The 71840-nt window shown below is 51.6% G+C and overlaps 2 protein-coding genes across 2 annotated transcripts; one reads left to right on the forward strand and one right to left on the reverse strand.

Annotated features, from left to right (window-relative positions):
- Positions 1 to 14343: 14343 nt before the first annotated feature.
- On the reverse strand, positions 14344 to 30601 carry LOC109770424 (uncharacterized). Its single transcript, XM_020329124.1, has 3 exons — positions 30232 to 30601; positions 16169 to 16173; positions 14344 to 15993 (listed from the first exon to the last, which is right to left on the reverse strand). The coding sequence occupies exons 1-3, from the start codon at positions 30599 to 30601 to the stop codon at positions 14344 to 14346; spliced, it is 2025 nt and encodes a 674-aa protein (XP_020184713.1).
- A 14172-nt stretch (positions 30602 to 44773) lies between these two features.
- LOC120968822 (uncharacterized) lies at positions 44774 to 47364 on the forward strand. Its single transcript, XM_073503963.1, has 2 exons — positions 44774 to 45714; positions 46722 to 47364. The coding sequence occupies exons 1-2, from the start codon at positions 44774 to 44776 to the stop codon at positions 47362 to 47364; spliced, it is 1584 nt and encodes a 527-aa protein (XP_073360064.1).
- Positions 47365 to 71840: the final 24476 nt, after the last annotated feature.

Consider the following 71840-nt stretch of genomic DNA (forward strand, 5'->3'; position numbering starts at 1 on the left):
ATAATTTTTTATTGTTCCATGCTATATTATATTCTGTTTTGGACATTATTGGGCTTTATTATACACTTTTATATTATTTTTGGGACTAACCTATTAACCGGAGGCCCAACCCAGAATTGATGTTTTTTGCCTATTTCAGAGTTTCGCAGAAAAAGAATATCAAACGGAGTCCAAACGGAATGAAACCTTCGGGAACGTGATTTTTGGAACGAACGTGACCCAGAGGACTTGGACCCTACGTCAAGACATCAACCAGGAAGGCACGAGGTAGGGGGCGCGCCTACCCCCTGGGCGCGCCCTCCACCCTCGTGGGCCCCACGTTGCTCCACCGACGTACTTCTTCCTCCTATATATACATACGTACCCCCAAACTACCAGATACGGAGCCAAAAACCTAATTCCACCACCGCAACCTTCTGTACCCGTGAGATCCCATCTTGGGGCCTTTTCCGGAGCTCCGCCGGAGGGGGCATCGATCACGGAGGGCTTCTACATCAACACTATAGCCTCTCCAATGATGTGTGAGTAGTTTACCTCAGACCTTCGGGTCCATAGTTATTAGCTAGATGGCTTCTTCTCTCTCTTTGGATCTCAATACAATGTTCTCCCCCTCTCTTGTGGAGATCTATTTGATGTAATCTTCTTTTGCGGTGTGTTTGTTGAGACCAATGAATTGTGGGTTTATGATCAAGTTTATCTATGAACAATATTTGAATCTTCCCTGAATTCTTTTATGTATGATTGGTTATCTTTGCAAGTCCCTTCGAATTATTAGTTTGGTTTGGCCTACTAGATTGATCTTTCTTGCAATGGGAGAAGTGCTTAGCTTTGGGTTCAATCTTGTGGTGTCCTTACCCAGTGACAGTAGGGGCAGCAAAGCACGTACTGTATTGATGCCATCGAGGATAACAAGATGGGGTTTATATCATATTGCATGAATGTATCCCTCTACATCATGTCATCTTACTTAAAGGGTTACTCTGTTCTTTTGAACTTAATACTCTAGATGCATGCCAGATAGCGGTCGATGTGTGGAGTAATAGTAGTAGATGCAGGCAGGAGTCGGTCTACTTGTCACGGACGTGATGCCTATATACATGATCATACCTAGATATTCTCATAACTATGCTTAATTCTGTCAATTGCTCAACAGTAATTTATTCACCCACCGTAATACTTATGCTCTCGAGAGAAGCCACTAGTGAAACCTATGGCCCCCGGGTCTATTTTCCATCATATTTAATCTCCCGACAACAAGCTATTTCTGGCGCCGTTTTTATTTTGCTTTCTTTAATTTGCATCTTTATCATAAAAATACCAAAAATATTATCTAATCATATCTATTAGATCTCACTCTCGTAAGTGACCGCGAAGGGATTGACAACCCCTTAGTGCGTTGGTTGAGAGGATTTATTTGTTTGTGTAGGTGCGAGGGACTCATGCGTGGCCTCCTACTGGATTGATACCTTGGTTCTCAAAAACTGAGGGAAATACTTACGCTACTTTACTGCATCACCCTTTCCTCTTCAAGGGAAAACCAACGCAGTGCTCAAGAGGTAGCACCCCCCAACGTAGGACCAAGACCACCGCCACCAAGCAGAAGGAGCCCACCATGCGCATGGATGAGATCCCACTGGCAGAGTTTATCGCTCGGAGGATGATCAACCCGTATGTGAATCCTTGTGCCAACATCAGAGGCAATGATCTGTTCTGGACCAAGCAGCAGAATCTCATCTATCTGGATGTGATCAAGGGCAAGCATAACACTTATGTGGACGTGCACTGGATTGATATGCATCACATGAGGGAGGAGAAGCACCATGCCTACTTTGGTGAGGCCTTGGATCTCGTGGAGCAGTTTGCCATTGAGGATGTGATCTCTTTTCACCTGGACTATGATCCCGAGAATGTGGCCCAGTTCTTTGCTTCGGTTCACTTTCACACCGAGGAGGATCGAAGGTTGACCTGGATGACCAATGGACGACAGCTGTCTGCTACATGGCAGGAGTTCATGGCTTTGCTCAATGTACCTAATGAGGGGCTCAACACGCCCGTTGTGTCCGTCCGCATGCTAACCCCGAGTCTGCCAACAAGAACAAGCTTATGCCATACTATGTTGAGAAGCTCCTTGCAAGCGACAAGAAGGCCTGGGTCCTGAACCCTTTCCTTGACATCATGCAGCGGATCTTCCGCAACTCTCTCTTCCCACGCATTGGGGACAAGGACAAGGTGCATGCTTATCTTGTGGACATGTTGCTTCTCTGTGAGGAGGCGCGGATCTCTCAGACACAACCCTTGGATGTCTCTCACATCATGTGGTGCGAGCTTCGCTTTGCGGTGTTCAACCGTAAGGTTCCCATCTATGGACCTTACCTGTTTCTGCTGATCTCGAAGACTTGGGAGCAGCGCTTTCCTCAGGATGAGTTTCTGGCCCCTGACTGGATCCGTCATGACCCCATCAGACTTTGCATCAAGCCCCAGTAGGCTAACACTACTACTCGGGCTGAGGCAGCGGCTGCTAAGATGGTTGTGGATGGGGAGGAAAGTGAGGAGGAGAATGCAAATGAGGCCCGCCCTACTGGACATGCATCTTCCTCCACTAAGCCCTCTTGGGCTAAGAAGCTGAAGGACAAGATGAAGACTCTATTTTGCATGTAGGCAAAGGGACAGTACAGGACTCACGTTGCCTCCAAGGAGAGTGGCCATCGCGACAAGAAGATTATGAGGGTCTTTGGAGAGGAAGTTTCTGGCGGTTCTGAGGAGATCATCACTCTAGAGGCTGAGTGGATGGCAAAACAAGGCTTCAAGTGGACTGACTCTGAGGAGGACAACGAGGAGACCGTCCCCGCTGCTGAGTCTGACAGAGAGCGTGCGAGTGACTACTCCGCTTGAGCCACCACTTGTGTTGTAGGTGTCCTCTCTGCCTTTTTGGCGTCTCGATGCCAAAGGGGGAGAGAGTGTAGGGATTTGCGAGTCTTGTGTTTGCTTTGCTTGCATTTGTTCCGTTGAACCTTGCTTGCTTTGGTTTTGTTTGGTTTTCTCGTAAGACTTATCTATCATATGGTGTAAGACATATGCACTCTATCGTACCTTATTGAGCTTATGATATATTGTGTTATTTATGTTATGCTCTTGTTTACTATCTTGCTTAGTGTTAGCCCTATTGTTGCAAGATATGCCTTGTCTATAAAATATAGGGGGAGTGTTGATCCTAGTATACGTGTCGTGCAGTCCAAAGCACTTATCTAGATAGCACGCATCTAGGGGGAGCCCGTCTATATTTTAGAGATGTTGGGTTTGCTTATGATCCATATTATTTCCCTTTGTGCAAATCCTGTATTGTCATCAATCCACCAAAAAGGGGGAGATTGTAAGGGCATATTTATCCCTAAATTGTTTTGGTGATTGATGACAATGCTTTTGCGGACTAATCGTGTGCCTTGAGTATTTCAGACGTTTCGTCACTAGGCACAAGACGGTTCGGTGCCCCTCGAAGACTAGTGAAGACGGCGTTTTTCAACGTTTCTTTTCGGTGGATTTGAGTCGTAGGAAAGCCGTACTATTAAGAGGGGGTTCGCTTTGGAAAGGTTCAGGTGGAATCATCACGTACACGTCTACTCCTTTTGCACCGCCTTTCCTTTGGCACCTTGGAGCATCCTCCGTCTTTTTCGTCCATGCACTTGTCTTAGGTTGTTGAGTTTGGGCATGCGGTAGTACTGCTCCCTGGAGCGGTAGTACCGCAGGCCCTTGCAGTAGTACCGGACCCCGGTGCGGTACTACCGCGGGAGCCCATGGTAGTACCGCTCCTCAGGAGCTATAGTACCGTGGCCCCCAGGCCAAGTGCTGTTGCGCAGCGATAGTAGGGGCGGATGTAATTTTTTACATCCGCGCCCTACGTGGTAGTACCGCGCCCTGTGCGTGGTAGTACCGCGCGCCCTGGCCTGGCTCAGCCGCCACGCGGTAGTACCTCTCCTCCTACCGTACTACCGTGTCGGAATTTTGCATCGACTCCAACTCAGCGGAAGTTGCTACGGATGTAATTTTTTATGTTTGTGCCTCCCCGTTCTCTGGACCTTCCCTGCCTTGCGGTAGTACCGCAAGGTGGTGCGGTAGTACCGCATGTGTGGTTCTACCGCTCTCCGCTTCAGTGCGGTTGGGCTGGCCAAGTCTGTGCTGCTCGGGCGGTAGTACCTCAAGGCCCCGCGGTAGTACCGCGTCCGTGGCGCGGTAATACCGTGCTGCGCAGAATGGGTTGGTGGATAACGGTTGGATTTGTCTCTCCACTATATAAGGGGTGTCTTCTTCCCCGAGTTGACCACCTCTTCCAACCCTAAGCTCCATTTTCGCCCGATCTCTCTCCCTAGCCAATCAAACTTGTTGATTTGCTCAGGATTGGTTGAGAAGGCCACGATCTACACTTCCACCAAGAGAAATTTGATTCCCCCACTAATCCCTTGCGGATCTTGTTACTCTTGGGTGTTTGAGCACCCTAGACGGTTGAGGTCACCGCGGAGCCATAGTCCATTGTGGTGAAGCTTCGTGGTGTCGTTGGAGGCTCCAATTAAGTTGTGGAGATTGCCCCAACCTTGTTTGTAAAGGTTCGGTCGCCACCTCCAAGGGCACCAATAGTGGAATCACGGCATCTCACATTGTGTGAGGGCGTGAGGAGAATACGGTGGCCCTGGTGGCTTCTTGGGGAGCATTGTGCCTCCACACCGCTCCAACAGAGACGTACTTCCCCTCAAAAGGAAGGAACTTCGGTAACACATCCTCGTCTCCACCGGCTCCACTCTTGGTTATCTCCTGCCTTTACCTGTGCAAGCTTATTTGTGTTATATCCCTTGCTTGCTTGTGTGCTTGTTGTTGTTGCATCATATAGGTTGCTCACCTAGTTGCATATCTAGACAACCTACTTTCATGCAAAGTTTAAATTGGTAAAGAAAAGCTAAAAATTGTTAGTTGCCTATTCACCCCCCCCCTCTAGTCAACTATATCGATCCTTTCAGCGATGCCCTCAAGTTGCGTGTGGAACCAGGTACCTTTGTGCTTCAATTAACTCAGCCATCCGTTGAGCCATCAGTAGGACAGAACAAGCCAAGGAAGGCAGGCCTCGGCAAGTACTTTCCCGCTGAGCTCCCAGGAGCCGCCGGCAAGGAAGTTGCCGGGTACCCCAAGCTTTCCGAGGGGCAACAACCTCCGGCAGGGCCCAGGCCCTGACCGTTGAGGCAGCTGGCCCTACGGCCGAAGATGAGCCTTTAGTCCTAGCCGTTGAGCCCCAGGCTCCGGCATGGACGCAGCGCACCATCCGTTTCCTCCAAACAGGGGAACTCCCTGAGGAACAAGAAGAAGCATAGAAAGTAGCCCGTCGGTCCAACATGTACCAGTTTGTGGATGATACCCTATACAGAAGGAGACCGAACAGTGTGAAATTGAAGTGCATTCCTCAGGAGGACGGAGTGGAGCTGTTGGCAGAGATACATGGAGGCATATGTGGCACTCACATAGGATCAAGGGCCCTTGCCGGCAAGGCATTCCGGCAAGGCTTCTTTTGGCCCACTGCCCTCCAGGATGCAACTGCACTAGTAACCAAGTGTGAAGCGTGTCAGTTCCATTCAAAGAAGCTCCATCAGCCATCTCAAGCTCTTCAGACAATCCCTCTCTCCTAGCCATTTTCGGTCTGGGGGCTCGACATACTGGGCCCCTTTCCCCGTGCTGTCGGGGGGCTTTGAGTACATGTACGTTGCAATCGACAAGTTCACAAAGTGGCCAGAAGTGGTACCGGTGAGAAAGGTGACAGCACAATCAGCCGTCAAGTTCTTCAAGGGACTAGTCTGCCGTTGTGGTGTGCTGAATAGAGTCATCACCGACAATGGCACGCAGTTCACAAGCTGCACCTTTATGCAATATATCCAAGACCTCGGCGGCAAGGTTTGTTTCGCTTCTGTTGTTTGGGGTAATGCCATGAAATTCCTCTCCCCTTACCTAAATGGTTTTCTACTTCTATCCTGTCATGGATGTCATGCTTTGTTTGTCCTTGGGATGGATATACCCCTGAAATATGTGTTTAAACCCATTTTCCTTTCCATTGTTCTGTTTAATTTGATAATCATATTATCCTTTCCATTGTTTGGTTTAACCTTTCTTGAGGTCTATATGATCTAAGCAGTAATATTCTCCTGCTTATGTAAACACCTCGGTGTGCAATTCCGTCAGCAAGACCCTGTTCCTATTGTTGATGACATTCCGGTAACCACCGATGGACGAGAACTTTGCCTATTGGTCTGCCTCGTTCAACGAGTAGGAAAATGGTTCTCTTCGTCCCTCGCCCTTAGTACCGACATTGTTTCCTACATAACTGATAGGCTACCCTCTGACATGTCTGCCTATCATGACCGTGCAAGATGTCAACGCCATTCCTACTTTTAATCACATGGTGGGCCCATAACGCACAACTCCACTAGATCGGAACCTGACTCTCCTGTACACCCCCGGTTTCCAAAGTTATTCCTCGCGTGTGGCCTTATATGTAATTCACGGGCCACCTTCCTAGTGATCTATTTTGATAACGGTCGCAATACTCAATCTCGTTGCTCTGGACCCCTTTCGCATGTTGTTTCACACATCGAACGATTGCCTATCCGTTTGAAACTTCTTATGGTTCCTTCTTACTTTGCTCTCGATATCTTCTTAAGTTTCAATTCGAGAGATACTTATGCTTCTTCCCATGAGTTAACCGTCCGATGCTCAATCTTGTTAGAATCCATCCTTATAGAGCTTTTCCCCTCTTATCCTTTTGTAAGTACGGTGAAGATCCTGAAGGAAAGACGACAACTTCATCATGATGCTTTGATGCATAGAATGAAGACATCGATACTATGGATCGACCTCTTCGAGAAGAGCAACCAAGAACGAAAAGATCCGTTAGAATTGCGTAACCAGAACTTTCCGCCTTACTCCGCCTCTTAAATCTCGGGACGAGATTTCTTGTAGTGGAGGAGATTTGTAACACCCCGAGAATCATGCTATAGTATCCTCACCCTAATGGTACCATGTCATCAAGTTTAACTAAGCCAAATTGCCACCTGATAAAAATCAAAGCCAATTTCAAATTAAAATAAAGTCAAATAAATTATTTCTTCAAGCAGTAAAACAAAATGTTCATAATATTGCAAAATTTCCCAAAGCTTTTATAAAAATAAAACCAACATTATTTGAGACTCCAAAAATGCCCCTAGCTATTTTTGGATGACCCAGCAACATCCTTCCATCACATTTAAATTCTAACCAAAATGATATGGATTCAAATATGCCCCCAACCATTTTATGACAGTGCCAAATAATGAATAGTATTTATTGGGCCAAGTCTCCTTTTAAATAAAAGTCAATTGCTAGTAGTGATAATAGAAAATAGTAAAGAAATGAAAGAAACAAAAAAAAGAGAAAAGAAGAAATAGGTCACTGTGCACTTTGCCCAACACAGTACCGTGCAGCCCATCCCAGCGTGCAGCCATCTTCTACCTTCTGTTCACAGAAGGCCCGGTGGCCGCCTTCAGATCGTACACGTCGCGGATCCTCCACGCGTCGTGCATCCGCCGCCTCCCCGCGTGGATAAGAGCACCCTCCTCACTCCATGGCAAACCCTAATCCCCTTTTCCCTCTCCACCTCGTCGCTCTCCTCAGCAAAACACATGCCCGCCGCTGCCATCGTCGCCGCCTTGTTGTTACCGTGGGAACTGAGCTCCTCGTGCCTCGGGGTGATGTCCAAGAGCTGCGTCTGCTACGTCTACATCGACTCCGGGGAGCAGCTCGTGCAGGGGATCCCCACCGCACCGGGATCGAGCCATTCCCCTTCACTGCCCCGCTATCGCCATCGTCGGAACTCACCCGTCCCTGCTGCTCCCGGCACCAGCGAGCCTCCGTGTGCTCCCCCGGTGAGCACTGCGCTCCCCGTATTTCCCCCTTGCCGTATCCTCTCTAGCCACCAGTCGTGTACCCGAGACCCCGTCGTGTTTCTGACATCGCCGCTTGCGCCCCTGCCTTGCTGCAGCCGCCCCGCTCGCCGTCCGCGCTATTTGCCGCCCACGCCCGTCCCTTCCCGTGCCGCTACCTGCTGCTCTGGCACCGCTGCCGCTCATGCCGCCGCTGCCTGCAGAAGCTGCTGCTAGCGCCGCTGCTCCCAGCCACTCCCCTGCATACCCCACGCTCGCCTCCACCCATCGCCGCTCCCTATGACATGGCCGAGTGCCCCCTCACGCGCACCCCTGGCTTGTCCGGTGCACCCGCGCCCCGTCGCGCGTGCCCCGCCCCATGGCCGCGCTCCGCGTCCCTTGCTTCTCGCTGCGCCTCGCGCCGCTAACGGTCGCGCCTCGCCAGGCCCTCCCGTAGGCCGCTTGCCATGCCTCGCTTGGCCTCTGCTCGCGTTGCCGCTCTCCTGCACCCGCGCAGCCTCGCCACTCACCGCCGCACGCCCGCCACTCGTCGCGTCCGCCCCGGCCGCGCCCACACGCCGGCGCCCCACGGCGCCCTGTCGGGCGTCCACGCCCGCGCCCGTTAATCCGCTAAGGCCTTTAGCCCACTGACCAGTGGGGCCCAACCCCTGGTTATATAATAAAATTAATATAATAATAAATAAATAAAAATAAAATAAATTAGTAAATTACTCAATTAACTTAATTAATTTTGATTAGTTAACCTAATTAACTAGATTAGTTAAATTAAATCTGTTAATTAGTTAGGTCTATGATAGAACAACCCCACGTGTGTGTTTGACCAGTCAATGGACAAATGTTGACTGATGACATCATGACATCATAATTGCATTTGTTAATTAAATTAATTCTCTTAAATCTAAAAATGAGTTAAAACTTTGAAAATTAATACTAAATAATCCGCAACTCGGATGAAAACACCTTATACATGAAAGTTGCTCAGAACGACGACACGAATCCGAATACGCAATCCGTTTGTCCGCCACACGTCCCTAGCATAGCGAACATGCAACTTTTCCCCTCTGATCCGTGTGTCCGAAAACGCGAAACACCGGAAATACTTTCCCGGATGTTTTCCCCCTTCGCCGGTATCACCTAATACTGCGTTAGGGCACACCTAGCACCGTTATATGTCATGTCATGCGTCGTCATGCATCTGTGCATTATATTCATTGTTTCTTCCCCCTTCTCTTCGGTAGACTACGAGACTGACGCCGCTGCCCGCTGCCCCGATGGACTACGGTGTTGACGACCCCTCCTTCTCTGCCGAGCTTCCAGGCAAGCCCCCCCCCCCTTGATCAACCCGATATCGCCTATTCCTTCTCTCTACTGCTTCCATTAGAGTGGTGTAGCATGTTACTGCTTGCGGTTAATCCTATTCGGATGCATACCTTGTCTTTGCTACTACTGTTGTTATCTTTACCAGCAATCCTAAATGCTTAGTATAGGATGCTAGTTTATCATCAGTGGCCCTACATTCTTGTCCATCTGCCATGTTATACTACCGGGTCGTGATCACCCGGGAGGTGATCACGGGTATATACTTACATACATATTATATGACACATGTGGTGACTAAAGTCAGGTCGGCTCATAGAGTACCCGCGAGTGATTCACAGATTGGGGGATAAAAGGACATTTGTCCTAATGGCCCTCTGAATGGATCTTTGTGGCGGAGTGACAGGGCAGGTTGAGACCACCTAGGAGACAGGTGGCCCTGGCCCTGGTCGGTGTCCGCGGTTACTTTAAAATAACACGCTTAACGAGATCTTGGTATTTGATCTGAGTCTGGTTACGAGCCTATACGCACTAACCAACTACGCAGGAACATATATGGGCACTCGATGTCGTGGTATCAGCCGAAGCCTTCTTGAAGTCAGCGACTGAGCGGCGCGTGCCGGGTTGGACCGTGTAAAGCAACTTCCTATGTAATGGAGGTTGCTAGGTCTGCTCACTGGCCGCGTACAAAACGTGTAGGTGTGCAACGGGTGATGGGCCCAGACACCTGCGCGCTTAGGATTTAGACCAGCGTGTTGACCTCTCTGTTGTGCCTAGGTAGGGCTGCGACATGTTGACCTTCCGAGGCCGGGCATGACCCAGGAAAGTGTGTTCGGCCAGAGGTATCGAGCGTGTTGGCTAATGTGGTGCACCCCTGCAGGGAAGTTGATATATTCGAATAGTCGTGTCCGTCGATAAAAGGACGACTCAGAGTTGTACCTCGACCTTATGACAAATAGAACCGGATACTTAATAAACCACACCCTTTCAAGTGTCAGATACAACCAGATGATCGTTCTCTCACAGGTCGACGAGGAGAGGATCGCCGGGTAGGATTGTGCTATACGATGATACTTGGTTAACTTACCAGCTACTCTCTCCTATATGCTTCAAGATGGAGACTGCCAGAAGCGTAGTCGCCGATAGGGCTAGCTATCCCCCTCTTATTCTGACATTCTGCAGTTCAGTCCACAAATACTACCCATTTTATTGACACCAATGCATATGTAGTGTAGATCCTTGCTTGCGAGTACTTTGGATGAGTATTCACGGTTGCTTTGCTCCCTCTTTTACCCCTTTCCATTCTTCTCGGTTGTCGCAACCAGATGCTGGAGCCCAGGAGCCAGACGCCACTGTCAACGATGACTCCTACTACACTGAGGGTGCCTACTACTACGTGCAGGCCGCCGCCGACGACCATGAATAGTTTAGGAGGGTCCCAGGCAGAAGAAGCGCGCCTCTTTCGATCTATATCCCAGTTGTGCTAGCCATCTTATGGCACCTTGTTTAACTTTTTGTCTGTACTCAGATATTGTTGCTTCCGCTGGCTTGCCTATGATCGAGTACTTGTATTCGAGCCCTCGAGGCCCCTGGCTTGTATTATAATGCTTGTACGACTTATTTATATTTCGAGTTGTGTTGTGATATCCTCCCATGAGTCCCTGATATGATCGTACATGTTTGCGTGTATGATTAGTGTACGATTGAAACGGGGGCGTCATAATCTTTGAGATCATCAGGTGCACGCGCGGCTACTTATTGATCTTGTGGAGCATGTGTGGACTCATAATGAAACCAAAGAGTTAATGTTTGAGTTGTGCATTAAAAATAAAATTTATGCAAGAACTATATATTTTCGGTACCAAATACTACCTCTGTCCTAGTTTATTGGCCCACTAAATTTTGATCAATGATTTAACTAACGAAATGTTAACACATGTCACCGAAAATTATATCGTTGGATTCGTATTTGAACATAATTTTCAATGATATTTTTTTATGATATGCACGAACATTTTGTTAGTTAAATCTATGGTCAATGTTTAGCATAAAATATAATGAGGACCAATAAATCAAGACGGAAGTAGTACTTGTTATTTACGTGTGACATTGGCGTATGCAATTGACATGTATGAATTTAATATATTTGAGAGTCCGGATTTAAGATATTTGGATACCCGACATAATATATGAGGGACCGTCCGGCTGTGTCGGCAAACATGCATGACGCGTTCATAGATGTATAGTGAACCGGATTGCCAGGCTGTAGATGCTCTTTGGCCATGAGAGAGGGTAGCGTGGCGTGGCATGTGCGGCGCCCGGCAGGCAGGCCTGCGGGCACCGCCGCACAGGAGACTCCTGGAGTCCGTCCTACCTGCCCGGCCTCTCGGCATTAATACGATCCTTGATCTAAGGTAACAAGGTAAGCGACCACTCGTAATACGTATAGTACGTGGTCATCTTCTGTCCCAAACTGTAGGGTTCAGCTCAGCTTTGGTTAGATTTTGTTAGCAGCCCAGTAGTAGTCCTCTCGATCTATTGCTTCTCATACGAATTTAGTGGTGGTTCAGGGTACAATTTAGGAATACACGATTTGAAAAGGAAGGAAGGGAAAGAACAAGAGCCGCCGCCGCCGGGTTCGGTGATCCACTGGATGAGTCTTCACTTCTACGCCAGCGTGTAGGTATAGGGAGCGGTTGGCAGATCACACCCACTCTGGCCCATGCACCTTTGGGTTGGGCCGTCGCTGGCGGTTGGGCCGTGGCGCATACGGGTCCGTGAGGCTGTCAGTTGATGGAGCCCTCCTGCCAGTGGCCTTGACACCCCCTCCTTCTTGTGATGAGGCTTGCCCCCAAGCCTCAGCTTCTGGAAAGCGGGCTTGAAGTTCTTGCTTGTCTTCCCAAGTGTCGGCGATCACAGCAGGGTCCGACCACCTAACCAGTACCTGTTCCACCATTGCTCCTCTCTTGCGGCGCCAACGTGTATCTAGGACAGCAGCTGGAACTGCAGGTACATCCGAAGGTGTTGGCAGTGTTTGTTGAACTTGCGTACCTGGTAGAATAGCTCGTCGGAGCATGGATATGTGGAAGACCGGGTGTACGGAGGCGTGCGCTGGCAGCGCAAGCTTATACGCCACCTCATTGATCTTGGCGACAATCTCATACGGTCCATAGTAGCGAAACGAGAGCTTATGGTTTGCTCTTTTGGCCACTGAAGTCTGAACGTACGGTTGGAGTTTCAGAAAAACCTTGTCGCCGACCTCAAAGGTTCGTTCAGACCTCCTCTTGTCTGCTTGCAGTTTCATGCGCAGGCGCGCTCGCTGAAGATGTTGCTGGAGCAATTCTTGAATAAGAGTGCGCTCGTCCAGCCAAGTCTGTAGTGCTGGGACGGAGCAAGCATTGGTAGCAGTAATTCCCCAATGGCGTGGTTCATGGCCGAACATGGCTTTGAACGGAGTCATTTGGATGGCTGAGTGTGGAGCAGCATTATACCAAAATTGCGCCAAAGGAAGCCAGTGGCTCCATCTTTTTGGACATGAGTGAGTGAAGCACCGGAGGAAAGTTTCAAGACATTGATTGACGCGCTCGGATTGCCCGTCGGTCTGTGGGTGGTTGGCAGTGCTCATCCGAAGCTCAGTACCAGCATGGCGGAAAAGTTCTTGCCAAAAATGGCTTGTGAAGACCGGATCACGGTCGGAAACAATGGACTGAGAAAACCCATGGATGGGATAGATGCATTGCATGTAGAGAAAAGCCACTCGAGAAGCAGTATATGGGTGGGTGAGTGGAAGGAAATGAGCAAATTTGGTCATTTTGTCGACCAAAACCCAAATGCAGTTTGCCTGACCTGATTGGGGAAGTCCGTCAATGAAATCCATTGTAATCATATCCCATGGTGCAGAAGGAACTGGGAGAGGTTGTAGCAGCCCCGGGGAAGCAACCCGTTCAGATTTCGCTTGTTGGCAGATTGTGCAACACTGGACGTACTAGAGTATGTGATGCTTCATCTTGGGCCAAGCAAACAGCCGCCGGATGCGTTTGTAGGTGACAGGGAAACCCGAGTGCCCGCCGACGGGACTGTCATGAAAAGCAGAGATGATTCGTTGCTGTAGAGTGGTGCTCCCGCCAAGCCAGATGCGGTCGCGAAATCGCAGCACTCCCTGGGACAGAGCGAAACACCCCTTGGGGTCTGGCTTAACAGCTAGCTGTTCGAGTAGGCGTTGTGCTTGTGGATTGGCATTGTAACTGGCCACAATGCCGTCAAGCCAGGATGGCTGACAACTTGAGATGCCCAAGACTTGTTCTGTTTGCTGAAGGCGAGAAAGGGCGTCTGTCGCGTTGTTCTCGCTTCCCTTCTTGTAGCTGATCTTGTATTGGAGCCCCAGTAGCTTTGTAAATGCACGCTGTTGCCACGGTGTGCTGAGTCGCTGATCCGTTTTGATCACAAACTCTGCAGACTGTAGGTACGGTCTCCATTGATCTATTGCAGCGATAATAGTCAAATATTCTTTCTCATAGGTAGATAAGCCTCGGTATTTTGGGCAGAGTGCTTTGCTCATGAACGCGATAGGGTGCCCCTCTTGCTGCAATACCGCGCCGATTCCTGTATCGCACGCATCCGTCTCCACTGTAAACTGTTTCTGGAAATTGGGTAAGACAAGGACTGGGGCGGATGTCAGGCTCGTCTTGAGGAGTTGAAAGCTCTGCTCAGTGTTATCCGTCCACAAAAATGGTGTCCCTTTTTTGAGGAGATTGAAATGGGGACATGCCAGAATACCGAAATGCCTGACAAAGCGGCGATAGTACCCAGCTAGACCCAAGAACTGTCTCACTTCTTTGACATTGGTCGGAGTCGGCCAAGCTACCACATCTTTGATTTTGCTTGGATCCGTGGCAACGCCTTCCGCGCTGATAACATGCCCCAGATAAGAGATCCGCTGCTGCCCAAAAGCGCACTTGCTTAGCTTCACCTTCCATTGATCACGGCGCAAGAGGGTGAAGACTTGTCGGAGGTGTTCTGCATGTGCCTCCAATGTTTTGCTGAACACCAATATGTCGTCGAAGAATGACAACACACACTAACGCAGTAGTGGCTGTAGAGTATCAGTCACAGCTTCGATGAAAGTGGTTGGCCCTCCTGCTAGCCCGAATGACAGCACCTTGAACTCAAAGTGCCCTGAGTGCGTTTGGAAAGCTGTTTTGAATTCCTCTCCGTCTGCCAATCTTATCTGGTGGTACCCGGCGCCGTGTAGTTCATCAAGCAGCTCCTCAATCACTGGCACCGGGTACTTGCCCACTATTGTCATTGCGTTAAGGTGTCTGTAGTCAACGCACAGTCGCCACGTTCCATCTTTTTTCTTGACTAGGATCACCGGCGAAGAGAAAGGGCTATGACTGCATTGTATAATTCCAGCCTTCAGCATCTCTCGCACTTGTTTTTCTTTCTCATCCTTGTGCTCTGGCTTGTGCCGATACGGCCGCAAGTCCACCGGTTGTGCGCCGGGCATGAGAGGTATCCGATGATCGCACGCGCGGCGCGGGGGCAGCTCCGTAGGCTCACCAAAGACATCTGAAAATTGGTCGATGACGGCCTGGATGTTGTCAGGAGTTGGTGCATAAATTTCATCCCCCTCTGTGATTTGGCAGAGCTGAATGACTTGGGACAAAGCGCCCTGTCGCTGAAGAGAGTACAGTTGCAGGCCGTTGATTTCTGAACATGGAGCGACGCCATCTGAGTGACCTTGCAAATGAGCCGGCCCTTGCGGTGTGGTAATCAACATATGCTTGCCACGCCAGTCCACGTTCATGGGGCTGTGTTCTTCTAGCCAGTCCATGCCCACAATGGCATCATAAGCTCCAAGCGGTAATATCTTCATATCGGTGGTAAATTCTTGGCCCTGTGTTGTCCAATAGCACTTGGGAATGTGAGATACACAGCAGAGTTCGCCTCCGTCGGCTACCTTGACACGGCAGGGCCGGCGCAAGTGTACCACGCCTGACAGTGAGGAAGCGAGGCCCGCATCGAGGAAGGAAGTTGAACTCCCCGAGTCCACCAGAACGAGGACCTCGCGCCCTTGCAGCCACGCGTGTAGACGAATTGCCTTCGGGGCTGAACTGCCAGTGAGAGCGTGACGGGAAATTGCCATTGTTGTCTCTGTATGTTGTTCCTCGCGTCTTGGAGTGGGTCGACCGTCCAAGCTGTCAATGCTGAAGAGTTCCAGGAGCTCCTCCACCACGTGAAGTTGAACGCTGGTAGGACAGGTGTGCTCTTGCCCCCAGCGCTCACCACACTTGAAGCATAGACCGCGAGCGCACCGATACTCGCGCAGGGCCTTGAGCTTGGTTCCCTCGGCGCGGTTGGCGTCGATCGCCCGCCGGTCGGTGGCTGTCGTTGGAGTAGGCGGGCGCCCTTGAGGTGGAGGCGGGGGCAATACCATGGGCATGCTTGCGTTGCCCCGCCCCGCCCAGTCGGTGGTGTTCTGCCTCGCTGGTGGAGTGCGCACACGCTCCCGAGCCACCCCGTCCGCCACCTCCTCCTGAAGTAGCGCCAGAGCGCAGGCCGTGTCGAGGTCCGGTGGTCTCTGAACCAGCACCACTGCACGGATGTCGGCGCAAAATCCCTCCACAAAACGAGTGAGATAATAGTAAGGGTGAATTGATTCAGAATAAGCAGACAAATGGCTGATAATCAACTCAAACTGCTCAATATACTCAGCTACGGTAGTTTTCTGCGTCAGGGAATAAAACTGACGAATCAGTAACTGGTGTCGATCACGTCCAAAGCGCGTACACAACAGCGACGAAAACGACTCCCAATCAAATTCAGAAAGTTTTTTCTGAACTGATTGCAACCACACGGACGCGGCTCCCGTGAAGTTCAAAGACGCCATAGGAACCCAGTACCTCTCCTGAATTCCAAACATATGAAAGTATTGTTTGCACAGTGTCTTCCACAATTGGGGGTTCTCTCCGGTGAACTGGGGAAACCCGATCGAACGATGGGTCTGCCCGATCCCCGCAAGCAACTGACTGGCGTGCGCGTAAGGAGACGTGATGGAAGGTGAGATCAACTGTCGGAGTAATTGGCCACGGGTAGCCTAACCGACTACCCCTGGCTCTTCAGAAAATTTATCAGGCCTTTGGGCCTTCAAGCACTCCAAGCATTTGGGCCGCCTTCCCCGGCCGGCTACCACTAAAGCCGACTCCCGGAAGGCGACCCAGCCTCACCGACTCCAAGAAGCCGGCCAAGAAGGACGCCGACTCCTAGAAGCCGGCCAAGACCACAACCGCTCCTACATAACGACGACCTGACGGGGCATGGCCACAGTGCGGCCCATGACACCCGAAGCCCGAGGCAGGCATGGCTACAGGAGGCCGTACGGGAGGGATGTCTCCCGTGCGGCCCGGCACTGTAGCCACGCCAGCCGCGACGTCATCCACGACCCCCTCCTGTATGGCCCAAGGACCACGGGCCCCTTCAGCCAGAGAGAGGCGTGAAGGCGGCCCGGCTTTTCCTAGTCGGCCAGGAGCATAACCGACCTCCAGAAGCCGGCGACTCCCTTCCTTGAAGCAGGAGCCCCATTAAGGAGACAAGACGAGGTGAGGCTACAGTGATAGCCCCCGATGCGGATCACTGTAGCCACGCTTACCTCGACAAAGCCCTCATCATCAGAGGCGCGGCTACAGTAAGCAGCCGCCGACAGGACCCTAGGCGGTGGGGCCGGCCTGTCGACCAAGTAGCCGGCAGCCGGCGGGACCCACCAGCCGGCGGGACCCAGCAGCCGGCAGAGAAGCCGGCAGGCGTAGACACTGACGGCTGGGGCCAGTTCCCAGTCGGATTACCATTGTACCCCCGGGGGGTAGGCCTATATAAACCCCCCGGAGCACCCATGCAAAGGGTTCGCTTCTGGTTCGACCTCTGCATGTTTGGCTTCCAAGCATAGCGCGCACACACGCACCATAGATAGAGAGAAGCAAGAGCTAGCCTTGTTCTTCTTCTCCCTTGATCCCAACAGCTCTAGGAGCGATTGTAGCTACTCTTTATCGATCTAGTGATCATGCGGAGACCCCGCAGAGCAGGACTAGGGGTGTTATCTCCTCGGAGAGCCCCGAACCTGGGTAAGATTCGTCGGCGTGCATGTCTTCGCCTCATCCCGTTTCCAGGCACCGGCGACGTTTTATTGGCTCCCACAATGATAAGCCATCCCTTGGCATATGTCGCACCAACCACCCGACATTTGGCGCCCACCGTGGGGCCAGGTGCACCGTTGTCCGGAGACCTGTTCTGGACGGGAACCCTCTTCCTTCCCCGCGAGCGCAGCCAGCCTGCTGCGCCCGATGGCGTTTGCCCCGACGCGCTGCAAGGCGTCGACGACGCCTGCGCAGCGAGCTGCCTCGCCGATCTGCTTGGCGAGACTCGCATCTCCAACGAGCCTGCGTCCGGCACAGGCACCGATTACCCCGAGAGCCGCCTCGTCAGCCTCCTCGACCAACTTCACGTCTCCAGCGAGCCTGCTGCGGATATGGAGTCTGTCGGCTCCACCGACCCGATGCTCATCGTCTCCGACACCGCGTCGCTCGACGCCTACCCCTCCGACGTGGTGGTCTTCGACGACCCACTCCCTCGAGCTGACAGCGGCAGCAACGCTGTCACCGAAGTGTTGGTCATCAGCCACGTCTCCAACTCGGGTGGGAGCGCCCGCGACGCTCAGCAAGCGGCGATGCACGACCTCTCCATCCCCATTCCAGCCGACGCCGACGCCGAGACCTTGGAGGCACGCCGTCTTGCCCTCATCACGGAGAGCAAGAAGATAGCCTCGATGAGACGCCTCGCTGAGGCCCACCAGCGCGAAGTCGACCGCGCCGCCTTCGGGACGCCGCCGCCCAGCGGTCCGAGCCGAGCCGGCTTCGTCTAGAAGCGCGGCGCAGCCGTTGCCAGCATGCTGGGCGCAGATCGCCCCGTCTACGCCACCCTGCTCGAGAATCTGCGATCCGCTCAGGCGGCTGCAGAGGAGCTCAATGGGCTGGGGGTCGATGAGCTCCCCTACATGACAAGACGGATCCAGCAGCTGATCGACGCGGCTGCAGAACGGCACGAAGCCGGCGCCCGTGCTGATAGTCATCCCCCGTGCCGGGAGCACGCCGCGACGTCCCGCTCGCCGACTGCGAGCGGCACGCGCCAGAGGAAAGACAAGGAGCCGGCTGCCAGCCGCAGCCGGATTCGCATCACTATCGAGCGCGACGCGGATGGCCGCCCACGGGCGGTCGAACACCAAGGAAACATGCCGCCTCCCCCGCCTCGAAGAGAAAGACGCCTCACTCCGCCGCCCATCACGCATCCGACTCTTGGCGACCGACTCGGCCGCCGAGAAGGAGTCGGCGAGAGTGACGCCCGCCACAGGATCGACCGCCTTGCTCGATCCTTGGCGTTAGAAGAAGAAGACGATGTCGGCCCGCCATGCTTTGGCCCCCGCATCCGCGACGAGCCCTTCCCCAAAGGGTTCTCGCTCCCCAGAGACACACCCAAGTACAACGGCTCAGTGAAGCCGGAAGATTGGCTCATCGACTACTCCACAGCCGTCAGCATCGCCAACGGCAATCGGCGCGTCGCCGTGAAGTACGTCCCCTTGATGCTGCAAGGGACGGCGCGCACGTGGCTCAACAGCCTCAAGCCATACAGCATCAACAGCTGGCTGGACTTCACCGAGGTTTTCGTCCGCAACTTCACCAGCACCTACAAGCGGCCTCCCAAGCCTCGCCAGCTCTCCCTCTGCGTCCAAGGGCCCAACGAGTTGACCCGCGACTACCTCACGCGATGGGCCGAGCTCCGCAACTCCTGCGAGGGAGTGCACGAGGTCCAGGCTATCGAGTACTTCACTGCCGGGTGCCGAGAGGGCACCCTCCTCAAGCACCGACTCCTCTGCGACGAGCCAGCTACCCTCGATGAGTTGCTGATCACCGCCGACAAGTATGCCACTGCCGACTCCTCCATGAAGACCGAGCTCCGAGTGGACGCCTCGGGGAAGGTAGTCGCTCCGGCTCCCAAGACGCCGGCTGGCGACCCAAACCGGCGCCCCTACCAGAACGACCACAAGCGCAAGGGCCCCATGCCGACTTCCTCCAGTCGGCAGGTGGCCATCATTGAAGACGAGCAGCCCGAAGAGCGCCCCGCTCCCAAGAAGAAGGGAGGCCGGCCGCCCTGGCAGCCGTCCTTCTCCTACGAGCAAGCACTCGATGCCGCCTGCAAGTTCCACAGCGGCGCGAAGCCGTCCAACCATACAACACGGAAATGCCACTGGCTCACCCGCATCACCAAGGGCGAAGGGATGGTGCCGCCTCCGCCTCCCGGCCCACCGCCTCCAGCTCCCCAGCAGCCGGCGGCCCGGCCGGCAGTCGGCGCCATCCAGGACGAGTTCCCCGAAGCGCACGACGCCTACGTCGTCTTCACGAGTCAAGTCAACGACAAGCGCAGCCGACGCCGGCAACACCAAGAAGTAAACGCAGTCGCCTCTAGCACCGCCAAGTTCATGCACTGGTCGGAAAAGACCATCAGCTGGAGCCAGGCCGACCACCCAGAGGTGATGCCTTCGCCTGGCTCCTATGCTATGGTCTTGGACGTCACCCTTGCGACGGAGAGGCGAGCTGCCAGATTTTCCCGCGTCCTGATAGACGGCGGAAGCAGTATCAACATACTGTACCGCGACACCATGGACAAGCTGAGCATCAAAGCAAAGCAGCTCATGCCGAGCCGCACTGTCTTCCATGGTATCGTACCCGGCCTATCTTGCTCTCCAATCGGCAAGATCAAAATGGATGTTCTCTTCGGAGACAAAGATCACTTCCGCCGGGAAGCAATATGGTTCGAGGTGGTGGACCTGGAGAGCCCCTATCATGCGCTACTTGGCCGACCTGCTTTGGCCAAGTTCATGGCTGTGCCCCACTATGCCTACCTGAAGATGAAGATGCCGAGCTCGAAGGGGATCATCACGGTAGCCGGCGACTACAAGAAGTCCATCGAGTGTGCCATGGCCAGCAGCCGACTGGCCGAGTCCCTCGTGGTGGCCGAAGAGAAGAAGATGTTGGAGCGGGTTGTGGCCATGGCCGGCAAGCAGCCGGCCTTGTCCCCCAACCCCAAGGACTGTGATGCGCAGGGCTCCTTCCAGCCTGCGAAAGAGACAAAGAAGATACCTCTAGACCCGGAACACCCGGAGAGGTTCGCCGTGATTGGGGCGAACTTGGACAGTAAATAGGAAGGCGAGCTCGCCGACTTCCTCCGTGAGAATCGAGGCATCTTTGCATGGTCCCCAAAGGACATGCCGGGTGTCCCGAAGGATTTCGCCGAGCACAAGTTACATGTCCGAGCTGACGCGAAGCCGGTCAGGCAACCCCTCCGCCGACTATCAGAAGAGAAGCGAAGAATCGTGGGAGAAGAGATAGCCCGGCTCCTTGCAGCCGGCTTCATCATGGAGGTGTTCTTTCCAGAATGGCTTGCCAATCCAGTTTTGGTTTTGAAGAAGAATAACAAGTGGCGCATGTGTATAGACTACACAAGTTTGAACAAGGCCTGCCCAAAGGATCCGTTTGCTTTGCCACGGATTGACCAAGTGATAGACTCCACAGCCGGATGCGAGCTGTTGTGTTTTTTGGATGCATACTCAGGGTATCATCAGATCAAGTTGGACCCGGCTGACCGCCTGAAGACTGCCTTCATCACACCCTTTGGAGCTTTCTACTACCTGACAATGACATTCGGCTTGAGAAACGTCGGTGCCACTTTTCAGCGTTGCATGCAGAAATGTCTCTTGAAACAACTCGGCAGAAATGCCCACATCTACGTAGACGACATTGTGGTGAAGACAGAGAAGCGCGGTACCTTGCTGGAAGACCTGAAGGAAACATTCGCCAACTTGCGCCGATTCCAGATCAAGCTCAACCCCGAGAAGTGCGTGTTCGGAGTGCCAGCCGGCCAGCTGCTAGGCTTCCTGGTCTCCGAACGCGGCATTGAGTGCAACCCTGTCAAGATCAAAGCCATCGAGAGGATGGATATACCCACCAAGCTGCGAGATGTGCAGAAATTCACTGGCTGCTTAGCCTCCCTGAACCGTTTTATCAGCCGACTAGGAGAGAAGGCCCTCCCCCTGTACCGACTCATGAAGAAGTCCACTCACTTTGAGTGGAATGATCAAGCCGACCAAGCCTTCCATGAGTTGAAGAAAATGTTGACCACTCCGCCTGTCCTGGCCGCGCCGACTGAGAAGGAGCCCATGCTCCTCTACATCGCCGCGACAAGCCGAGTCGTCAGCACTGTTGTTGTGGTCCAGCGCCCGGAGGAAGGCCGAGCCCAGCTGGTCCAGAGGCCGGTCTACTATGTCAGTGAAGTACTATCTAGCTCGAAGCAAAACTACCCGCACTACCAGAAGATGTGCTATGGGGTGTACTTCGCTGCCAAGAAATTGAAGCCCTACTTCCAAGAGCACCCCATCACGGTCGTGTGCACTGCCCCGCTCGCCGAGATCATAGGCAACCGGGATGCGTCCGGCCGGGTGGCCAAATGGGCCATTGCCTTGGCGCCCTACACGATCTTCTATCAACCCCGCACCGCCATCAAGTCGCAAGCATTGGCCGACTTCCTCGTCGACTGGGCCGAGACCCAGTACTTACCGCCGGCTCCCGACTCCACCCATTGGCGGATGCACTTTGACGGGTCCAAGATGTGCACTGGCTTGGGAGCCGGCATCGTCCTCACCTCTCCCAAAGGCGACAAGCTCAAGTACACGCTGCAGATCCACTTCGCCGCCTCCAACAACGTGGCCGAGTACGAGGCGCTCGTACATGGGCTCCGGCTAGCCAAAGAACTCGGCATACGCCGGATCCTGTGCTACGGCAACTCAGACTTAGTGGTCCAGCAATCATCTGGCGACTGGGACGCCAAGGACGCAAACATGGCAAGCTACCGATTCCTCGTCCAGCAGATGAGCGGATACTTCGAAGGGTGCGAGTTCCTTCACGTGCCAAGGGCCGACAACGACCAAGCAGATGCCCTAGCACGGATCGGCTCCACCCGACAAGCCATACCGACGGGCGTCTCCCTCCAGTGCCTCCTCAAGCCGTCCATCAAGCCGTCTCCAGAGTCGGATTCCATCTTCGTACCGCCTGCGCCAGAAACAGCCGGATCCGGCTCGAGAAATCCCCCAGGCGGCGTGGGGACTTCGACGACTGCCCCGGGGACTGACGTAGTCGCACCCGGCCCAGGGACTTCAGAACCCGGCCCGGGGACTGCAGCAGTCGGCCCAGGGACTGCAACGACACAAGAAGTGGTGGTCGACCCCAACGCAACACCCAACCCACCCACCCGAGTCATGGTGGCCACATTAACAGCAGAAGAAGTCATAGCTCCCTCATGGGCCCAGCCCATCCTCAAGTTCCTAGTCATCAAAGAGCTGCCGGCTGATGAGATCACAGCAAGACTAGTGCAACGACGAGCCGCAGCATACACAATAATCAACAGGGAGCTTGTGAAGCGCAGCGTCACTGGAATCTTCCAGCGTTGCGTCGAGCCAGAAAAAGGAGTGGCAATCCTCAAAGACATCCACCAAGGCGAATGCGGCCATCACGCCGCCTCAAGATCCCTCGTGGCCAAGGCTTTCCGCCATGGGTTCTTCTGGCCGACTGCCTTGGAGGATGCTAAAGAAATAGTCAAGACCTACAGAGGATGTCAAGTCTTCAGTTCCAAACAACACCTGCCGGCTTCTGCCCTCAAGACCATTCCCCTCACCTGGCCCTTTGCCGTCTGGGGACTGGACATGGTGGGCCCTTTCAAGACGGCCCGCGGTGGCTTGACACATCTACTCGTTGCTGTGGACAAGTTCACAAAGTGGATCGAAGCAAAGCCGATTAAGAAGCTGAACGGGCCGAATGCCGTGACATTCATCACCGACATCACTACTCGGTACGGCGTGCCGCACAGCATCATTACCGACAACGGCACGAACTTCGCCAAAGGCGCACTGGCACGTTTCTGCGCGACACAGGGCATCCGACTGGACTTAGCGTCCGTTGCCCACCCGCAGTCAAACGGCCAAGTCGAGCGAGCAAATGGACTTATCCTCTCCGGCATCAAGCCCCGACTGGTTGTACCACTGGAGCGATCGGCCGGCTGCTGGCTCGAAGAACTGCCGGCTGTCCTCTGGAGTCTGCGCACTACACCCAACAAGTCAACCGGCTTCACTCCATTCTTCCTTGTGTACGGTGCCGAGGCTGTCATCCCAACAGACATCGAGTTCGACTCGCCTCGGATCACCATGTACACGGAGGAGGAAGCCAAAGAAGCAAGAGAAGACGGCGTCGACCTACTGGAAGAAGGCCGGCTGTTTGCTCTCAGCCGGTCCGCCATCTACCAGCAAGGCCTGCGCCGCTACTACAACCGCAAGGTCAAGCCAAGATCCTTCCAAGAGGGCGACCTTGTGCTCCGGCTGATCCAGCGAACAGTCGGCCAGCACAAGCTCTCGGTCCCTTGGGAAGGCCCCTTCGTCGTCAGCAAGGCACTCGGCAACGACTCCTACTACTTGATCGACGCACAAAAGCCAAGAGCACGCAAGAGAGACGACTCCGGCAAGGAGTCGGAGCGACCATGGAATGCAAATCTCCTAAGACGATTTTACAGCTGAAAAGCAGTATGTATCACGCTACCCCTTTTGTATTAAGTTACAAACCAACAGGCCGCCCGAACAGTACTCGGGGATTGCCTTTTATTTATCTATGAATGACGAGTGTCATATCCATGAATGTATTATTACATTTTGAACTCTTGTCCGGCACCGGGTCCGACTAGTCGGCCCGGGGACTGGCCGCCTTGAGCTATATTCTAAGTTCTTCCCGAAGTCAGCAAAGTAGTGTGCCGGCTCCCAAGTCCTCCCTTGTTGAAAGTCGTAGCTCAAAGAACTGACTGTCCGACTAGCAAGAGGAAAGACAGAAAAGACGCCCACACGAAAAACGGCTAAGGAACAACTAACCCATATAGCAAAGAGACGGCCTCCATATACGCCTGCCGGCTGTCACAGCAGCCGGCTGGCCGGCTTCCTAAAAAACTTAGCTTAAGTCCAGCAGAGCTAAAAGTACTTCCCCCTCCCCAATCGGCCAGGCACTCCCCGGCTACAGTTTGTAGAAAAACTGTTTGACTAGGGAGGCGGCAACCAAGGGAGGGCGGCAAAGGAAAAAAGCAAAAGGACAAAAAGCGAAAGTACAAGGAAGAGCCGATTGCATAACTTATATACATAAAGCCGCCTAAAGGCTGGCAACAGACTTGAGTTTCAATACACCCAGTGGGTGGAATTGTGCAGACTTAACCAAACATTGTTCAAAAGCAATAAGACAGGAAAACAAAAGAAAGAAGACTAAGGTACGATTTGGAGGCCGAGCTGATCGTTGAAGGCAGCTCGCCGGCTGAAGGAGTGGCCGCCTAGTTGGTCCCGGCCTGACCACCTCCCGCGGCAGGAGACGCACTCGCACACGACGTAGTGCTGGAGGCGCGGTCAGGCTGGCCGGCTTCTCCACCAGTCGGCTCGACGTCTTCACCTTCCTCTTCCTCCTCCTCCTCGCCCTCGTCGCTGGAGTCGATCTCCTCCGCCGAGTCCTCGCCATGCGCCGGGTCCAGCCCGAACCAATCTTCCGGCTGGGCGACTCCATTGTCGTCCACCTCGGGGGCGAAGACGTTGGTGTCGGTGTAGTCGGCGATCGCCGAAGCTCGCCGAATGATGGCCGGCCGCGCCAGCTCCAGCTCCGTGTCGGCTTGCTGCCGCCAGGTCGCCAGCTGGTCCAGGTTCAGGCCGGGATACCAGGCCTTGACGAACTCCAGCGCCCGCCTGGCGCCGGAGCGAGCCGCTGACGCCTTCCAAGCCTCGAAGCGGCCGACGGCCACCTCCAACCAGTCGGCGGTCCGGCTGGGAGTGCGCGGGACCACTTGGCCGGGCCAGAGGGCGGCCAAGACCTGCGACTCGGCACGCTGAAGCCGGCGGAGCAGCCTGTGAGCCGGCTGGATACGAGCCTGGATCGCCAGGAGCTGCTCCTCCAGCGAGCGGCCGGCGGTCGGCGAGATCTCAAAGCCGGCCTGCGTCTTCGCCTGGCGACGAGCTTCGATGGCCTGGTTGGCAGCAGTTGAGTAGCCAGGGACGTACTCTGCGCAAAGGAGAAAAGGAAAGAAGAACACCAAAATCAGAAAAAACAAGCCGAAGTGGCAGATGGCAAGAAAGGATGAAGGGATAGACGACTTACCGTCAACCAGGTCCTCAATCTGGCCATAGCTAGAGACCAGAGTCTGCCTGGCCTCTGCCCAGCCGGCCGCCTCCGTCTCGAACTCGGCCTGAAGGGCGGCCTCGCGATCCTGCGCAGCTTTCAGCGCAGCCTTGTGGCCTTCCTCCTGGTCGGCCAGCTTCTTGACCAGGCGGTCGCGCTCCTGCACCAAGGCGGCGAGCTCCGCGTCCTTGGCACGAAGAGCAGTCTGGGACTCCCCCAGCTGTGCCCTCAGACTGGCGTTGGCCGCTGCAGAGATAGAAGAAGAAGAAGAAGAATGAGAAATCATCAAGGAAGATCCGAGCCGACTGCTCAGCAGTCGGCCCGAATCTCGGGGACTACACCCAGTGGGTGCGCTGACGCGCCCCCACATGAGATAAAAATCAAGTCACATACCTCGGCTTTCCGTGAGATCGGCGGTCTTCTGAGTCAACTCCCGAGCCTGGGAGTTGAAGGCGGCCGCTCGGAGATTGTGGTAATCCTGCAAGACGGACAGAAGACCGACGTGAGAACCAAAGCAGCAAAAACAAAAATCTCCAAGAAGTTCCAAGCCGCCTGCTCAGCAGCCGACTCAGAACTCGGGGACTACACCCAGTGGGTGCGCTGACGCGCCCCCACGAGAGAAATCAAGTTCAAAAAGAGCAAGATGAGAATACTAACCCGGATGGCTGCCCGTGTGGCGAGGAATTCGTCGGTGAACTGCCTCAGCGCCGCGGCTTGGCTCTGCAGCCGGGTCCGGACGTCTTGCGCGGCGACGTTCACCACGGCCGACCCTCCGCCCGGCGTCCACCCCGAGGTAGCGCTGGCCGCCTCCGCATCTCGAGCCGACGAGCTGGAGCCCACGGCCGGCTGTGGCTCCGACGCAGCCTTCTGCGGTTCAGCCGCGGCCTTCCCCGCACGTCGGCTTGGCGGAACCCGGACCGCCACCTCAGCCCCCGCGGCCGGCTCGCCCCCCGCCGACTGTACGGGCGCAGGCTCAGTCTGGCCGCCTTGGGCCGCCCCAGTCGGAGGAGTCGGCCCCGGCGCCTTCCTCAAGAAGATGACGTCGTCGCCGCTCCCTCCCAGATCCGGCTGGGAACCGCTGGCTCCCCCTGGCGAGGGATCCGCGCCCCCGGGCGCCATGGTGCGCAGGGGGGTGACCATCAAGGCCTCCCCTGCCGCCGCTTCGGCCTCGGCCTCTGCCTGGGCCTTGGCTGCGGCCTCGGCAAGCGCCTTCGCCGCCTCCTCCTCCCGAGCTGCCTGGGCGGCGGCTGCCCTCCGTGCCTCCGCCTCCCGCGCTTCCTGCTCCTCCCGCACCTCCCGTGCGTTCCTTTCCGTCACCTCCAGGAGGGCGGCACGGGGATCTACGCGGCGGGTGGTGCTCCCAGAGCCCCCTGGCGACTCGACAACGGAGCCGGCAGCCGCCCGCTTGAGTGACAGTGGAGCTCTGATCATTGAAAAAGAAGACAAAGGTTCAGAAAACCACCCAAGAAAAGAAAGAAGGAGAATACACAGAAAGAGAGAAAGCTTACGCTGACACAGCCTGCGGCTGCTTCACCACTCTGCGGAAGCGAGCCGCCTTCGCGGCCGCCTCTTCCCGCCTGGTGGCCGCCGCCCCACCCCTGGGCTTCTTCGTCCGGCTACCGAACATGCCCTGGGTGGCGCGACGTTTCTGGCCTCTACCCCGAGCGGGCTGCGCGCCGGAGGAGCCCGCGCCGAGTCCGGAGGCCGGCTGGCGGGGCGGGACGGCTTCGGCTTCATCCTCGTCCGGCCAGTCGTCGAAGGTCGTGGAGAACCCGGCGCCGCCTGCTTCGCCGCCGGCCGGCTCGGTGGCATCCTCCATATGGACCGCCCCCAGATCGGGGTCCTCCTGGTCGTGCTCGGTCCGGTCGGGGACGAAGCGGCGCTCCACGTCCGCTCCGTCGGCCGGCCGAAGCAGAGGATTCTGTCAAAAAGCGAGCCGACTGAGTTAGAGTCGGCCCAGAGGAACTCGGCGACAAAGCTGAGAGAGAAAGAGAGAAAAAGAGAAGGGGAGCGTACCGTAGGCGAAGGATTGGCGCGGCTGTATGGCTCCTTGCCAAATTGCCAGTCATCGGGAAGCTGGCAGTTGGCGAGGTAGTTCACCATGTCGGCCGCGTCGGCCTGCGGCATCTCCTTGGTGCACATCCGGCTCGGATCGAGCTGGCCGCTCGTCTAACAGATCAGATGAGGCCGGCTCTGGAGCGGGAGGACCCGGCGCGTGACGAACGCGGCCAGAAGGTCGGGCCCCGTCAGGCCCTCCGACTGGACCATCACCCGCAGGCGGGCGATGGCGGCGTTCCCTCCCTGCGACAGCGTCACCGCCCGGAAGGACCACTGGGGCAGCCTCCCCGCCGGTGGGCCGGCTACGTAAGCCGGCAGGTTGATGTAGTCGCCTCGGGGAGCGATGTTCCGCACGTAGAAGTATGATTTTTGCCACTTCTTCACCGATTGGATCAGCGTGATGACGGGGAAGGGGTTGTCGGCGCCCGATCTCCGCGACGCGATGAAGGCGTCAGTGTGGGCCGGCACGCCCTTGCTGCGCGTACCCAGCTTCGACTGGAAGAACTCCCCCCAGAGCTCGAGGGTGGGGAGGACGCCGAGATAGCCCTCGCACAGGGTGACGAAGGCCGACAGCAGCACCACCGCGTTGGGGGTGAGGTGGTGCGGCTGGAGCTGATAGAAGTCCAGCCAGGAGCGGAAGAAGGCGCTCACTGGCAGGCCGAAGCCGCGCAGGAAGTGCGAGCGGAAGACCACCCGCTCGCCATCCCGCGGCGCCGGCCTGACTTCCTTCTCCGGCGCGAGGCGGACCTCCACTTTGTCCGCGCTAGGCAGACGCCGGGTGTCGCGGAGGAAGTCGATGTGGTCATTGTGGACGATGGAGCCATCCCAATCCCCGCCAAGCTGCTCTACGTGGGGAGGCATAGCGGAAGCTGGCACGGCGGCGGAGAAGCGTGCGGAGGAAGAGCGCGGCGGCGAGGCGCTGTCGTAAGAACGAGCAAGGCGAGAAGACGAAGGAAGTGGGAGGAGCGTGCGAGGGTCTGCCGCCCTCCACCTCCCCCTACTTATAGCCTCGTGCGGCCGAAGAAGCCGGACGTGGGGAGGGACGTGGGATTAACCACGCCCACTCCCCCCACGTCTCGCGTTTATTGCGCATAAGTGCGAGCCGAAACTGCCGCACGGAACGTGCGGGCGGTTTCGGGATACAAAGGATCCGCGCCTGGGCCGGGGCGCGGACGTGGCGGGCCCCCTCCCTGCGGCGACATCCCGTCACGCGCGTGGGCTGGCAGGCTTTCCGGCCACGTGGCACTCCAACGGCCCAAGGCCGGCCCGCGGCCCGGTGCACGAGCCTGCGGGTTCCCGCCCCCCCCCCCCCCCCCCCCGACTCCAGAAGAATTCGACTAAAGGCGGCACGCCTACACCAAGGCCGGCTCCTAGCTGCCGGCTTGTCACGATAGGAAGCTGACCGAGCTTCTCGAACCCCACTCCACCTCGAAGCCCAATCAGCTTCGGGGACTACTGTCGGAGTAATTGGCCACGGGTAGCCTAACCGACTACCCCTGGCTCTTCAGAAAAATTATCAGGCCTTTGGGCCTTCAAGCACTCCAAGCATTTGGGCCGCCTTCCCCGGCCGGATACCACTAAAGCCGACTCCCGGAAGGCGACCCAGCCTCACCGACTCCAAGAAGCCAGCCAAGAAGGACGCCGACTCCTAGAAGCCGGCCAAGACCACAACCGCTCCTACATAACGACGACCTGACGGGGCATGGCCACAGTGCGGCCCACGACCCCCGAAGCCCGAGGCAGGCATGGCTACAGGAGGCCGTACGGGAGGGATGTCTCCCGTGCGGCCCGGCACTGTAGCCACGCCAGCCGCGACGTCATCCACGACCCCCTCCTGTACGGCCCAAGGACCGCGGGCCCCTTTAGCCAGAGAGAGGCGTGAAGGCGGCCCGACTTTTCCTAGTCGGCCAGGAGCATAGCCGACCTCCAGAAGCCGGCGACTCCCTTCCTCGAAGCAGGAGCCCCATTAAGGAGACAAGACGAGGTGAGGCTACAGTGATAGCCCCCGATGCGGATCACTGTAGCCACGCTTACCTCGACAAAGCCCTCATCATCAGAGGCGCGGCTACAGTAAGCAGCCGCCGACAGGACCCTAGGCGGTGGGGCCGGCCTGTCGACCAAGTAGCCGGCAGCCGGCGGGACCCAGCAGCCGGCGGAGAAGCCGGCAGGCGTAGACACTGACGGCTGGGGCCAGTTCCCAGTCGGATTACCATTGTACCCCCGGGGGTAGGCCTATATAAACCCCCCGGAGCACCCATGCAAAGGGTTCGCTTCTGGTTCGACCTCTGCATGTTTGGCTTCCAAGCATAGCGCACACACACGCACCATAGATAGAGAGAAGCAAGAGCTAGTCTTGTTCTTCTTCTCCCTTGATCCCAACAGCTCTAGGAGCGATTGTAGCTACTCTTTATCGATCTAGTGATCATGCGGAGACCCCGCAGAGCAGGACTAGGGGTGTTATCTCCTCGGAGAGCCCCGAACCTGGGTAAGATTCGCCGGCGTGCATGTCTTCGCCTCATCCCGTTTCCAGGCACCGGCGACGTTTTATTGGCTCCCACAATGATAAGCCATCCCTTGGCATATGTCGCACCAACCACCCGACATCAACGGAAACTGACCGTTGGCCGGGGTGGCCACCGACACGAACGCCGGTGCCAGGCCCCGAGGTATGACGTCGATGCCGTGGTCGATTGACCCGAGGGCGTCGCCCTCCGCGCTCTTGCTGGTGCCGACGTGGTCACGCAGAGGCGCCGGTGGAGTAGGTGGTGGCGGCGCGCGTGCCACCGCGGACTGCCCTTCTGCAGTCGGAGCCGGTCGCGCCTGTTGAAGCTCGGCGACCGCGACCGCGAGCTGGTCCACGCGCTTCTCCAGATCAGGCCGCCACTGGGCCAGATCGTCGAGCTTGGCGGTGTGGCCGCGGATGTCGGCATGGATCGCGTCTAGGGAACCCGTGAGCTTGTCGAAGTAGTCCTTGAAAGACGGCTCCATGGCAGAGATCCGGTCCTTGATCGATTTCTGCAGTCTGGTCTCGATCAAGTGCGCTAGGACGCAGATCAGAGGCTCTGAATACCAGATGTTAACAGCCCAGTAGTAGTCCTCTCGATCTATTGCTTCTCATACGAATTCAATGGTGGTTCAGGGTACAATTTAGGAATACACGAATTGAGAAGGAAGGAAGGGAAAGAACAAGAGCCGTCGCCGCCGGGTTCGGTGATCCACTGGATGAGTCTTTGCTTCTACGCCAGCGTGTAGGTATAGGGAGCGGTTGGCAGATCACACCCACTCTCGCCCATGCACCTTTGGGTTGGGCCGTCGCTGGCGGTTGGGCCGTGGCGCATACGGGTCCGTGAGGCTGTTAGTTCATGGAGCCCTCCTGCGAGTGGCCTTGACAGATTTCTTTCCTCAACGAACCGTGGTTCAAATGCGATGGCGGAGGAAAATTCAGACCTTAAAACCCCGATTCATAATGTCTCGGCGCGCTAGTGCTGCAAACACAAAATGTCGGTGTCGCCACAAAATGTCACTCCCTCGCAAGCTGCTGCTACAGGAAATATGCACACCCACTAGCCGTACAAAGAGAGTGCAAAACTTGACGACTCCCCCGTACCGTACCGTAACGAGGATCCTCGCCAAAAAGCGACTGTCCTGTCACCACGGCCACGGAGACACCGTAACGGAAATGACCAAGTACAGCTCCATCCATCCGTCCCACGGAGCGTCGCGCCTTGGCATCGGATGCCGCGGTCGGACCGGAAGTGAATCAGGCAGCGACGGGACGGACGACGTGCATGTGCAGCGACGCAGGCGAGGCAACAGTGCGGGGGACGCGACAGCGCGGGGGCCGGCGCCGCGCCATGGCGCCAGGACGCGTAGAACGGCACAACGGGCTGCCTTGGTCGTATCCGTACGCGATCCGTCCCCGTCCCGTCCCGTTGTTCACGGATCGGCGCCTCGCCCCTACGTACTCGACAAACTACGGTTCAAATTTTTACTACTGCTGCTATACTTTTTTTTTCTGGAGACTACTGCTGCTATACGATGGTGCAGTAATTTGTTGACTGTAGCGGAAGATTTAATTCGCAAAGGGTACTTCGGTGTGTAAAGCAAAAAGATGGCGCAGGCAATCTGACCCCCTGCCTGGCCGCCTGCGGCGACCAACAGTGCACGAGTAAAATCGACCCCTCCCTCGGGTTTTTCATTCTCTGAAGCATCCAAGCCTCTGTTCGAGTTGCGAATGCACGCAGTAATAACTCACGCAAAGGGTGGATGCGACAGACGGGAACGGAGTAATTTATCATGGAGAATGTAAGAAGCATTCACGACGAGTAGCTGCACGGCGCGGCGCGGCGCAAGCACGCGCTCGCTCGATCCTGCTCTAGGCTGCAGGAGCGTCGGATCCCGTGCCGCTGGCAGCGCGCGCACTGTGTTTGCACGAGCCCCTTCCTCAAATTAAATTCCAACCCTACCGCGATAGTGTAGCGCTACACTCGTGTAGAGCATTGATATATCGTGAGTACGTACTTGACGTGCAGCGCCACCGCTCAGGCCATCTCCATCGCGCGACCTATCCTGTCCGGCCCGTCCGTTTAAGGTAAAAAGAATAAACCGACCGGCCCAGCGCGCGGGAGCAAACGGATTTTTATCCGTTTCGTGTCCGCTTTCGACCCATCCCCGGCCCAAGTTTGCGCCGGTTTTGAGGTGAAACGGACAGCGCGCGGACGGGCGGGACGCGCGCTTGTCCTCCCCTGGCCCGCCTGTCGGTGGGAGAAACCAAAACCCTCCACGTCACATTTGGCGCCATTTCCCCCAAACCCTCCCACGTCCCCCCCGCCGCCCCCTCTCTTCCCCGTTCATGGCCGACGCCCGGCCGAATTCCGGCGGCCTGGCCGTCGACCCGCCCGGAAAGGTGAAGAAGAAGGCGGCCAAGGCGGCAAGGAAGACGCGGTCGGAGTGCACGCCGGAGGAGATCGCCAGGTTGGACGCGGAAGCGGCGAAGAACAGGAGCCGGAGAGCGGTCGTCAAGGTCAATGCCGCCGCGGCCAAGTTCGCCGCCGAGCGCGATGCGAAGGAGGCCGCTCGGCGCAAGGCCGCGGCCGACGAGAAGGAGGACATCGTCAACAAAGCGCACGCCCTCCTCATGCTTGGCATGGGCCGTCCGGCCGGTTTCACTACAGCGGCCGTCGGCCCGGCGAGCACAGACTCGTCGGTCGCCCGCCCTGCGCACTGCCAGTCGCCGACGTCGCGGACCACGCCCATGTCGCTCAGCTTTCCTCCGCCAAGGCACGACGGCCAGACCCGTTTCTCGGGGTCGCCGGACGTTGGCTTGTTCGCGCCGTCGACACCGCACCCCGCGGCCGTCATCGACCTTAATGTCATGCCTGGGTCCAGCAGCGGCGGCCAGCCGTCCGTCAAGATGCAGAGCAAGCAAGCACGGGCACCGTTCACGGGCACCATGCCGGCCCCCGCGTGTTGTTTAACGGAATGCCAACAGCAACGGCACCGGTCGACGACCCCTTCTACAACCAGTACATGGAGAACGTGATCTTCGAGGCTGGGCACGGACGTGCCTACGACCCCGAGGAGACCCAAAATCAGGATGGCCGCGTCCAGTACGTCCCCGATGAAGAGGCCGACGACCGTGCTGACTACGACCATGGTGACTCGTGGCATGAAGACGATGACATCTATGTCGAAGGTGATGGTGAAGAAGAAGAAGAAGGCAATGACGTTGATATTAGTGGCGCGCCATTGTTCACCGACGAGCTGACCCAAAGAGCAGAAGCACAAAAGAAGAGGAAGAGCATTCGCACGGGTTCATACACACAAGATGAGGACAAGTTGATTTGCCAAGCTTGGATGGAGATTAGCCAAGATCCGAGGACCGGCGCGCAACAAAAGGGCATTTTTTTTGGACGAGAGTCCACAAAACATTCCATGAAAGGAAGATGTTCGAGCCCTACCAAATTTCAAGCAACCGTGGCATCGGCTCGATTCAAAAGAGATGATTGTTCATCCAACAAGAGTGCAACAAGTATCCAACAAGAGGACTTGTCGAAGATGAGCGACAAGACGAGGGCCTGGTTCGAGGCCAGGCAGAAGGAGATGCTCGACGCCGAAGACCTGAACTAGGTCGTCCGATCGGCATGGCCGTTCTTTTTGGAGGCTGGCATGGGTGCTGCCCGCCCGCTGGGCCGCTGGCAGTGTGCCAGCGAGAAAACATTCATTTTGAAGGCCGGCTGTGTTGCCGGCGAGGACAACTATTCATTTTGGAGGCTGGCTGTGTTGCCGGCCGCTGGCCGATGCCGGCGATGGACGTGTAGGCCGCTGGCTTTGTTGCCGGCGTGATGAACTGGGGCCGTGAACTAGGGCTTGGCATTTGAAACGTTGCTCTTTTTTTAAATAGACACGAACAGGATGGGGCAAACGGATGCGCCGCGCGCTGGGCGCACGGCCACCGCATTCTAGGACACGTCCGGACACGACCCCAAATCCCTACCCAAATGGACAGAATCCGGACAAAACGGACGTCCGTTTGGGGTCGCGCGGTGGAGTTGGCCTCACTGATCACTATCCGCGCGTCGTAGGCGGCGGCCGGCCCCGGCGGTGGTGATGCGATGCGTGCGTGCAGTAGTGTTGGAGGCTTGAACTGTTTGCGTAGACGTTTTCACGCAGCTCCGGTGATGGCGCTCGCCGCTGGCCGCTTGGGGTTCTCGAAGATCTGTGGTTCACGCTGCATGGTTTCGTTCAAGTCTGCCCATTGCAGAACTTGCCAAAAGCCTGATCGAAAAGTTTCTACGTGCTGATTTGATTCGCCTGGTTATCCACGCAAATTGAGTGGGCATGTAGGAGTTTTACTTCACGTGCCAAATTTGTGATTGCAAAGCTGCATTGCATACTCCCCACTTTGTGTTGTTTCTGAAATTCTGACCCCGCAATGCTCAATGGTTTTTCCCACCGAAAAGAAGATTGAAGAGAGCTGGATTGCAGCAGGTTGAGCTATGATGGGCCTTGTTTCTGATGGTTTCCAGCCATTTTTGTAGGCTTTTCCTCTTCTTTGGAGAGAGAGATAGAGCATTTCGTTTTGTGATCTCTGTGATCGGGGAAGGGCCTACTACTAAGACCTCCTATACAGCGCTTAAGGCGCGGACTACCCACTGCAGCGCTCGCGAGCGCATTCGTCTAGGCCAACCCAGTTACAATCGGACGCATGGTATGATTTGAAAAAAGTTCATGAGTTTGAAAAAGGTTTGTGGATTTTAAATAACAAATATTGAAAACGAAAAATAAAAATAAACACAAAATGACTGAAATAGAAAACCAGAAAGAGGAACCGTTTGGTAGCTTCACAAAATCAGATAGTGTAAGTTTGTGTAAACAGAAGATGCAACAGCCCATTTATTAGGTAGGTGCGCTGGGAGGGTGTGTGCCATGTGTAAAAAGGCCTATGAGTGGCGCGCAATGCGCCAAATAGCAATTTGGCATGCGTTCTTGAATCTGGAATCTAGTGAAGGGACCGGGGCCATGTTGCATTCCCATGCCACTCTCACTTCAGCGTACCCTTCTCCTATAAAAAAAGTGAAAGAGGGAAAGTTGTCCATGATCGGCCTTGGCTGATGTGGCGGACTGTGTGAACATATTCGGACATACCCGTATGCATCACATGTAAGGGCTGGGTTTATGGAGCGGGTTTGGGAGGTGCGTTGGGAGGGCGTTTTTTGTGTCCGGGGACATGGGGGAGATTTGAGGGCCTACCTTGGAGACGCTCTTAGTTTGGAATGGGCCCATGTCCAAGGTATCACATGGTTTTTAGTCCTTTATTTTTCATTCTATTGTGTCAGATTTTCTATTTTTCCCTATTATTTTTATTTTCCTTTGTATACATTAACTTTTTTAGATATGAAAAGGACTATTATATGCCTTTATTTTCTTTGTATACATTGATTTTTTTAGATACGAAAAGGAGTATTATATGCCTTTATTTTCTTTGTATACATTAGCCCTTTTAGATAAGAAAAGGAGTATTATATTTGCCTAGATATGTTAGAGGCTTGTATTTAACCTGCTTTGTCCACTAGTTTATTGTGCTCGAGAGCGGAGTAGAGTAGTCATGAACATTTTTAAATACGCAACAAACATATTTACGTATGCAACACAAACAATTTAAAATTTTCTGCAACATGAATTTCCCATTATAAAACGGATTATCCTTTCTCTTTCAAATCTGTGAAATAGAAAAAATGATAATAGAGCAAAAAGTCGCTCATGGGCCCTACCAAGGGAGCCCTGAGTGAGTGATTCCTTTGCTATCTCTCGCTACGAGCGTGGAATAGGGGGACGCCCGTGCCACGGTGCCAACATTTGTCATACCAAGGAATCAGTGTTGGGTTGTATACAAAAATACGAGCTGGTGTTGGATCACCGATCGACCGGCAAGGAGAAGACTCCTGCATATATAATTTTGTGATCCAAACATAACAATTACGTACATGTTAAACCTATTTATACAAAGCGAACACATACGTGTAAAAGGGGGTATACATACATGTGGACCCGCCCCCATTGTGGGGTTGAACAATAAGTGAATTATGCCGGGTGTTACATGTACAATTTCTTTTGCGAGGAAACTTCTGATATACTCATCATTAATCATGGCAGTACAATGAACATTAGAAAAAATAAAAAGTATATTCAGATTCAAAGACCACCTAGCGACGACTACATGCACTTGAGCGAGTCAAAGGCGTGCCGCTGTCATCACCTCTCCCTCGCAGGAGCCGAGCAAAACTTGTTGTAATAGACAGTCGGCAAGTCGTTGTGCTAATGCCCCATAGGATTAGCACACCCGAACAACAACCGTCATCGATGAAGAGAAGCATAGATCAAAAGGATCCAACCTGAAGACACACTGGCGTAGACAAACAAAGACCAGATCCAAAGGGATTCATCAAAGACAACCATCGATCGAATCATGTGAGATCCGCTGGAGACACACCTTCACACGCCCTTCAACGATGCTAGACGCATCACCGGGATGGGGGCTAGGCGGGAAGAACCTTTACTCCATCTTCAGGAAGCTGTCGCCGTCTCGGTTTCCTGAGCAAGACATAAACCCTAGCAAAACTCCAATAAACACGTTAAAACAGAGCCCTTCCGCCAGCAAGGGTCGGGATCCATCATGGACCTCATGACCCTAATGCCATAATGGAGGAGGCAGATCGGCGGTGCCGCCGATGGGAGGCGGAAACCCTAGCCCGGAGATGGAGCTAGTGTGTGAGCACTGGTGTCAACTGACACTAGGGATAACTAGCAAAACCTTGATTAAACTAGAACAATTACTATCCATTTTTTTAATCCGACCCATTGAAATAGAGCTGACACCGTAGACATTTTTTTCTAGCTTCATCTCTGCCCTAGCCGCCGTGTTCGTTTGGAGGAGAGGCAAAGGGGTGTTAGGGCGTCTCCAATGGCAACCCGCAAATTTTCTTCCGCATTCGTCCGTGTATAGGGGAGTACCAGTCCACGCACACGGGTACGGGAGGCCGCCATCCGACCGTAGCTGCATACATTGCAAACACTTTTTAACAAACCGGATGAAATTCATGCAAACATGGGCGGATTTTGTATAAACATGACGACTTTCATACAAACCGGACAAAAACGATTACATTTTGGACACGGATACACTACACTAGTCTACGACCATGTAGAGCTTCACTCCCACGGCACGGATAAACTACACTAGTCTACGGCTGCCGGATCCCTTTGTCTTCCCCAAGTCCGGCAGCCTGCTCACCGGACTGCCGGAAGCCCCGGAGGTATATTCTTCCCCCGTATCTTCCTTATGTCTGGCTGCGTCGCTCATCGGAGTGGCAAATAGGGTGCTTCAACCGGAGGGGAGGGGAGGGCGTCACGGAAGCCCAAGCGGGGCCAACGATGGTATAAGATAAAGCAGAACCGGACAGGTCATCGACTATACAAGCCGGCGACACACTGGCGGTGGCCTTCCAGGGACCGAAGCAGCGACTGCCTCCTGTGTTCTACTTTTCCTCAACGTTGGTGGCGGACATGGACGCGCCATCCACCGACTCGCCAGTCTCCGCGCAGCCGGCTTCTTTCTTTGCCGGCAGGGCGTGGTTACACGCGGTTGACGACGGATGGCGCGGTTGCAGGCACGGAAGGTGTGGCAGGATGCGGAGTCGTCCACGGCTGCGACGATGCCCGTGCCGCGGTGCCGACCTGGAGCAGCTCACCACTCCTCCGCGAGCTGGCTTGGAGCAGCGAGGTGCTGAACCATGCGCCGGCTTGGGGCGGCAACTTGCTCCGCAAGCGAGGGAGATGGAGCAGCGAGCTGCCTCGCTCGTATCCTGCTGGCTCGGCGGGCCACCCACTCGGCTTTTATGCTGGAGAACTATCCTTCCTGCTCGTCGGATGCCATCGAAAGGATGGAGAAAATGATGGAAGGACGAGATGGGGAGCAGCAGAGTGGTGCGATTCTTGTCCGGCGTCTAGCCGCCTTTAAATAGAGGACGGACGAAAGGAGCTTTTCGGGCGTTGCGTTTAATATCGGCCCACTCGTGAACGGAAGTGTGGCCGGAGTAGGTTCCTCGGCTTCCACGCGGATTTATTGGAAGCATTTGAATGCGGCGAGGAGGCGTGTTCAGCTGGGTGTGCGCCCTCGGACGCGCCGCTTCATTGGCGGTGGCAGTGAGAGGTCGTGTCCGTCATGAGCCGCCTTCAATGTGGAGCGGCGCGCTCTACAGCGGTATGCATGCGGGCAGCTGGTGCTGGCCGTGAAGCGCGCAGGAGAAGGGGGGTATTTGGGTGGACCAGGGTTGTCAGAAGCGGGCGGGGGAGAGGTCCAAACTCCCGCAAAATCTCCCACATTTGTCTTCAGTTTACAGGAGAAACACGTCTGATCCGCGTCGCGGACTGATATAGGCCCACGTTGGATGGCTTCCGCTGTTCGAACAACGCAGTCTAAATGGATATAGGTGATTTGAGAGTCGGCATTGAAGATGCCCTTGCACGTGATGGGAACATTTTTAGTACTTCGTTGGAGAGGTGGCAGAGCAGATTTTGTTGTAATCTCGTATGGATTATTTGCCTCCCATAGGTGGAACACTGTCGGGTCTCTTCTTTTCCTTCTTCTTTAACACGATACACATGATCGCTCGTGTTCTAAGAAAGACATTGGTCACCTATATTATCTCTACTATTAAAGTAGAATCGAACGTCGTGATGGTTCGACCTCCTCCTTCCCACCTACGACGACCATATTCCCCCTCGCACGATCTCTCACGTGGAAAATAAAATCGCCAAAAACCCACGTTTCAAGACAAAGAAAAGCTAGGGGAAAAAAGGCATCGACCGAAAAACTCTCGCGTCGCGCGAGGGCCACGATCGCACCACATGAAAAAAAAGGCAGCTCAGCCCACGTACGAGATTCATCCCCACGCACGTCCCACACCCCTATCTCCCCCAACCCCCTCTCGATCCCATCTCTCTCCTGAATTTTTTTTGCCAACGCCGGCCTCCTCTTTCATTTCCCATGGCGGAGACTCCCCATGGCGACCATAGGAAAGGGTAGGTAGATCCATCTCGCCCACTTCTTCCTGCCGTCGTCATCGTCCTCCACTCGACCATGCTAGCTTCCGCGATTTGGATGCCTCCCCTACGAGGAATACTCATCGCAGGTGGCGGCGGCCGTTGGCAAGGGCTCATTTGGAAGAGCAGGTGGCGTACAAGGTCGCGTCGAGGTCCAACGACCGGAGTATCAACTCCGTAGAGGACGCCGTGCCAGGTGCGTCGATTTCAATCTTCTCCTCCATTGCTGTTGTCTTCATTACCCGTGCGTGTAGCAGGTGTGCTCTCACACTCAAGAATTTTCAGTACGCGATGGGTTCTTTCTAATTTAGATCGTCTTGCTTGCCTTGTCGTGATATCTTCTTGACCATGGTAACACAACATGGTTCGTTCGCCCTCATGACTTTTGTTATGACATTAATGTTATTCAAAAAGCAGTTTTAGTGAAGATCGAATGGTTTTTAGATTAAGTAGAAAATACATGAGTACTCTTCTGTAGTGTATTGTTGTTCAGTGGGTTTGATGGCCGCGGCAGGATAATTAAAGCCAAGGTAAAGACTATACATTCAAAATTCCTATAGTTATAAACAAGAAAGAAAAGATATAGGCAAGTACTATTGTTTTAGATGTCGGTAAAATGGACTAGAATTTCATGAGTTGTTTAGTCAGCATGCTACCGCTCATCAGTGGCGGAGGACCAAAAAATTTCGAGGTAGGGCAGCCGAGACTACAGCACGTGAGACTTCCTCGCTGCTAGCCTCTAGCACCAAGGAGTGCATCTCCACCGTCCACTTTGGCCTCCGACACCAGCTGCTAGCTTCTAGCCCGCTGGGGTTCGCGCGTGGCATGCGCCTGGGCTCGTGGTTTGTGTTCTGCTGCTCCTGTTCGTACCTTCGTGATGACTGGTTCGGTACGTCGTGTGTGTGTGTCGTATGTGCAGCCATCAGGCAAGGGCATGACCCAAATAAGGAGCCTTCTCACAAGTCACGGCCCAACATCAAAGAGAACTCTTCCTTTCAGTGACTTATTGCACCTGTCATCCTTCGATCGAGCGTGTTTGCCGGAAATAAAGGTTGGGCGGACACCCTGCCTCGCCCTACCGAGAGCTCCGCCGGTGCTACCACTAATATCCTTGTACTGTAGTAGCTTCAGTATTTCTCCCACTTTTTCTGCTACATGTGGAAATGTAGTTACAATTGAGAAAGCGAGAAATATTTGTTTTGTGAAAAAATTGACATATCTTTGTTATCTGGATATCAAAATTATTGCAAATTATTGCTGAATGCATCTTCATGTGAGAAAATGTGAACGGCCACAGCAGAAACATAAACTTTGTCATATAAAGTTGGAAGTGTTTAACTGCTCAAACTTTCTACTTTGCAAATAAATAAAGTGATGCGAGGTATTCATATGTCTGCGGTTGATGAGAATTTACATTGAGTTCAACATTAAATTAATATTTAATTGTCGCCTTTGTGATTGCTACTGTTTCGTGGTTTCAGAAACATGTCTATTGTGGACTGTTTCATAGCTTATCTTTTCCAACCAGTTATATACATATATCTACCTCATGTTAATGCACTATCAAAATTGTCTCATTAATTCTTGTCACCTTCACAAAAACCGATTATCCTTTGCCTGGCTTGCCCCTAATTTTACAAATCCTTTCAGAATTCTAAATCTTATTTCATATGCAGGACTCGAAGAATTCCAAGAAAGATCATTGCTTCAAGGTTGGCAGCGGCCACAACATAATTGACATCAAAACTAGATCTTGGTCCTACATATCCGGTCTTGCTCGGTGATATTTCTTTTTTCCATTCCGTTATATACCTACGTATATGATTGGTTTGCTACATGAGGTAGTGACGAAATCAACAATACTAGCTACTAGCCAACAATATGTGTTTACGACTCTCATCACAGAGTGATTAATCATAGTAAACTATGTGCCAGCTTATGTGAGTCCAATCGATCTATCTTTTACTGGCATTACCCATTGTGTAGATTAGGATTACCACACCAACCTTCATAGACTCCTAAAACTATCCTAGGATTATCAGTTTCTCAAACAATTGAAGTTGCAGCCTATGTGAAATCTTTATTTCCTGATATGGTAGCAGTAACTAATTTTCTTTATTTTATGAATCACAGTCTAAAGGCTCAGAAGCAGTTGATCATTACCTGTCACAGTATACAAAACACATATCTAATATTGGGGAAAATGTATGTATTTTCTCGAGCAGCTATGTGGATATAGGTCTTGCTGAAAATTTGTAACTGAGCTTGTAATCTTAACAATTGTTGTCAAACAGTCAGCTGATATGTTCATATGTGAATCATCCACCCAATTAGCTATAATGCTTTCCAAGGCCAGTACCATACCAACATTGGATCCAAAAGAGCATGTGGTAACATCAAATGGTATCACCTTTCACATGACATTTTTTTTCATTCGAGTACGATTATCTGTAGATCTAGATTGGTTAAGTATGTGCTTGGTAGATTGGTCATTATTGAAACTACATAACATTGTTTGTGCCTTTGCATTGCCCTTACTCTTGGAATGGCCTGACTTGATGATACTATTCTACTACTTTGCTTGTATTGTTGTCTTGTGTGCTCGTATTCTATAACATGGTCTTAAGAAGAGGAAGAGATTATGTTGCAAGAAAAATCAATTTTCTTAATATGTAAAACCACATACAAAGCCAGAAATTGTTTCAAGAACTTCCCTACATTTGTAAGATGCTTCCAATAGTCACTGTTGATGATATAACCGCAAACTGCTACGGAATATGGTATCATACTGAGGTTGGATGATATTTAATTGACCGCTTTTTCCTTCTATACTGTTGATGATCTCTTAATGCACAATATCAGAATTTTATTTTTCGCCATCTTCACCTATTTCCTATTGTTTCTATTCAATGTACGTTAATGCAAATTAATTCGAAGTAAATTATTCTTTGTAGCCAAATTGGACACATACATACGGTATGAAAATTTACGCAGAAGACAAGGACCCATCACTCCAGAGTCTAGGAAAGTTGGGCAAATGTAATCTTTTTATGGTACGTGATTTGATCTGGATCAAGTCTTACAGTATTAAACGTGCAATTTTGATTCAGTTTTAGAACTCTTTTGTGTTTGAAAATAATTAAACAAGAACTGAAAATAAGCATCAGTTTGCTTAGGCACTTAATAGTATTATTTTGGTAGCAAGGTATTCATTTCCATCTTTATATATTCTGTTGTCATGTTTTTTTTCCCTATTTCTGCTGAACTGGACACATACATACATAAACACCAGTTCCGCAGAAGAGAAGGGACACTTTACTCTAGGAAAGCTGGGTAAATGTAATCTGGTAGATAATCTAATCTCGTGCAAGTCTTGCAGGGTTAAATGTAGAATTTTGCGTCGGTTTAGATTTTCTATGTGTCCAAATAGAATTAAAACATGAACTAAATAGAAAATATTGTGCTTCCCTATAGTTTTGTGTAGTAATGCAGTATGATTTTGCACGTGTTGGACTGTCCTATGCTGCCAATGGAGTCCCGCCGATGTTGTTCTTTACTTGGTGCACTTATAAATTGTTCTCCGAGCCTTACTAATTGAACAGTCTTGATTATCATAATGGTGTTCCTTTGGTCTTTGCAATTGGCTGATATTGTCTGCAAAGATTGAATGTAAATGAAGTCTGATGTTGTGGTTTTGTCTGCAAGGATTATGTGTAAAACAAGGGGCAAAGAAAACAAAATATATGCAGTTTAAAATTATTAATTGTTACCCATTTAAGTCTATAGTCTATCTGATAGCTTGGTTAAAAAGCATAAAAATGAGCAGTTGGTATTTCCACAACCATGGTTATGCTTGTTTGTATGCATTGAGCTGACCCAGAGTGCTCATACTATCATGGATGTTCTTGTGGAGCCCTGGCAACTTGAAAAGTTCCAGACTTAAGTTTCGCCATTAAAAGATGAAGGATATTCATCTATCCAAGTTTGACATGCTACTGTAAAAAAAATGCCAAAACAATCGGTCTACCATTTTTATCTCATACTTCTTCATACTTATTTCAGGAAAAATGCAAAACCTGTCAGCCATCAACCCTAGCAGAGGGGCAAGCGCTCTTTATCTCTAATGTATAATCCTTTTATTTGGCGTTGTTGCCATGCCGCTATAGCTGGTCTTTTGCTGTTCTCCTTTTCCTGTAGCCAGTTGTACTTGGTTTTCTCTATCCTCATATCAATGAAAATGCAGCATTGATTATGCTTCGTCAAGAACATCCTCCGTTCTGAGCGCTTCAAGTAGATCTTAGTTAATACTCCCTCCGATCTATAATAAAGTTTGAACTAAACCAGGACACTTATTATGGATCATAGGGAGTACAACATAATCAGATAGATGCTTGTTGTATGGGTACGCCATGTCTAACTATATTATTCTATCAGTACATTTCAAGTGAAAATCAAATTTATTGTTTTTGGAATATTACATGTCTATATTTTATATATTTGTGTGATCTTTGATATGCCTTATGTCTACACTATATGAGATAACAAAAAGCATAAGGAGCCGTGGCAACGCACGGGCAGTCAACTAGTACTGTATAAAGAAAGGAAATGAGCGAGCAACTCTTGATTGACAGCCTCCAGGAGGCAAAAGTCCTCTTGTGCTCTACTACATCGTCCTTGAGCAGTCCATCTCCCTTTGACCGCGTCCACCCGTGCTGCGGCGTCAGACTAAAAAAAGCCCCGGCCTTGATCATGTATTTCTCAGCACGAGAAAGCGCGAGTATGCCGTGATTTGGTCACTGCCATGCCATGTGTTGTCAAGTTTCACATAGATGGATGGTAAGCGTTGTCAAGTTTCATGACGCTTAATCGCTTTCCCCGAAAAGAAAAAAACAGTTTCATGACGCTTAATCGCTAAGCGAAGCGAAGCATCTCTCTCCACCGAGCAACGCGGAGAGTGAGCGAGGCCTCGTGATTCTTTGGTTTCCATCGTTCCTCGCCCCTCTACAACACCGGCTGGAATAATTCAATCAGACCGCGTCACGTAGTCCGCACGCTCCGCTGGCGCCTTCTCTTCCTCGGCACCGGCCCGGACGATGAAAGTGACGGTTAATTAGCCAGCCACGTCGCAATTCGGCAGTCAAAGAAGTTCAGTGTCACGCCGCGTACCTGCTTCAATCAGTGGAACCGTACGTACGGCACTCTCGTAGTGGTAGTACTTGCTTCAATCAGTTCCTCAAGCCAACTCCTCAAGCCAACTCCACCGCGCGACCCCATCCTGTCCGTCCCATCCGTTTGGGGTAAAACGGACAAACCAGACGGCCCAGCGCGCGGGCGTAAACGAACTTTTGTTCGTTTGTGTCCGCTCTCGACCTATCCCGGCCCAAGTTTGCGCCGGTTTTGAGATGAAACGGACAGCGCGCGGACGGGCGGGACGCGCACGCTTGTCCTTCCCTGGCCCGCCTGTCGGTGGGAGAAACCACCCCCCCCACATCCCATTTGGCGCCATTTCCCCAAACCCTCCCACGTCCCTCCCGCCGCCCCCTCGCTCCCCCGTCCATGGCCGACGCCCCGCTGAATTCCGGTGGCCTGGCCGTCGACCCGCCCAGAAAGGTGAATAAGAAGGCGGCCAAGGCGCCAAGGAAGCCGCGGTCGGAGTGCACGCCAGAGGAGATCGCCAAGTTGGACGCGGAATCGGCGAAGAGGAGGAAACGACGAGCGGTCGTCAAGGTTAATGCCGCCGCGGCCAAGTTCGCCGCCCAGCGCGATGCGATGGAGGCCGCGGTCGACGAGAAGGAGGACCTCGTCAACAAAGTGCACGCCCTCCTCATGCTTGGCATGGGCCGTCCGGCCGGTTTCCCTGCAGCGGCCGTCGGCCCGGCGAGCACAGGCTCGTCGGTCGCCCGGCCTCCGCACTGCCAGTCGCCGACGTCGCGGACCACGCCCATGTCGCTCGGCTTTCCTCCGCCAAGGCACGACGGCCAGACCCGTTTCTCGGGGTCGCCGGACGTTGGCTTGTTTGCGCCGTCCACACCGCGCCCCGCGGCCGTCATCGACCTCAACGTCACGCCTGGGTCCAGCAGCGGCGGCCGGCCGTTCGTCGAGATGCAAAAAATGCAAGCACGGGCACCGCTCACGGGCACCATGCCGGCCCCCCGCATCTTGTTTGACGGAATGCCAACACCAACGCCACCGGTCGACGACCCCTTCTACAACCAGTACATGGAGGACGTGATCTTCGAGGGTGGGCAGGGCCGTGCCTATGACCCCAACGAGACCCAAAGTCAGGATGGCCGCGCCCAGTACGTCCCCGATGAAGAGGCCGACGACCGTGCTGACTACGACCATGGTGACTCGTGGCATGAAGACGATGACATCTATGTCGAAGGTGATGGTGATGAAGAAGAAGGCAATGACGTTGATATTAGTGACGAGCCATTGTTCATCGATGAGCTCACCCAAAGAGCGGAAGCACAAAAGAAGAGGAAGAGCATTCGCACGGGTTCATATACACAAGATGAGGACAAGTTGATTTGCCAAGATTGGATGGAGATTAGCCAAGATCCGAGGACCGGCGCGCAACAAAAGGGCATTGTTTTTTGGACGAGAGTCCACAAAACATTTCATGAAAGGAAGATGTTTGAGCCCTACTGTCGTGGAATTGTCACGGCAGATGTCCTTAGTGTCAGGACTTAGTCGCGAGGCCAACGCATCTATGTGGTAGCTTGAGAGGGGTTGAGCGGAATCGAGAGACGCAACACAAGATAAGGATTTAGACAGCTTCGGGCCCCGGGAAACATCATCCGGTAACAACCCTACATGCTGTTTGAGGCTAGGTCTCATTATGATCATGGGAGAGTCGCCGGGAACCGGCTCTCGGTGTCTAGCCCTAGAGATTGTTTCTTGTTTCCTGTCGCTTGTCCCTTTTGGGGAGCCCTGCCCCTCCTTATATAAGTTAGAGAGGCGGGTTACATGTGGAGTCCTAATAGGACTAGGACTAGTCTATCTTTTCTTACAAGTTGAATACAAGTTCGGGTCTTACTTCCTTGGTAGGAGAATATTCCTTATGCCTTTCCTCATAAACCGGCCCACCATAACATGAGCCGGCCTTCTGGGCCTTGGGCCTACTCTTCTGTCTGACCCACCATCGGGGCCATTATTAAGTCGCCAGGCTCATGAGTCGCCAATCCTCCATCGGGTTATGATGAAGCGCCAAGTCCGGCCGGGTCATACTCCCGGCCGGGTCATACCGCGGGGTATATCCCCGACACCTACCAAATTACAAGCAACCGTGGCATCGGCTCGATTCAAAAGAGGTGGTTGTTCATCCAACAAGAGTGCAACAAGTATTGCGCCGCATTTGAGAGCGTTGAAGCACGGCCCGTGAGTGGTCTCGGTGTTGGGGACATGGTATGCTCTCCTCTTCCTAGTCCTTTCCTTACTACGGCCATGAGACTTCGGCCTCGTATATGTTTGCATGTTCACTTGTTGTTGATCATGTGGTGTAGGCATTTCAATCTTTGGAGGCATTCAAGGCCCGGCACAATGACAAGCCATTCACTCTTACGCATTGTTGGACGATCATCAACAATTGCCCTAAGTTCAAGGACCAATACCGTGAACTTCAAAGGAAGAGAGGATTGAAGACGACCAAGTTCGCTGGAGGTGGAGATGGCGAGGCGTTGAAGAGGCCGAGGGGCAAGACCCACTCCAAGGTTGACGACATACGTGATGCCTCATCCATGGCATTGCATGACACTTTGCATGGCATGATGTCTCAAAAGGATGTGAGGGACGAGAAGAAGCGGCAAAGCAAGGACGAGCAAATGAAGCAATACCTAGACCTTCAAAGGAAGAAGCTTGAGATGGAGGAGGCGGCCAAGAGGAGGAAGATCGACATGGAGGAGGAGGCCCGGCAAAGGCAGCTCGACATGGAGGAGGCGGCCCGGCAAAGGCAGCTCGACATCGAGGCCGACAACGTCAAGGCCAGGCAGAGGCGGCTCGACATCGAGGCCACCAATGCCGCCACCAAAGCGAAGGAGGTGGCCCTTGCGATCATGAGCGTGGACTTATCGAAGATGAGCGAGAAGACGAGGGCCTGGTTCGAGGCCAGGCAGAAGGAGATGCTTGGCGCCGAAGGCCTGAACTAGGTCGTCCGATCGGCTGTGGCCGTTCTTTTTGGAGGCTGGCATGGGTGTCGTCTGCCCGCTGGGCCGCTGGCAGTGTGCCGGCGAGAAAAACATTCATTTTGGAGGCCGGCTGTGTTGCCGGCCGCTGGCTGTGTTGCCGGTGAGGACAACTATTCATTTTCGAGGCTGGCTCTGTTGCCGGCCGCTGGCTGATGCCGGAGATGGACGTGTCGTACGCTGGCTCTGTTGCCGGCGTGATGAACTGGGGTCGCTGGCCTGATGAACTAGGGCTTGGCATTTGAAAGTTGCTCTTTTTTTAAAATAGACGCGGACAGGATGGGGCAAACGGATGCGGCCGCACACTGGGCGCACGGCCACCGCATCCCAGGACACGGCCGGACACGACCCCATTGCCCTACCCAAACGGACAGAATCCGGACAAAACGGACGTCCATTTGGGGTCGCGCGGTGGAGTTGGCCTCATCATGCATTGATACATTTAGATTTAGATAATCGGGGTCTGCTTCGTCTTAACAAGCTTCTCCTCAATTTAAGTCTTTTTTTAAAGCTATACACTTTATGAGACGAATCCAGATGAAAGCTATGCTACTGCACTTCGCTTCTGGTGTTTCAGATTTGTTGATGCTGGCAATTCATGTTGCTATTTTTCTGCCTGCTCTTTCTGCTTTCGTATCTAAAGGAAAAGCACAGATGTGACGAGCCAACACTTTCGTATGTTTGACTTCGTGTGTTCTTGACTTCTTGGAATTACCATAGCTTGACAAGATTGTACCTGTCCAAGCTGACAGGTTGACTTTAATCATTGAAAGTCACCAGGGGCATTATATGCACTTACAGCATTTGCAAGCCGCAGACATCAAATCCAATCCCTCAAACGCTCCCGGACACGATCGGGCGCATTCGCAGGCATTGACCGGCCAGACCTCATACTTTGTGCTATCCATCCGATTACCTTATATTTCATCCTCTAGATGACTAGATCTATACAAACCATGCAAATAAAATCCTATGTTCCACGTAAATCACACTAGCCTAAACTACGTTTTGCCGTCGAAGATGTCCATGACTTCCGTGTTGAGCACCGGGTAGATGGGCGCGTAGGAGGGCTCCGGCTCCTCCTCATCCATATACGCGACCATCTCGTCGACGGCCGCGCCGTGCTCCACCTCCGCCTCCTACAGGTGACGGCGGTTGGCCTCCGCCTCCGCCTCCTACAGGTGACGGCGGTTGGCCTCCACCTCCGCCTCTGATCGGAGGGAATCGAGGATTGCCTACTGCTCCGCCTGCAGATTCGCGTCCCCTATTTTCTACTCATCCTCCGGATCCACCACGTCCGGAGGTAGCCCTGCGGCGATCCGGGCTTCGTGCCTTGCCCGGGTCTGCTCAAGGAGTTGCAGCCGGCGTTCCGGCATAAGATATGGGTAGCTCCTTACCCGGCTATGGTGGCGGACGGCGAGAAACTGGCTAGTGGAAAGTGGCGGTGGCGGACGGGAGGGGAGGAAATGTGGACGGGTAGGATTTCGATGCCGGCGGTCGGCTTAAATAGCCAGGCAAGGGCACTACGCGGCATGTCAGAGCGGCGCCACACGCCACCATCGGTACGACGAAGGAGACGAGTTTTGAACTGCCGGGTTTCAGAGTGTTTTCTTGTGATACCATGGTGTCAGTCCGACGGGGAGGGGCTCCTATTCACGCTCGGGCCTCCCCATATCTGCTCATATTTGGATTAGATATGAGGGGTGCCGGTCAGCCCGTGCGTTTGAGCCGGTTTGAGGCGCCCGTCAAGATCGGATTTTTTTTACCGATTAGTGACCGGCCCGTCCGCCCGGGCGTTTGAGGGGGTTTTGGGGTGCCCGACTGTAGGCTCTTAGGGCATCTCCAACGCCGACCCTCAAATCGCCCGCATACGTCCGGACCGCGCGGTTCGAACCGCGGAAGCCATCCAACACGAGCCTATATCGGTCCTAACGCACTTTCTCCCGCAAAGTGGAGACGAAGTGCGCGCGGGGGGGGGGGGGGGGGGTGGTCCGGGAGTCCGGAAAGCAACCACGCCGGACTCCGATACCCAAGGCCCACTAAATCCATTCTCCCGATCCCATTTTCTTCCACTCCGCCACTTCTCCCCCTTACTTTGCATTCGCAACCTCCACCGTCACCACCCCGTTGTACCTCTCCGGCCGCCACACATGCATTGCTGGACGTTCGCAACCAGCACCAACACACCTGCTCGCCTTTTACAACGGCATTGTCCACCCTAGAGCCGTTTGTACCAAGGCACACTCCGCCACCCTTCGACGACCTCCATGGCGGCCACCATGCCCAGTAGGTGTTCGGTCAAATGTCACTGATCTTATTTTCAGACACCGTGTCATTTTGTAGAGTAAGAAGGATGGCGCAATACTCGACCATGGAGGATGAGTTGTTGTGCGTTGCGTGGTTGGCCGTATCCGCGTATTTCATAAGCAGGAGCAGAGGGGGACATTCTGGCAACAAGTGAATGATCATTTCACGCACGAAAGCACATTGCGCCCTACGAAATGCACATCATCCATGATCACAATGTGAGATCATTATCGTATCAATGGTACGCCATCTAGACCATCTTCACTGAGTTTTGCCACGTAGTTGCTAAGCTGGAGGCAAGGTGACCATTGCATGCGACACAGGAGGAGATCGTAAGTTTTGCTTCTTCTTACTTAACTTGTTGATTGATTCATTCGCTCAATGCTGCTCTCTGTAGTCCGCGCGCGCTGCCGTGATGTATCACATGACAGAGGGACGGCCATTTACGCACACACTGTTGGAGGAAGCTGAAGGGGCAGTATTGAAGGAAATATGCCCTAGAGGCAATAATAAAGTTGTTATTTATATTTCCTTATATCATGATAAATGTTTATTATTCATGCTAGAATTGTATTAACCGGAAATTTGATACATGTGTGAATACATAGACAAAACAAAGTGTCCCTAGTATGCCTCTACCTGACTAGCTCGTCAATGAAAGATGGTTAAGTTTCCTGACCATAGACATGTGTTATCATTTGATGAAGGGGATCACATCATTAGGAGAATGATGTGATGGACAAGACCCATCCGTTAGCTTAGCATGTTGATCGTTCAGTTTTATTGCTATTGCTTTCTTCATGACTTATACATGTTCCTCTGACTATGAGATTATGCAACTCCCGAATACCGGAGGAACACCTTGTGTGCTATCAAACGTCACAACGTAACTGGGTGATTATAAAGATGCTCTATAGGTGTCTCTGATGGTGTTTGTTGAATTGTCATAGATCGAGATTAGGATTTGTCACTCCGTGTATCGGAGAGGTATCTCTGAGCCCTCTCGGTAATGATCATCACTATAAGCCTTGCAAGCAATATGACTAATGATTTAGTTACAGGATGATGCATCGAGTAAAGAGACTTGCCGGTAACGAGATTGAACTAGGTATGATGATACCGACGATCGAATCTCGGGCAAGTAACATATCAATGACAAAGGGAACAACGTATGTTGTTATGCGGTTTGACCAATAAAGATCTTCGTAGAATATGCAGGAGCCAATATGAGCATCCAGGTTCCGCTATTGGTTATTGATCCGAGATGTGTCTCGGTCATGTCTACATAGTTCTCGAACCCGTAGGGTCCGCACGCTTAACGTTTGATGACGATTTGTATTATGAGTTATGTGATTGGATGACCGAAGTTTGTTCGGAGTCCCAGATGAGATCACGGACATGACAAGGAGTCTCGAAATGGTCGAGAGGTAAAGATTCATATATTGGAAGGCTATATTCGGACATCGGAATGGTTCCGAGTGATTCGGGTATTTTTCGGAGTACCGGAGAGTTATGGGAATTCGCCGGGGAAAGTATTGGGCCTTAATGGGCTTTAGTGGAAAGGAGACAAGTTCCACAAGGGGAGGCAGCGCCCCCCCATGGGCTGGCCCGAATTGGACTAGGAGGGGGCGATGCCCCCCTCTTTCCTTCTCCCCTCTTCCTCCTTCCCTCCTTGTCCTACTGGGAATAGGAAAGAGCAAGGGAATCCTACTTGGACTGGGGAGTCCTAGTGGGATTCCCCACACCTAGCGCACGCCCCTTGGGCCGGCCACCTCTTCCCTTCCCTCCTTTATATACGTGGCCAGGGGGCACCCCAATGACACACAAGATTTGTCTTAGCCGTGTGCGGTGCCCCCCTTCACAGTTTTACACCTCGGTCATATTGTCGTAGTGCTTAGGCGAAGCCCTGCGCCGGTAAATTCATCATCACCGTCACCACGTCGTCGTGCTGACGAAACTCTCCCTCGGCCTCAACTGGATCAAGAGTTCGCGGGACATCACCGAGTTGAACGTGTGCAGATCGCGGAGGTGCCGTGCGTTCGGTACTTGGATCGGTTGGGTCGCGAAGACGTTCGACTACATCAACCGCTTACTAAACGCTTCTGCTTTCGGTCTACGAGGGTACGTGGACACAGTCTCCCCGCTCGTTTCTATGCTTCTCCTAGATAGATCTTGCGTGATCGTAGGAATTTTTTTGGAATACTACGTTCCCCAATAATGGCATCAGAGCCAGGTCTATGCGTAGATTTTATATGCACGAGTAGAACACAAAGAGTTGTGGGCGATAATAGTCATACTACTTACCAGCATGTCATACTTGATTCGCGGTATTGTTGGATGAAGCGGCCCAGACCGACATTACATGATCGCGTTCATGAGACTGGTTCTACCGACGTGCTTCGCACATAGGTGGCTAGTGGGTGTCTGTTTCTCCAACTTTAGTTGAATCGAGTGTGACTATGCCCGGTCCTTGTTGAAGGTTAAAACAACACACTTGACGAAAAATCATTGTGGTTTTAATGCGTAGGTAAGAACGGTTCTTGCTAAAGCCCGTAGCAGCCACGTAAAACTTACAACAACAAAGTAGATGACGTCGAACTTGTTTTTGCAGGGCTTGCTGTGATGTGATATGGTCAAGACGTGATGATATATAAATTGTTGTATGAGATGATCATGTTTTGTAAAAGTTATCGGCAACTAGCAGGAGCCTTATGGCTGTCGCTTTATTGTATGAAATGCAATCGCCATGTAATTGCTTTACTTTATCACTAAGCGGTAACGATAGTCGTAGAAGCAATAGTTCGCGAGACGACAACGATGCTTCGATGGAGATCAAGGTGTCAAGCTGGTGACGATGGTGATCATGACGGTGCTTTGGAGATGGAGATCAAAGGCACAAGATGATGATAGCCATATCATATCACTTATATTGATTGCATGTGATGTTTATCCTTTATGCATCTTATTTTGCTTAGTTCGGCGGTAGCATTATAAGATTATCTCTCACTAAATTTCAAGGTATAAGTGTTCTCCCTGAGTATGCACCGTTCCGGCAGTTCATCGTGCCGAGACACCATCTGATGATCGGGTGTGATAAGCTCTACGTTCACATACAACGGGTGCAAGCCAGTTTTGCACACGCAGAATACTCGGGTTAAACTTGACGAGCCTAGCATATGCAGATATGGCCTCGGAACACTGAGACCGAAAGGTCGAGCGTGAATCACATAGTAGATATGATCAACATAGTGATGTTCACCATTGAAAACTACTCCATCTCATGTGATGATCAGACATGGTTTAGTTGATTTGGATCACGTGATCACTTAGTTGACTAGAGGGATGTCTATCTAAGTGGGAGTTCTTAAGTAATATGATTAATTGAACTTCAATTTATCATGAACTTAGTCCTGATATTATTTGCACAACTATGTTGTAGATCAATAGCTCGCGATGTAGCTCCCCATTTATTTGTGATATATTCCTAGAGAAAAATAAGTTGAAAGATGATAGTAGCAATGATGCGGACATGGTCCGTGATCTGAGGATTATCCTCATTGTTGCAGAGAAGAATTATGTCCTTGATCCACCTCTAGATGACAGACCTATTGCAGGAGCAGATGCAGACATTATGAACGTTTGACAAAGCTAGGTATGATGACTATTTGATAGTTTAGTGCACCATGATTTACGGCTTAGAACCGGGACTTCAAAAACGTTTTGAACGCCACGAAGCATATGAGATATTCCAAGAGCTGAAATTGGTATTTCAGACTCATGCCCATGTCGAGAGGTATGAGACCTCTGACAAGTACTTTGCCTATAAGATGGAGGAGAATAGCTCAGCTAGTGAGCATGTGCTCAAAATGTCTAAGTACTACAATCACTTAAATCAAGTGGGAGTTAATCTTCCCGATAAGATAGTGGTTGACAGAGTTCTCTAGTCACTATCACCAAGTTACTAGAACTTCGTGATGAACTATGATATGCAAGGGATAACGAAAACGATTCCCAAGCTCTTCGCGATGCTGAAATCGGCGAAGGTAGAAATCAAGAAAAAAGCATCAAGTGTTGATGGTTTACAAGACCACTAGTTTCAAGATAAAGGGCAAGGGAAAGAAAGGGAAACTTCAAATGGAATGAGAAGAAAGTTGTCACTCCCATGAAGAAGCCCAAAGCTAGACCCAAGCCTGAAACTGAGTGCTTCTACTGCAAAGGAAATGGTCACTGGAAGTGGAACTGCCCTAGATACTTGGCGGATAAGAAGGGTGGCAAAGTGAACAAAATAATATTTGATATACATGTTATTGATGTGTACTTTACTAGTGTTTATAGCAACCCCTCAGTATTTGATACTAGTTCAGTTGCTAAGAGTAGTAACTCGAAACGGGAGTTGCAAAACAAACAGAGACTAGTTAAGGGCGAGGTGATGATGTGTATTGGAAGTGATTCCAAGGTAAGATCACCATCGTACACTCCCTTTACCTTCGGGATTAGTGTTGAACCTAAAATAAATGTTATTTGGTGTTTGCATTGAGCATGAATATGATTGGATCATGTTTATTGATATACGGTTATTCATTTAAGTCAAAGAGTAATTGTTGTTCTATTTACATGAATAAAACCTTCTATGGTCATACACTCAATATAAATGGTTTATTGAATCTCGATCATAGTGATACAAATATTCATAATATTCATGCCAAAAGATGCAAAGTTAATAATGATAGTGCAACTTATTTGTGGCACTGCCGTTTAAGTCATATTAGTGTAAAGTGCATGAAGAAACTCCATGCTGATGGGCTTTTGGAATCACTTGATGCTTGCGAACCATTCCTCATGGGCAAGATGACTAAAACTCTGTTCTTCGGAACAATGGAGCGAGCAACTGACTTATTGGAAATAATACATACTGATGTATGCGGTCCGATGAGTGTTGAAGGCTCGCGGCGGGTATCGTTATTTTCTGACCTTCACAGATGATTTGAGCAGATATGTGTATATCTACTTGATGAAACACAAGTCTGAAACATTTGAAAAGTTCAAAGAATTTCAGAGTGAAGTAGAGAATCATCGTAACAAGAAAATAAAGTTTCTACAATCTGATTGCAGAGGCAAATATTTGAGTTACGAGTTTGGCCTTGAATTAAAACAATGTGGAATAGTTTCACAAACTCATGCCATGTGGAACACCACAACATAATGGTGTGTCCGAACGTCATAACCATACTTTATTGGATATAGTGCAATCTATGATGTCTCTTACCGATTTACCACTATCGTTTTGGGGTTATGCATTAGAGACATCTACATTCACGTTAAATAGGGCACCGTCTAAATCCGATGAGATGACACCGTATGAACTATGGTTTGGCAAGAAACCTAAGCTGTTGTTTCTTAAAGTTTGGGGTGTGATGCTTATGTGAAAAAGTTTCAACCTGATAAGCTCGAACCCAAATCGGAGAAGTGCGTCTTCATAGGATACCCAAAATGTTGGGTACACCTTCTATCACAGATCCGAAGGCAAGATCTTTGTTGCTAAGAATGGATCCTTTCTAGAGAAGGAGTTCCTCTCGAAAGAAGTGAGTGGGAGGAAAGTAGAACTTGATGAGGTAATAGTACCTGCTCCCGAATTGGAAAGTAATTCATCACAGAAATCAGTTCCTGTGATTCCTACACCAATCAGTGAGGAAGCAAATGATGATGATCATGAAACTTCAGATCAAGTTACTACCGAACCTCGTAGGTCAACCAGAGTAAGGTACCACACCAGAGTGGTACGGTAATCCTGTTCTGGAGGTCATGTTACTTGACCATGACGAACCTACGAACTATGAGGAAGCGATGATGAGCCCAGATTCCGCAAAATGGCTTGAGGCCATGAAATCTGAGATGGGATCCATGTATGAGAACGAAGTATGGACTTTGGTTGACTTGCCCGATGATCGGCAAGCCATAGAGAATAAAATGGATCTTCAAGAGGAAGACGGACACTGATAGTAGTGTTACTATCTACAAAGCTCGAATTGTCGCAAAATGTTTTCGACAAGTTTAAGGTGTTGACTACAATGAGATTTTCTCACTTGTATCGATGCTTAAAAGTCTGTCCGAATCATGTTAGCAATTGCCACATTTTATGAAATTTGGCAAATGGATGTCAAACCTGCATTCCTTAATGAATTTCTTAAAGAAGAGTTGTATATAATGCAACCGGAAGGTTTTGTCGATCCTAAAAAATGCTAACAAAGTGTACAAAGCTCTAGCGATCCATCTATGGACTGGTGCAAGCATCTCGGAGTTGGAATATACACTTTGATGAGTTGATCAAAGCATATAATTTTATACAGACTTGCGATGAAGCCTGTATTTACAAGAAAGTGAGTGGGAGCACTATAGCCTTTCTGATAAGTATATGTAAATGAAATATTGTTGATCGGAAATGATGTAGAATTTTCTGGAAAGCATAAAGGAGTGTTTGAAAGGAGTTTTTCAAAGAAAGACCTCGGTGAAGCTGCTTACATATTGGGCATCAAGATCTATAGAGATAGATCAAGACGCTTGATAAGTTTTTTTCAATGAGTACATACCTTGAAAAGTTTTTGAAGTAGTTCAAAATGGAACAGTCAAATAAGGAGTTCTTGCCTGTGTTGCAAGGTGTGAAGTTGAGTAAAGACTCAAAGCCCGACCACGGCAGAAGATAGAGAGAGAATGAAAGTCATTCCCTATGCCTCAGCCATAGGTTCTATAAAGTATGCCATGCTATGTACCAGACCTATTGTATACCCTGCCCTGAGTTTGGCAAGGGAGTACAATAGTGATCTAGGAGTAGATCACTGGACATTGGTCAAAAATATCCTTAGAAGACTAAGGAAATATTTCTCGGTTATGGAGGTGATAAAGAGTTCGTTGTAAAGAGTTACGTCGGTGCAAGCTTTGACACCGATCTGGATGACTCTGAGTCTCAATCTGGATACATATTGAAAGTGGGAGCATTTAGCTAGAGTAGCTCCGTACAGAGCATTGTAGACATAAAATTTTGCAAAATACATACGGATCTGAATGTGCCAGACCCATTGACTAAACCTCTCCCACAAGCAAAACATGATCACACCTTAGTACTCTTTGGGTGTTAAACACTTGGCGATGTGAACTAGATTATTGACCCTAGTAAACCCTTTTGGGTATTGATCATATGGCGATGTGAACTATAGAGTGTTAAATCACATGACGATGTGAACTATTGGTGTTAAATCACATGGCAATGTGAACTAGAATATTGACTCTAGTGCAAGTGGGAGACTGAAGGAAATATGCCCTAGGGGCAATAATAAAGTTGTTATTTATATTTCCTTATATCATGATAAATGTTTATTATTCATGCTAGAATTGTATTAACCGGAAACTTGATACATGTGTGAATACATAGACAAACCAAAGTGTCCCTAGTATGCCTCTACTTGAATAGCTCGTTAATCAAAGATGGTTAAGTTTCCTGACCATAGACATGTGTTGTCATTTGATGAACGGGATCACATCATTAGGAGAATGATGTGATGGACAAGACCCATCCGTTAGCTTAGCATGTTGATCGTTCAGTTTTATTGCTATTGCTTTCTTCACGACTTATACATGTTCCTCTGACTATGAGGTTATGCAACTCCCGAATACCGAAGGAACACCTTGTGTGCTATCAAACGTCACAACGTAACTGAGTGATTATAAAGATGCTCTACAAGTGTCTCCGATGGTGTTTGTTGAGTTGGCATAGATCGAGATTAGGATTTGTCACTCCGTGTATCGGAGAGGTATCTCTGGGCCCTCTCGGTAATGATCATCACTATAAGCCTTGCAAGCAATGTGACTAATGAGTTAGTTATAGGATGATGCATTACGGAACGAGTAAAAATACTTTCTGGTAACGAGATTGAACTAGGTTTGATGATACCGACAATCGAATCTCGGGCAAGTAACATACCGATGACGAAGGGAACAACGTATGTTGTTATGCGGTTTGACCGATAAAGATCTTCGTAGAATATGTAGGAGCCAATATGAGCATCCAGGTTCCGCTATTGGTTATTGACCGGAGATGTGTCTCGGTCATGTCTACATAGTTCTCGAACCCATAGGGTCCGCACGCTTAACGTTCGATGGTGATTTGTATTATGAGTTATGTGATTTGATGACCTAAGTTTGTTCGGAGTCCCGGATGAGATCACGGACATGACGAGGAGTCTCTAAATGGTCGAGAGGTAAAGATTCATATATTGGAAGGCTATATTCGGACATTGGAATGGTTCCGAGTGATTCGGGTATTTTTCACAGTACCGGAGAGTTACGAGAATTCGCCGGGGGAAGTATTGGGCCTTAACGGGCTTTAGTGGAAAGGAGAGAAGTTCCACAAGGGGAGGCAGTGCGCCCCCCCATGGGCTGTCCGAGTTGGCCTAGGAGGGAGCGGCGCCCCCCTCTTCCTTCTCCCCTCTTCCTCCTTCCCTCCTTCTCCTACTAGGAATAGGAAAGAGGAGGGGCATCCTACTTGGACTGGGGAGTCCTAGTAGGATTCCCCACACCTAGCGCTCCCCCTTGGGCCGGCCACCTCTTCCCTCCCCTCCTTTATATACGTGGCCAGGGGGCACCCCAATGACACACAAGATTTGTCTTAGCCGTGTGCGGTGCCCCCCTCCACAGTTTTACACCTCGGTCATATCGTCGTAGTGCTTAGGTGAAGCCCTGCGCCGGTAACTTCATCATCATCGTCACCACGCCGTCGTGCTGATGAAACTCTCCCTCGGCCTCAACTAGATCAAGATTTCGAGGGACATCACCGAGCTGAACGTGTGCAGATCGCGGAGGTGTCGTGTGTTCGGTACTTGGATCGGTTGGATCGCGAAGACGTTCGACTACATCAACCGCGTTACTAAACGCTTAAGCTTTCGGTCTACGAGGGTACGTGGACACACTCTCCCCGCTCGTTGCTATGCTTCTCCTAGATAGATCTTGCGTGATCGTAGGATTTTTTTTGAAATACTACGTTCCCCAACAAGTATGTGTGGGACGACAAGATCAGTTGAAAAACTTGTTGGACGTCGAGTTTGAGACACTGGGCTCATTTGCATGTTGTGTATGGATGATTTGCGCTATTTTCTTTTCAAATTTTGATGAATATCAGCCGGTTTGCATGAATTTCGTCCGCAAGTCGAAACCTGGCTTGAAATATATGCGAGCAATGTTGGATGGGGGCCTCCCACATCCTGTGTCCGCGAATTGATTCCTCTATCCACGGACGAATGCGGGAGGAAATTTGCTGTTCGTTGGAGATGCTCTTACATAGTGCAAATTTGCAAATGCATGGTGGAGATATATCTCTGTCCAACACCGGGCATCTCTAATGACTTATGAGCTCTAGACTGATTGCAATGATAAAAAATGGCTTAGGCTAGTCATAGTGGGAGTAACATAGCAAGTAACATAACACATCCCAAGAAAAGTTTGCTTACATGACATGTATTTAATAAGGAGAGAGATGGTTGGAGTAACATACACTACTAGAATCAGCTTCTTTGCCGTCCGCCATGGCAGACGGCAAAGGCATAGATCCCGGGCAGCAAACTTTTTTGCCGTCTGCCAGCAGACGGCAAACTGTCCATCTAAACAGGTGCTAGCAAAGGCCTTCTTTGCCGTCCGCTTCTTAGAAACGGACGGCAAAGGATTGTGCCGTCCGCCATCTGAGGCCAGCAGACGGCAAAGACAACAGACGGCAGTGGGGTGGGGTCAGAGCCGTTAGGGGGTTAACGGCACTCTTTGCCGTCCGCCAGCGGACGACACATAGTCAAATCTCTTTGCCGTCCGCTAACAGACGACGAAGAGCTCAGTTAGGTCAACACTAGGAAGCTGCCACGTGGCCAGCTACGCCGTCTGCCAGCAGACGGCAAAGATTCAAAGGTCTTTGCCGTCCGCCAGCAGACGGCAAACTGACCAAATAGGCAGCCAGTGTTCCCAGTTTCTACAGGTAGCTGCCACGTGTGCTCTTTGCCGTCTGCTAGCAGACGGCAAAGCTCTTTTTCGTCCGCTAGCAGACGGCAAAGAGGCTATATATCCCCTGTTTTTATTTATATCCATTTAATTTCACTCGAATTCACACACAGATATACATATTTTTTTTCCACAAGCACAGTAGACATATGATGTATCCAACACATAGCTCCATCCATGACAACATACATACATAAGAAACACAGTTTCATCCATACATCTTACACTAATATCACAATGTTCATCCAACACAATGTTCCATGCATCCATATAACAAGTTCCACATTATTCTTCGATACAAACGAAAAGAAGAATAGGGAAACAAGCACTCCATCCATGCAAGCTTCCATATAGTGAATTAAATATGCAAAATGGGACACAAGAAAGTTAGAAGAAGAATAAGAAAACTAGAAGAAGAAGAAGAAGAAGAAGAAGAAGGAGAAGAAGACTAGAAGAAGAAGAAGAAGAAGAAGTAGTAGAACTTCTTCTTCTCCTTCTTTTCTTCCTATTCCTTCTTTTCTTCCTCTTCCTTGATTTTCTTCATCTTATTATGTCATTTGTGGACTAAATAGGCTAAATTATGTCATAAATGGACTAAATAGGCTAAATAAGAAGAAAAATGCCATTTTTGAGCTAACGTAGCAAATTATGCTATTTTTGACCTAACTAAGCTTATTGTGCCATTTTAGAGGACAACAAGCTAAGTATATGACATTTATGAGGTTAGCAAGGTTATGATGCCATTTACGAATAAAAACAAGTAAGAGGAGGAAAAGAAGGAGAAGAAGAAGAAGAAGAAGGAGAAGAAGAAGAAGAAGAAGAAGAAGAAGAAGAAGAAGAAGAAGAAGAAGAAAAGAAGAAGAAGAAGAAAATAGGCTAAATTATGTAAAAAATGGACTAAACAGGCTAAATAAGAAGAAAAATACCGTTATCACGGAGGCGTAGGAATGGTCGGGGCTGCGCCAGTGGCAGACGGAGGTGAAGGACCGGTCGGGGTTCCGGCATTGGCACACGCAGAAGGATTGGTCGATGCTTGTCGGGAGCCATGTGAACCAATGATCATTTCCAATAATGTCTCGTTAGCATGATGCAAACTGAAATGTGAATAGTAGTAACTAAGGACCATTCAAATCAAACTCACCGTGGTCGCCGGAGCAATCTGGGGCATCGGCGGAGGGGCCTGACCGTTTTTCTCGCACTTGGTATGCATATTTGGTTCTCACGAGTCAGTCATATTAGTTAGTAATGTGAACATTACGTGCATGATTGGGCTAATATGCACGAGAAACGTACCACGATGAGCTCGTATAGGGCCCGGTTAGACGCCTCGTTCTGGTTCCTCTCCTCCTCCAACAGCTTAGCCGTCCTCTCCTCCATCTCCCTCTCCCTCTCCGCCGCCTCCCTTTTTGCCTCCTCCAAAAGCGCCCGGGTCTTCAATCTCTCTTTCTCAACCAATGCCTGCAACACAGCACTCCTCGTTAGCATTGTAATCATCGACGGACGCACACACAATGTAATGGAGGAAAGGTGAGAGAGTCAGTATAACTAACCGCCATGGCGAGCTCCGCGGGCCGTGCACGAGGCGTTATCTCAGGATCAGAGCCACTCAGGCGCTTCTTGATCTGTGGGAGAGTCCTAGGACAACGTATCAGTCCATCACCAATGGCTTGAGATCCATGGGACCTCCCGCCACCAGATATCATCACCAACTCTATATCAAAAGGATCTTGGCTCGGGTTAAAGTCCTCCCCTTTCCTCGCCTTCCCCTCGTCTCTGTACTTCACAAGCTTGTGGTGGGAGGAGATGTTGGTGAAGCTCTCTGGATAATCTAGGTCAGACTCCATGAATGGCTTGGCCTTCTTGTATGGGGCCATATGGGCCATGCCATAGAGGTCGAACAGACTTGGCACAGGCTTCTTGTGGTGGTGCGCCTGAGAGAGAGAAACAAAATATTAGTTAAGGGCTCAAGCTAGCATGAAGAATGATATTGCTATGTAAATAGGTCATTTTGGAGCTAAGATAGGTTATTATGTCATTTTCGAGGAAAATAAGCTAAGTTTAGGTCATTTTCGAGGTAACCAAGATTATTATGCCATTTTTGACCAAAGTATGCTAATTATGTCATTATTGAGCTATCCAAGCTAGTTATGCCATTTTTTAGCTAACTATAACATATTTAGGCATTCTATAGAGCTATCTAAGGTTATTATGTCATTTTAGAGCTAATTATGTCATGAATGAACTAGCTAAGATTAGTTTAGGTCGTTATTGAGCTATCGAAGGTACTTATGCCATTTTTTAACTAACTAAAGCATATTAAGTCATTTTAGAGAGCTATCTAAAGGTTATTATGTCATTTTAGATCTAAATATGTCATAAATGAACTATCAAGGTAGTTATGCCTTTTTAACTAACTAAGCATATTAAGTCATTTTGGAAGGGTAAATGCTAGCATGAAGAATGAAATTGCATGAATCATGTAGCAAACCACATACCCAGTTATCCTCGTACTCAAACAGGTTGGAGCTCCCTTGATGGTGTGGCACACCTTCCATTTGGTCGCGCTTATCCTTGGCCCTTTGGTGTTCGACTAGCCATTCGGGAGAGCACCACGCATCCACCAACGCCTCCCAACAGTCCATCTTATCCGCACACCATCTCGGGGGCACCTAAGTGAGTCAAGAGAAATTTCAGCGCTACGCCTACGAATCAAATCAAGAAAACTAAGTTCAAGGCCTTAAGAATAGGTAATTACCTGCATGTACTTCTCCTTACCCAGAAACTTGCCGCAACACTTCTTCTTGGCCCCCCTAATACCCTTCGAGGCGTAGTAGTCTCGAACGGCCTGCACCCGAGCCTCGTGCCATAAGTTCTGAAGTAGGCACTTGCACTCGGTTTCGACAACCATACACGCGGCCTCCTGCTCTCCCTCTGAAACCCTGTAGAAGGTCTGCAATCAAACAAGACAACACTGATTAGTACAATCACTAGGTAGTGTTGATTTTTAATTCTGTAAAGGAGAAATTACCCAAAACTGACGGAACACAATGTCGGCCATCGTCTCGCACAAGACACTGTCGACCCTCTCCTCCGGCGGGGCCGGGGCAACCGAGTACAGCTCCCAGGTCAGTGCTAGCTGTGCAACCTGACCCTCACCGGGCAACGTGACCCACCCAAGGAAGTGCCGCCGGCAAAGCACACCAAGGACCTGGTTGGGCCTGCGGACACCATAGGGGTGTACCCAGCCCCTGCAGTATGACAAGGCCAACGCATTAGATATTAATTCGAAGGAACATGAAGGCAAAAAGGTTAAAAAAATAGTGAATGCACTTACTTCAACACTTTAGGCGCAATCAACCACCTCTGGTCGGGGGTCGTCGGCACGGGCAGGAGCTTTGTACAGCCACGCTTGTAGACCTTCTTGCCCTTCTCAACCAGCTCGTCGTCACTGTAGCTATCATTTGAAAAGGTGTCCTCGCTACCATCCTCCGGGCCACTAGCCTCCGGAGTCTCGTGGGAAGAAGACTGCGGGATCAGAGTCTTCTGGGACAAAGACCCCGTGACCAGAGTCTTCTGGGACGAAGACCCCGTGACCGGAGTCTTCTCAGACGAAGACTCTGGGACCGGACTCACGTGGGGCGAAGGATCGGCTACCCGAGTCTGGTGGGGTGAAGGATTAGCGACCGGAGGCTCATGGACCGGAGTCCGAGATGGGTCCACGTCAGACGGAGCAATCCTGTGGTCGGGTGAATCAGCTGAGGGTGGCGGCGAGGAAGGCGTAGCAGCCTTCCTACCTCTCCCGCTGCCACGTCCACCTCTACCAGCCTTCTTCGTCCTCCCCCGACCTCTCCCAGCCGATGAAGAAGCGCCCATCGCAGTTGTCTGCATACTGTCTAGCAGCGCTCTCCGGAGGGGCTGGGCTGGAATAATGGAACCACCCCTCCCAGTAGCGTTCGTAGGAGGCTCGGGGCGCTCTGGACCCTTGCCCACCATCCTGTCAACACCTGCAATGACAAAAAGTAAACGAAATTAGTACAACATAAAAAATTGGATATCTGACATGAACATAATAATATGTATATAATTTAAGTGTATCATCATCATGAACATAATAAAAATACACCCAATCAACACAAATATAATGATGTTTTGCATAACAAAATCGAAAAATATACAACCTAACTCATAATTCACAAATATATGACCCCGTCGGGGTCGGGGTCGGGGTGTGGTTGTGGTGTCAGGGTGTCGGGGTCGGGGTCGGGGTGTGTTGTCAGGGTGTCGGGGTGTGGTGTCAGGGTGTTGGGGGTCGGGGTCGGGGTGGGGGGGGGTCCGGGTGTCGATTGTCGGGGTCTCAAGGTGTCAGGGTGTCGGGGTGGGGGGTGTCGATTGTCGGGGTCTCAGGGTGTCGGGGTCGGGGTGTCGGTGGTCGGGGTCGGGGTGTCGGTGGTCAGGGTGTCAGGTGTCGGGGTGTCGATTTAGTTTTTTTAGTTTCTTCTTGTCCTCCTCCTCCTCCTCCTCTCCTCTTTCTTCTTCTTCTTCTTCTTCTTCTTCTTCTTTTCTTCTTCTTCTTCTTCTTCTCCTCCTCTTCCTCCCTCCTCCTCCTCCTCATCATCATCTTCTTCTTCTTCTTTCTTCTTCTTCTTCTTCTTCTTTCTTCTTCTCCCTCCTCCTCTTCCTTCATCCTCCTCCTCCTTCTACTCTTCTTCTTCTTCTTCTTCTAAACTAAAACTAAAACTAATCTAAAATAAACTAAATTGAAACTAAACTAAAACTATAACTAAAACTATAATTATAACTAAAACAACAACTAAACTAAAAGAAACTAAAAAAACTAAACTAAAAAAAGGGGGGAGAACTCACCTGTAGGGATCGCCGGTGGAGGAGGCGAGGGCGGCCGGTGGATGGGAGGGCGGCCGCTGGAGGCGGCGGCGGCCCGGTGGAGGGGGAGGCCGGACGACCGTGGCGGGACAGTGCGGGGACGGCGCCGCAGGGGAGGGGGCGGGGCGGCTGGACGGCCGCGGCGCGGCTGGCCGACGTGGAAGGGGCGGAGGGGGCGCGGTGGAGGTCGAGGCGCCGCAGGGGAGGGGTACGGGGCGGCCGGCTATGGCGGACGGGGTCGGCGGCGCGGATCGGGGATGGCGACGCAGGGGAGGGGGCGGGGGGCGGGCCGACGTGGAAGGGGCGGCGAGGGCGCGGTGGATGTCGGGGCGCCGCAGGGGAGGGGTGCGGGGCGGCAGGGCGGCCGGCTACGGCGGACGGGGTCGGCGGCGGTGGCGCGGGTGTGGGTCGATTGGGAAGGAGACAAAGAGAGGAGAGAGAGAGGACGGGGGCGGGACGGCCGTTTACGTACCAATCGGACGGCAAAGAGGTGGGGCCGTTGGGTCGTTACGGTTTAGACCTCCACTGGACCCCACCCACCTCTTTGCCGTCGGCGGCAAAGAAACTTTCTCGTCAGCTGGCAGACGGCAAAGAACTAGCTGATGGCGAAGGACCTCTTTGTCGTACGCTGACTCTTTGCCGTCAGCTGGCAGACGGCAAAGAGGTGGCGGACGGCAAAATGCCAGATTCCAGTAGTGATATTATGTTACTGTAACATAACACATCCCAAGGCAAAATGAGCTACATCTTAATAAATGATGTCTTGCATGATACCACATACATGTTACTCCCCACTATGAAGGTGGTAACATAGACTAGTAACATATGCATGTTACTAGTCTAAGTTACTCCCCACTATAACCAGCCTTAGGGCGACCATTCTTTATGTTTGCCGAGAAAAAGTAGCGTGTGTATTGAGGCCCTAATAGATAAAGCGGTACTCAGAGCATCTACAACTGGCATCCTCAAATTCTTCACAAACGTTCATGGACGCGCCCGGTTAGTGATCGGACAGGAGAGAGAAGTAAAAAAAAGTGGCACAACCGGACCCCTCATAACATCCCTATACGTCCGGCCCGTCCCTTATAACGTAGGGAGGATATGAGGGCTTGCGGGCGCGCCCAGTCAGTCCGCCCCGTAGGACGCGGCCCACTGGACCATATTTTCTCTTTCTTTATTCATTTTTTCGCTCTCTTCATCTCCACCAATCACGTGCAAGTGACCAGACATATATGAGGAAGAAAATGATGAGTGTGGCTGTATAAACAAACAAATGGGGGCTCAAAACGGACACGCCCGGTTGCAGACGTGCTCACAATATTTATCAGTTGAAAAGGAATGAACCAAGAAGATTCTGGTGGACAATCTTGCGAGCATTCAGGTGGCAATATGTTTGGTTGGGCTGCGCTGAATGAGAAGTAGCTAGAGCTGGTAGAAGCTGAGAAGTGTGTGGAGTTGATAAAAGCTGAGAAACCAAAAATTATGTCTGACAAGGATGTGTAGTATCTGCTCACCGGCTCAAATGCTCCCTTATGAACGGTAACAAAATTGTAAAGAAAATCAAAAAAATCAGACATTGTTTTGTGGTAAACTTTGACAAATATTTTGTACACTTGTAAAAAATTATCATGAAAGAACATTTATGAAAGTCATGTCAGAAAAAACAACACGAGCGTTGATTTTTTTCTTACCTTTTGCTATGACTTCCACGAAGTGTTGATTTTACTGTTAATCATGAGCTCATTGAGGACGGGAGCACGGCAGGACTTTCGATTTGACAATTGCTTTTTTTACAGGAAAGGCATATGCCCGACTTTATAGATAAAGCCATAAGGCAGGTAGCAAGAACAACACCGAAACATATCAAACACACCCAAGCCCCAACGTTGGGCAGGACAACGCGAATAAAGTCATGGTACATGGCTCCCACGCCAGTACACGGCACGCGGGCCGGAATAGAAGGAACCAACTAAGCTAAAGACTCAGGCCCAAAAGAATCCCTCAATCAACGTGCTCTTGTCTGCATAACTGAGACGCCGTGGTCCGGATTTTGTCGATCAGCAGAGATAGCGCCTCTTGGTCGTTGGCTTTAGTCAATGATTTCCATTGCTGCAGGAAAGCACACGATTTAAATAAGCAGTCAGCCGGTTTATCCGGAAACACGTGCTCGATAGTAAATTTGTTCCTAGTAGTCCACAAAGACCAGCATAAAGCCCCCAAGCCCACCCGAAAGATCCGTCTAGAAACACCGGAAAGGTTGGATGCCAGGCTGCGCAACTCAGCAAAGGAGGCAGGGGCCCAAGACACATGAAGCCAGTCCCGCACACAACTCCAAATAAGCTTAGCCAGGTGACAGTGAAAAAAGATATGATCCGAGTCCTCTACCTCACCACAAAGAGCACAAAATTGGGAACCCGGCCCGTTCCTCTTACGAATCTAATCAGCCGAGGGCAGCCGACCTCGAGAGGCTTGCCACAAGAAATTTTTTATCTTAGGGGGAATACGGGCCTTCCAAACTTTGGAAAAACGACTGGTAGGTGCGCCACCCACTAGCTTAGAATAAAGCAACTTAACAGAGAACCACCCAGAGGCAGAAAGCGGCCAAAGCACCGAGTCCCTGACCGTCGAGAGCGTAGGGAAGAGGGCAGTAAGACGTTGCCAATCTTCAAACTCTACAGGCGACAGAGAACGACGGAAGGCCAGGTTCCACCCCTGGGAAGCAAGCTTCGCAATAGAAATATTAGGGTCAGAGCAGTAAGAGAAAAGGGTAGGGAAGGTCACCGAGAGAGGTGAATCTCCACACCACCAATCAAGCCAAAACCGAATAGAGGAACCATCCCCAACAACAAACTTAGCAAAAGATTGAAAAACAGGTCTAACTTTGACCAGAGACTTCCAAAACTTAGAGCCACCACGCGGCAGAGCGAACATCGGGCTAGAGGATGGGAAATATTTAGCCTTAAGGATCGACAACCAAAGGAGTTGTTCCTCAGCGCTCATAATCTTCCACCACCATTTAATCATCAGGCATTGGTTCATGATGGAAGTATTGAGAATCCCTAACCCCCAAGGTTTTTGGGCCTGCACATCAATTTCCATTTGACGAAGCGATATTTGCGGCGGTTGTCCGCAGCATTCCAGTAGAACGCCCCACGGTGTTTGTCAAAACCAGCATGAATCCCAGCCGACAAGAGAAAGAAGCCCATAAGGAACATGGGGAGGGAGGATAGACAAGCATTAATTAGGGCCAATTTACCAGCATTCGTATTATATCTCCCCCGCCAGGGAAGGACCCTGTTTCCCACCTTAGTGACTATCGAGGCAAAATCTTTTGCATGTAGCACATCCGGGGAAATAGGCAACCCCAAGTATTTGAACGGATAGGAGACCTGCTTACAATTAAGAAGGTGGGCCACTCGCGCGGCTTCCGACCCGTCCACACCAGTCACAACTACTTCGCTCTTGGCAAAGTTAATCTTAAGCCCCGACATAGCCTCGAAGCAGAGTAAGATAAATTTGAGGTGAGCAAGGTAGGTCTCATTCATCTCGACCAGAATAATAGTGTCGCCCGCATATTGGAGATGGGTGAGACCATGGGGAATGAGATTAGAGCAAACCGGAGTAATGTGCCCAGTGGCAGCTGCCCTAGAAAGGAGGCGAGATAAAGCATCTGCAATGAAATTGAATAGGATGGGAGAGGCAGGATCGCCTTGCCTCAGGCCCCTACCATTGGCAAAGAATTTGCTAACCTGACCATTAACATTGATGGCAGTGTGGCCTCCCGAGACCAACTGCATAATCCTATGGACGAGGGGGCCCTCGAACCCTTTGGCCAATAAAACTCTACGCAGAAAATACCAACTCACCGAGTCATAGGCCTTCTCAAAGTCTAATTTTAGAATCACCGCTTTCGACTTACGAATCTTAAGATCATGAACGATTTCATGCAAACAGAGGACCCCGTCCAGAATGAAACGACCCTTGATGAAAGCCGACTGGAAAGGGCTAATGGTGCGGTGGGCGATGGGGGAGAGACGAGTGACTAACCCTTTTGCTGGAAACTTGGCGAAGTTATTAATAAGGGCGATCGGCCTAAATTGCGAGATCAAATCCGCGCCCTTGATTTTAGGAATAAGGGTAATGACAGCGTAGTTAAGGCGAGAAATGTCCACCGTACCCAACCAGAACCCTTGGATGATCGAACAAATGAGAGGCCGCAACTGCGGCCAGAATTTTTTGAAGAAGGGGATCGAGAAACCATCAGGGCCGGAAGCAGCCTGCGGGTTAGCCGAGCTAATCACCTGCCAAATCTCATCATCAGATAAGGGAACCATCAGGTCCGAATTTTCGTCCGGAGAGATCTTAGACCCCTCACCCCAAAAGTCAGGACAAAGGCCAAGCCCAGGGTCCGGCTTAGAACCGAGTAGAGTAGAATAGAAGCTAACAATGTGATTCAAAATGAGGGACTGGTCAGAAACTCTAACACCGTCAATCAACAGAGTGTCAATGAAACACCTGCGGCGTCTGCCATTCGCGATCGCAAAAAAATAGTCTGTCATAGCATCCCCTTTTAAGGTCCAGTTAAGGGCACCTCGTTGGCGCCAGTAAATCTCTGACTGTTGGTGGAGCAGCAGCAAAGCGTCTTCCAGGGAGTAGCAAGAGGCCCACTGAGAAGGTGAAAGCCCAGATGTGTCAGCAGATAAATCCAACTCCCGGATTTGAGATTCGAGGGACTCCTTGTCTCTACGCAACTCGGCCGCCCTATTCCGAGAGCACCCCCTTAAGAACTTACGCAACTCATAAGATAGCTTGTGCCAATCATCCAAGGGGCCAAAGGAGCGGTGAGTAGAGGATAGAAAATTAGTGATCTTAGAAGCCACCATGTCACAAAAACCCTCCACAACAAGCCAGGAAGCATCAAACTGGAAACGGGAGGGAGAAACAAGAGAAAGGATACCCGCATCCAGGATCAGGGGAACATGATCAGAGCCCACCGCAGGCCTAGCCTTAAGCAGCGCGCGAGGAAATAGCGAGTCCCACTAACAGAAACGAAAACCCTGTCCAGCACCGACCGGACAGGCGAGGATTGATGGTTAGACCAGGTGGAACGCGCCCCCACCCTAGGGAGCTCACGCAGCGTGCAGTTACTGATGAAATCATTAAAAGCATTGGCGAGAGGCCAATAGAAATTAGGATTGTTCTTGTCGGCCGGAGAACGTAGCAAATTGAAATCGCCCCCAATTAGAAGAGGAATAGAACAAGTTTCAATCTTAGTCGATAGTTCGTCCAAAAAGAGAGGAGCAAGCGTATGATCTGCAGGGCCATATACCACCATAAATTCCCACAAAGTGTTGAGCTGACGATGATGAACCACACAGCTAGCCCAAAAGATGCCATGATCAAAAGTAATGAAATCAAAAACGTCCCGCTTGGACCCAATCAAGATTCCCCCAGAGTGGCCCGAGGCGGGGAGAAGGTGCCAATCAAACCTATCCATCCCAGCTATCGCAGATAGTTCAGAAGGGGAAAAGGATTCCTTGAACGAACCAAGTCATGAATCTGGTCACGGCGCCCCCTAGCACCGAAACCACGAATATTCCAGAATAGAGCTTTCATTTGCAGGAAAGGTTTTTAATACGGAGACTCGATCTGCACGGAGCCCCACAAGGCTTAGATCGCTTGGGGCGCCCCACCTTAGAAAGGACCGGGGGGGCCGACGACTGGCCACAACCATTTGTCGCCTCCAGCCCCCCGGCTTGGCCCTGAGCATCAACATGACCAGCACCTTTCGCAGCCTCAACGGCCTTAGCAATGGCAGCCTGGGCTGCCTCATTGGCCCTAATGACAGAAAGAAGGTGAGAAGGGGAGCTCATCCCCGGTATCGCAGCCACCCCAATATCAGACATGATATGCAGCAAATGGTCATCTGACAGAGCTGGTAAAACAAGGCGAACAGGAGAGGCAGGGATAGATGGTTGGGCAGACGAACCTGAAAGAGGGAGGTCCTTGGCCGCGGCACGCCGCTCCGCCCGCACCGCCACCGAGACGCCAGAATCGCGCACACGCCGGCCCTTCCGCGTCGTGGATGCCGGAGAGCGCAGCACAGGGGAGCACCGAATCGGCGACGTCGGCCCAGGGCCAGATCCCGAGACGGAGCCCAGGTCCTTGTCCAGACGCCGCGCCAGACCCGTCGCCGACAGCTTGGAGGTGGATGAGGCCCGACTCTTAGCCAAAAATTTCCGGATCGAAGACTTCTTCTGCTTAGATGAGGGCTCGGTGGTGCGCAAGGGGGAAGCTGGAAGGTCCTCGATCCCAGAGAAGGAAGGAGACCGCGGGCGAGTAGGCACATTGGAACAGACTCCAGAGATGGGGGTCCACTTACCAGCACCAGCGACACGAGAGGCCAGGTCCTCCTTCTGAGGGTTAGGGGCAGGGGCATTGTCCTTGAGCAGCTCGCGCTCATCCGAATCCAGCTTATCCCATTCAGACTGAGTGAAGCGCGGCTCAGTTCCTCCACTTGGGTTCTGCCCCCCAGCCGACCCATCCCCCTGCGTGTCATCCTTGTCCTGGTCCGAAGGCTTGGAAGGAGGTGGCGGGGGTGGAGGAGGAGCACGATCTGCCCCCTCCACCCGAACCCGAAGGCGCACACCCTCAGGAGAAGGGAAGACATCCACAGAGCCATGAACACAAGCGGGATCGATGCACCAGACACTGAGACGAACCGAGCCAACCTTGCCCAGGGATTCCGAATCCACCTCCACGGGCTTGCCAATGAGCTTACCAAACGCCATCATGAACTCCACAGATCGAAGCCCCACGGGCATGTCGTCAACTAGCACCCAGATCTTGCTAAGCGGGCCCACCGCCTTGGCACCACAAGTAGCTGCTTTGACAGAAACCACAAGCTGGTTGAGGGGTAGGGTAAAACTGGTGCACGAGGGGATCATCCGTAGACAGTCCTTAGAGGGAAAAACCACTGCAAACTCATACTCTTAAAGCTGGCGCACCTGCCAATCCCAACCACCATCGTCCCAAATTTTCAAGCCGTCCAAGAGGGTCTGCGGAGAGATCAGCTGCCCACACACCGTGACGATGGCCGCGTTAGAGAGGGACGGCGCAACCATCACCACAGGAACATCAGCATCGAGAGCGAAGAAAGAACACCCGGGAATACCCAAGCCAAACTGGATGAAAGAGGGAATCTGGGCACGGTTACGGCA

This window comes from Aegilops tauschii, chromosome 7, assembly GCF_002575655.3.
Source record: "Aegilops tauschii subsp. strangulata cultivar AL8/78 chromosome 7, Aet v6.0, whole genome shotgun sequence".
Lineage (NCBI taxonomy): Eukaryota > Viridiplantae > Streptophyta > Magnoliopsida > Poales > Poaceae > Aegilops > Aegilops tauschii.

Coding starts and splice junctions, on each gene's coding strand:
- LOC109770424 (XM_020329124.1), bottom strand. CDS start 30,601: ATGGAGCCGTCTTTCAAGGACTACTTCGACAAGCTCACGGGTTCCCTA.
- LOC120968822 (XM_073503963.1), top strand. CDS start 44,774: ATGGCCGACGCCCCGCTGAATTCCGGTGGCCTGGCCGTCGACCCGCCC. Junction 45,715..46,721: donor AAGAGGAAGAGCATTCGCAC/GGGTTCATATAC, acceptor TCATGTGGTGTA/GGCATTTCAATCTTTGGAGG.